Genomic DNA, 60,386 nt, shown 5'->3' with positions numbered 1-60,386 from the left:
TGATGACTACTCTCTCTGTAAAAAAACGGATGTAGAATTAAATGTGACATATTTTATATTTTAGTATAATAAATTTATTCTATGTTGGTTTTTTATGGGATAATGTTGTTATACTCCGCCGCGCTAAGTCGTGTCTCGCCGCGAGGGCTGATAATGGAACAGCGGTATGGATCTTGTCGGCACCGATAATCACGTTGCGTGCCGTGCGGCTTCTCCACCTTCATGTAGGGATACATGCCAAGCGTTCCCTAGCTCCTAGCTATCCTGTGTCTCAGATCGAGCACCAGACCACACAAGCAAGCGTGCAGCACTGGCCTAGTGCACGGCGAGGTCGTGCATGCGGAGTCAGCTGGAGATCACGCGGCTGGTCATCGATCTCCGTCCCGTCGCGCTGCACTCGTCCTGGCCTCCACATGGTGCCTTCTTCCTAGAAGCAACAAGCAACGATGACGATGAAGCTGCAGCTCTCCATCAGCTTATTGGCGTGTCGTCGTGTGGCATCGAAAATTATCCCGTCGCCACATACGGTAGGCGGTGTGGTCGAGTAAGGCAAGAGTCTAGTTCTAATTTTTTTTTTTCAAATTTCTAACTTTTTCATCACATTAAAACTTTTCTACACATAAATTTCTAACTTTTCCATCACATCGTTCCAATTTTAACCAAATTTTCAATTTTGGCGTGAACTAAACACACCCTTAGATAGTGAGAATGTGTTTAACCCTTAGGCAGTGAGAATGTGTTTAGTTCCACGCCAAAATTAGATGTTTGACGACTAAAATTGAAAGTTTGAAGAAAAAAGTTGAAAGTTTATGTGTGTAGGAAAGTTTAGATGCGATGGAAAAGTTGGAAGTTTAAATAAAAAGTTGGGAATTAAACCCGGCCAAAGGTTAAGATTTTACCTCGGTTTCTGGTTGCACTTTTTCAAACTACTAATTAATGGTGTGTTTCATGCAAAAGAAAATTCTATATAAAAGTTGATTTAAAATATATCAAATATATCTATTTTTCAAGTTTGTAATAATTAGAACTCAATTAATTATGTGCTGATAACTATTTCGTTTACGTGCATGCATTTAATCTGAATTTTATCAGATTCGAACGCAGCCTAAATCCTTCAGAAAGAGAGAAATAGGAAGAGGCGAGGCTGGACGGGCTGGACGATCTCGAGACGGACATGGTCTCTCAGACGTGGCGCAGGGAGTTGGCTGGCCGCCTGCAAGGACGCCGCGGCGGATCGGAGGAGCATGTGCTGGAGGATGCTAATCGTGCACGGTACTGCGGGTTCCTTTTATTAAGACGTGCGGCGACGAATTTGAGAAATTTGGAATAGACTCCAATCACATATTCATATAAGATAACGGATCCGCTTGCCACGGACGCAATTTTTGCTGACGACCAGAAAGTTATTATTATTTAGTTAGTGTAGATTTAGATGTAACCTCATCGGCATAAGCAAATTCGCTATGTCCACAACATCACACCGTAATCGTATTTGATACAAACGGTTAATTAGTTTTCAGCGATATAAACGGACCAACCGGTTATGCGACTAAAAACTGACTCAAACACATATGACGTATCAAAATTTCAACAAAAACATCTTCAATTTTTATAATCGTAGAGACAGAGATAGAGATATACAATTTTACTTTGTGCACAACTATTCATATCAATCTACACCATTATAATTGGTCCCACCAAAATCTGATGGCTTATATTTTACTTTTTTTCTTCTACTAAAGTGATCTTACTTTTGCATTTTTTATATATTGTATTTTACCTTTAATTATTTAATTATTTTTGTTATAATTCTTCAAACATATTAGATATGCATCATAGCAGGCATTGTCACCTAATTGGTGTTGCACGGTTCTACCATTGTCAGAAAACAACAAGTCCTGATATCTTGTCATCTTCATGATTCTTTTGGAAAGACCGTTAGTGTGTCCTTGGTTAAAAACAGAAAATTCACTCCCAAGCCTTTTGAATTAGTGGCATGTGATGTTGACCTTCGTAAACAAATATGATGCGCAGGCTAATTGAATAGGATTTGTTATACAACTCTTATCTTCTATTTACATATATGCAATTATATTATGTATAAAAGTAAGATTGGATTTGGCGTACAATTCTTTTTTCTATTTCTATATATATGATTACTAGCAAAAGTGCCCGTGCGTTGCACCGGGTGATTACGAAATGTGTACAGTGAAAAAAAGTGTTATTTGGTTTAGACATCTAATCTGGTATAAAAAAATGTTTGTTTTTAGATAAATAATCTGCTTTATATTTGCGGAATATACATGATGTTTAGTTTGGATTATTTGTAGCATGGGAGAAAATGGATGGATGAACAATGCACGTACAGAAAAAAAGATTATTTATTTGGAGTTAGCACATATTTTTTTTAGAAAAAATGCCCGTGCGTTGCAACGGGAAAGACTAACCATCTCTCTATATAAATAATAAAAATTTAATACAAAGTATTCCTATTTTTAATTTTTTTTGTCGAATACAATTTAGAAAAACAAATGAAATTTGGAATTAAAAATATAAGGAATATTGAAAGATGGGTTTAGAGTTCATATAGAAATAAAATTTAGAAATAATAGAAATTATAAATTATATTGGATGAGAAGTCTAGAATATTCTCCAAAAGAGGCTAGGGTGCATATAGGAATACAATTCAGAAAAAGAATTGAAATTCGAAATAAAAAACAATTTTTTTGAAAGAAAAATAAAAAAGAATATTGAAAGGAGAGTTTACAGTCCATATAAAAATGCAATTAAATAATAAAAATTAATCCATATCAAGAGATACATTTAGCAAAATTTCTCACTGCTTCAATGTAGATAGAGTTAAATTAATAAATAGTCATAAACAATTAAAATGGTAGTAATGCTATTTTTGAAAATTACAAAAATACTTAAAATCAATAAGAGAGAAAAAACTGATTTAAGCCCGGCCCAATAGAGCGGCCTTCTGTGCTTCGTACGTGCAGTCGGCCCATGGGATGGCCCAATAGCGCGGTGGCCTAAAACATCGCCCGGCCCGACGTAGGAGAAGCATGGACCGTCCAATCTGATGGACAGTCTCGATTGGTCCTGACCTAGATAAATACACGTAACCCTAACCCTAACCCTAAAATCTCTCTCTCTCTCTCTCTCGATCCTCCAACGTGCTCTCTCTCTTTCTCTCTCGTAAAGCAACGGCGGCGGCAGCGACTATTTCAACGGGCGACGACGGCAGCGGCCTTGCCCACTGAGTAGCGGCGACAACGTCCTTCTCCCCCGCAAGTGGCGGTGGATGTGGTGCTGCTCCCTCTCCCCACTACAGGCTCCTTCTCTCATTCATCAGGTAGTGGCCGCCGCCCCGCTCCTCGCCAGATCCGGCGGGTCGATGGCTCTCCAACGGCACGGCGGCTCAGGATCTGGCTCCTCCCTCTCCCTCTCGGCATCCAGCGTAGTGACGGATTGGCAGCTTCTCGGCGGTGCGATGGCACAGCGGATCCCCGGCGCAGCGTCGGTCATCGGTTCAGAATCTAGCCCCCTGAGTTCGCGACCTCCACTGCAGCAAGGTGGCGAGAAGCAGCATGCGATGGCCTCATCTTGTGTTAATATTTTGGATGTTCTTTGATTTCGATTTATATTTGGACTATTATTTTGTTTTTATTTGGATTGTGCTGATCTGACTTTTCAAATAATATTTTACTATTCATTTTATTCAATTGTGTAAATAAGCAAAAGTATAAGTCATACTAAAAATATCTTTAATGATAAAATCCTAATAATCGAGTCGAGTCGGTCGAGCTGGCGGGGCCCACGCGAGTAGATAAGGATCGATCTCGATCCATCCAGCCACCGCCTCCCTCCCCCTCCAGTCCCTGCCCTCTCCCCCTCTCTCAGCTGCCGCACCCTCTCCCCCAGCTCTCCGCCCCTCCGCCCCCTCTCCCCACTTCCCTCCCCCTCCGCCCCCCTCTCTCAGCCGGCCGGCCAGCTACTTCCCTCCCCCCCACCCCCCTCTCCTAGCCGGCCGGCCGTTTCCCTCCGGCGAGTAGCGACGCAAGCGACCGGTGGCCTTCCCACAGGTGCTGGCAGGAGATAAGCCGAGCTTCATCTCCTCTCTTGGTTTCTCTCAGCTTCTCCCCTTCTCTCAGCTTCCCCACTTCTCCCCCACTCTCTCTCCACTTCTCCTCGTCTCTCTCTGTGCGGCGGCGGCGGGAGGGGCGGCGACGCCCTCCCCTCCGCTAGATCGGGGGGAAGGGAGGTGCGGCGGTGGTGGCGGCGGACATCATAGAGGCGGCAGGTCGGATGGCATAGAGGCGTCGGCCCAGACGGCGTGGAGGCGGCCAGCCGGACCTGTAACATCCTCAAATTTTAAACTAAAATTTGACTGCATCATGCTGGCTTTTGACTAGATTAGAAAATTTTAAAAGTTTAATTAAATTTATTTTTAATTCTTATTTGGTTCAAGTATTACTTCTTTGGAACCCTATTAATTTACCCTAATTATTTCTTTTATCCCAAACATTAGTGAATTTGAGCAAATTCTCTCAAATTTCAAACCTTGGCTTATTTTTTTAGTTTACCCTTTTAATAGTGAGGATTTTCTATACTCCAAACCCTAGTGAAACCCTCTCAAATTTAAAGATTAAATTCATTCTTTTCTAGGGAAATATTAAAAAATTCCTGAAAGCACTGTTCATTGTCCTCCATATGTCCGATGAAATGCCCAGCCCAACACCCTTCCAATCTTTCACAAAGTTTAGGTTTGGTCCTTGGGGACCACAACCCACTCAAAGCCGTGGTTTTCTTTGCCTTCTCCTCCCCTTTGCACGCGCTGCCTGGCGTCCGACTTTACCGCGCGCCGAGCCACCGCGCGTCGGCTTCGGGGCCGTTCGCGCGTGCCTAGCTGCGTTGGCGCGCCGTCGGCCGTTCGACGCCCTCAGACCACGGCCGCCGCACCAATCGTGACGAAGACGAAGCTGGGACGACCTTCGCCGCAAGTAATCGCCGCTCGACGCCATGCACACCCGTCCAAACTCGCCGCCGAGTTGGTATTCGCTTCTACCCCGGGTGAATCGTGCCAAGACTTGCCGCACGGTTGGATTGAAGATAAACGATGACTTCCCCTCTCAGAATTCAAACCAATCACCACTATGCCGGCCGTTTTAACCATCGCCGCCGCCGCGCGTCGTGCTCGGATTGGCGCCAACACATCGCCAGCCGATTCCACCCGCGGTCAAGTCAATCCTTCGCCAGTAAGTATTCGAACGTGGCCTCCTGCCACTCAAATTGATCTTGCCTGCCCTCTCACAGCCCTCTGCCACCCCTGCCATGCCCAAATACTGAGCTCATCAACGGCAATGATGGCGTCCGAGCTCATCCGTTTCCCCTGGCCCTATAAATAGGACCCCAATCCTTTCCTTGTTCACCATCGATCATCATCAACCATAACCCCACAACCCCGAAGCTCTGCTTTGCCAATCCATCTCATCAACCACTCTCGCCCATCGGTCGAACACCTTGTGCGCGATCGACTTCACGTCCCTCCATCCATCCTCTACTCTAAATAATCCTTAGAACACCTTATTTCAACCATGTTCTAGTATACTGGAGCCTAATCGAAGCCCTGCGTCGAGCTTCACCTCGTCGCACCAAGCCGAGCAGTGCCGTCTCTGCTCTGCTCTGTTCTTCGCCGCTAAGAAGTTTTTCCAACCGCAATTCGTCGTTTCAACCGATCTCGGTGAGTTCTTCTGTTTTAACCATCTATATACCCCCTAGAGTCCATTTTTGCAATTGGTTTGCACTGCCATGCCACCCTATGGGCTGCCGACGTGAGCACAACTGCGGCCAATGGAGGCGCTCGTCGGCAAGTACCCTCTACACCTTGCCGAAGGTCGGCAAGCTACCTAAACCCTTCTAGGTATCCCGTAGATGCTCTTGGATCCCTCCCCGAGCCATGTCTAACTCTCACCACCCCGATCACCTTCACTGCCTAACCATGTCACCGCCACCCTAGCCGCTAGACCACCCACATACCAAATTAGCCCCTCCGTCGCCGCTTGCCGTTGCCAGAGAACCCTAGCTACCTCCCCTCCTTGGCCGCAACCCCTTTCCCCTCTATCGACGCCGCAATCGCTAACCCTAGCACCACTGGCCGCAAATGGGGAACGGCTGGAGGTTGAAGAAGAGGAGAGAGAGAGAGAGACTGACCGGTGGGACCCGCACACAGTATCATTTCACATTTAATTGATTTTTAAACTTCAGAAGCCCATATCTTTTGAAATATAGATCCAATTCCAGTGAAACTTGGACCAAAATTCTTATAAAATCATTCTCTATCTTTTGAGACCACTCTTGCTATTTTTCTATTTTATTTTATTTTCCCTATTTTTCCTATTTTTGGATTTTATTTGAATCCCTTTTGAATTTGAATTTTATATGTCTAACCCTAGGTCTTGAGGATTCTTCTGACACTAGATAATATCAATCAATCTCAGGACATCGAGTAAGGCAAGTTACTATTTACCTTTTGATCATTTAAGCCTATATTTTACAAACTATTTATTTATAACCTTTCCATTCAATATGCTATTTTATTATGCATAATTCAATCATAGAAACCCAGATAATCTAGTATTGCTTATTTTGCTTACAATCTGGTAAAAAATATCTTATACTTAGATTGGGACAGTACGATAGAATTGGATGATTTCCGGGTGGCTAGTACTGTCTCGATTGATATAATTATCACCAGGTACTTATGTCGAACGAACGGGTACGACTGCAGTTTCTAGAATGGGGACAGACCTGTTATTATGTTACTTAGCAATGTGGTACCTCTATATAGTGGTTCTTATTTTTAAGTCCTTGAGTAGGAGGCAACTATAGCCGTGAAGGGCAAATTTTACCATTACCATGTACAGGTAAATGGTTTGTGATACTCGAGTATAATTATAATGGTAATTCTAAACCCTGATCGAGATGACGTAGTGTAATACGATCAGATCCCCTTAAATATCCCGGGAACGCCAGAACTCCTCTCGCTGCTGTTAACGTCACGCTCAGAGCGCATGAGGATATAAGTTCATGAAATAGGTACCACAATTGTTAATAACCTAATACTGGGCCATGACTAAAGCCGATGTTTATCAGCAAGTCGTGGACTGCAGGTAAAGCGTACATCTGTTGCAGTAGAATATTTATGAAACTATTCGAATAGTTGTACTCACGGAATTGAGTACCGGGACTCATATGGTACCGTGGTTAGAAACCTAAAGTCTACAACTTTATAAACTCCTGCTTCTATACTTCCAGATTGTTTATTATTGTCTTTTGCAAAGAACTCTACTATATGCCAATGCATAACATATTTCCATAGTAACTTGCTGGGTATTGTGAATACTCACCCTTGCTCTTATAACCTCTTTTTCAGATTTGGGTCAAGAGGAGGACCCCTATGATTATTACTATAATGACCCTGATAACTTAGAAAATCCCTGGAGGTTATACCTCCCTAGTCAGAATGTATAAAAACTTCCGCTGTGTAATAGTCTTACTTATGTTTAATTAGGTGAATACCTACTATTGTATAATCCCTTAGTATTGTAAACTTTAACGTATGCAATGAAAAACCAGCTATATTGTATGTATAAATATTTACTGATCCAGGGATTGATACATTAATTCCAGTCGGATCCAAGTCATTAGTTTTGGGACCCGACAGGACCTCGCCTCCACCAGATCCGGCGGCGTGGAGGCGGCTGCGGCCCAGTGGGGGTGGGAGGGGCAGTGGGCCGGACCTCACCTCCGCCAGATTAGGCAGCATGGAGGCGGCTACGGTCTGGCGGGGGCGTCGTCTCTTTCTCTCTCTCTGTGTGCGGCGGATGGCGTGGTGGCGGTGGAGGTTCATGTGTTCTTGGTTGAAAGTTTTGTTATGTGTGTTCTTAATGGAATGTTTCATGTGTGTTCTTAATGAATTCCGACTGGGATTTTTCTTTGGGGGGGGGACAAAAAAATCCCCGCACGGATTTGTTTTTGCAATTTTTTTCCATCGCTATTGCTAACCAAATCGGATTGTGTATGGACGAAAACACGGTGATGATTGTGGTAGTGATTTGGTTGTGCCAATTTTGGGAATTGTTTCCCTCGTATCTGATTCTGAGAGGAATTGGGATTCGGGGGCTGCGGGCGAAGGCGCACCGCGAGGGACAAAGGCGCCCTTCGTCCGACCTGTGACGATAGGAAAAATCCGAATATTTATATTAGTTATAGATATACTTTGTATACAACTATTCGTATCAATCTATACCATTGTAATTGGTCCCACCACCCGGCGGTTTAGATTTTATTTTTTTTATTAATGTGGTCTTACTTTTGGATATTTATAGATTATATTTTGCTATACTCTTCTTGGTATATGTAGGATTTACTTGTTTAATTATTTTTTTATAACTCTTCAAACATACTAGGTGTTGGATACTTAGATGGTTCTATCATTGTGTTAGAAAACAGCAAATCTTGATTTCTTATCATTTTCATGATTCTTTTTGAAAGACTACTAGTATCATTGGTAAAAAAACTTTTAAATCACCCCCTTACATCTTTTGAATTAGTGATATGTGATCATGATTTTCATAAAGACGGATGAGAAGATATATGAGTTCCACCAAGGCTTCCATCTAGTTTATTTGAGTGATTTTTGAGGAGATTTCTATCAAATCTCGTTTGTTTAGTATCTTTAACAACCATTTGTCAAACAAGCATATTTTCTTCGGCGTCAAGGTCTTGAATACCTAAGCCACTCTGACATAGGAATCTCTCTCTCCCATTTATCCATGAAACTCTTTTAATCACTCGAGTGGACACCCACTTATCTATAGCATGTCAACTAAATGATTATAAAAAAATCACAAAAAATTGATAAGATATATTAGTAACTAATATATCACTCTATAAGGATGGAAATTCAAATTTGATTTCTACAAATTATAACAAAAACAACAAGTTTGACTGTGAATATATGTGTACTAATTATAATTTAATTTGTTTTTTTTACAACTCATAGAAATCGATTGGAACTTGCATGCTTGTAGATTGATATATCACATATTAATCTATCTTGATATTTTTTAAGGATTTTTTAAAATAATTATTTAGTTGACATACTCACATACAATAGATAAGTCAGATGATTAGAATCATTCTCCCGTTTATTTATCATTGGTGGCACTTTGCTAGACAAATATAGATAAGAAAACACTATACCAGATCAGATCACCTCTATCGAACTCAAACCCTCACCTGTGACGAGTCTGAATCACCTGTGACGGGTGAAGGCCGGTCCGATGCAAGAGTCACCTCTAACGGCCGTACGTGCTAATGAGAATGAGACACCGTGCGTGACAAATGATGCCAACACGAATGAAGCTCTGATGACTTAAAAGAATACAGATTGCCAACATGTATACCCGTCGGATTAGTTGACCGTGAAATAATTCTCCGTCAAGCAAGGTTGCTCATTGGGGACTCACCAATCATCACTTCACCTTAGGTACAAGCTACAGCGACAAATCACTTATATATATGGAGATCAAATGAGCTAAGTAAGAGTGATTAGAAGCAACTCAAGATGGCAACGTTGTTCAGAAACCTATCACTAGTGCTAACCATTAGCTTCTTGTCGTGTCACTACCTCTCCGTCACTTCGCTTGCCTCCTCCGATGGCTTCGTGCGGTGTCTCCTGCAGAAGATCCCCGGCGAGCTGGTGCTCACGCCGAGCTCGAGCAGCTTCGCCGACGTGCTCGTCTCCTCCATCCGGAACCCCATGTTCTTCAACAACGCCACGGCGAGGCCGCTCTGCATCGTCACGCCGGCCGACGCGTCGCACGTCCAGGCCGCCGTGCTCTGCGGCCGCGCCGAGGGGGTGCGCCTCCGCGCGCGCAGCGGCGGGCACGACTATGAGGGCCTCTCGTACCGGTCCGCGCGCCGCGGCGAGGTGTTCGCGGTGGTCGACCTCGGCGCCAGGCTCCGCGCCGTGAGCGTCAGCGGCGGGGGCGACGCGGCGGCGTGGGTGGAGTCCGGCGCGTCGCTCGGGGAGCTGTACTACACCGTCGCGAAGAGCAACCCGGGGCTGGCGTTCCCGGCCGGCGTGTGCCCGACCATCGGCGTCGGTGGCCACCTCAGCGGCGGCGGGATCAGCATGATGTCGCGCAAGTACGGGCTCGCCGCCGACAACATCCTCGACGCCAAGCTGGTGAACGCCAACGGCGAGCTCGTCGACAGGGCCGCCATGGGGGAGGACCTCTTCTGGGCGATCCGCGGCGGCGGCGGAGAGAGCTTCGGCATCGTGGTGTCCTGGAAGGTCCGCCTCGTGCAGGTTCCGACGACGGTGACGGTGTTCGTCATCGGGAGGAACGTCGACCAGGGCGCCGCCGACGTCGTCGCCAGATGGCAAGACGTCGCGCCGAGCCTCCCTCCCGAGCTCACCATACGGGTGATCGTGCGAGGGCAGCGCGCCACGTTCCAGTCGCTGTACCTCGGCTCGTGCGCCGACCTGGTGCCGACGATGAGCAGCATGTTCCCGGAGCTCGGGATGACGAGCGCCGACTGCCGGGAGATGAGCTGGCTGCAGTCGGCGGCGCTCATCCAGTTCTGGAACCCAAGCACGCCGGTGGAGGCGCTCCTCAACCGGAGGACCAGCCTGAGCACCTTCACCAAGGCCAAGTCCGACTACGTCCGGCGAGCCATCCCGTCGGACGTGTGGAAGAACATCCTCCCGTGGTTCACCATGAACGGCTCCGGCCAGATGCTACTCGAGCCGATGGGCGGGTTCGTCGGTGGCGTCCCCGCCGCGGCGACGCCGTACCCGCACCGGAGCGGCGTCCTGTACAACATCCAGTACATCGCGTACTGGTCCGGCGACGGAACGGCGGCGAACAGGTGGATCAGTGGCCTGTACGCGTTCATGGAGCCGTACGTGAGCAGCGACCCGAGGGAGGCGTACGTGAACTTCCGGGACCTGGACATCGGCGAGAACGCGGTGGCGCCGAACGACGTGAGCACGTTCGAGAGCGGCAAGGTGTGGGGGGAGAAGTACTTCGCCGGCAACTTCGAGAGGCTCGCCGCGGTGAAGGCGGCGGTGGATCCGACCGACTACTTCAGGAACGAGCAGAGCATCCCGCCATTTGTTGGTCCAAAGCAAGTGAGAAAAGCTTAATTTGGGCTTAATTTGACGCAAGGTTGGTTGGTTGCGTGTACCGCCTTTGTGTTCGGTTCTTGGTGAACTCTTATATTATTACGTGGACATGTTCTGTTGACTGTTGACAGTCTTTCAGATTTTTTTTTTTTGGGCAAATTTTGCTACAGACCGTTCGACCTCAATAAACATGGTAATTTATTAATGGACACTGTGCCGATTAGAATAATAATTTCTGGTTAAAGATAAGAGATAAATCATGTGAAATATCAAAAATACCCTTGAATCCACATGTCAACTCTCCTATCATCTCTTATGATCTCTCTATCTTCTCTCCTAGTGGAGCCAGCGGACGGCGCGGTAGTGATCTCCAAGCCGGGAGCATGCCGGCGGTGGTGATCTCCAAGCCAAACCTCGCCCGCCCCGCGCTCACCACCAACGACGCCGTGCTGGCGTCGCGCCAGCACCTGCTCTCCGGCCAGTTCCTTTCGTTCGGGTGCTCCGACGTGATGTTCGCACCGGCGGGGCCGTACCACCGGATGTCCAGATGGCGCGGCGGGTGGAGATGTCAGAACTCCTGTCGGCACACCACGTCGCCATGTACGGCGCTGTCAGGGTCAAGGAGCTCCAGCGCCTCCTCGCGCACCTCACCAAGAACACCTCGTCGGCAAAGCCCATCGACCTCAGCGAGTGCTTCCTCAACCTCGCCAACGACGTGCTCTGCCGCGTCGCGTTTGGCCGCCGATTCCCGCGCGATGAGGGCGACAAGCTCAGCGCGGTGCTCGCCAACGCGCAGGACCTCTTGCCGGGTTCACCATCAGCGACTTCTTCCTTGAGCTCGAGCCCGTCGCCAGCACCGTCACTGGACTCTGCCACCGCCTCAAGAAGTGCCTCGCCGACCTCTGCGAGGCCTGCGACGTTATCGTGGACGTGCACATCAGCGGCAACCGCCAGCGCATCCCCAGCGACCGCGAAGAGGACTTCGTCGACGTCCTCCTCCGTGTCCAGACAGAGAGAGAAGTGAAGGGAGATAGGAAAGTTGACATGTGGGTTAAGAGCATTTTTGACATTTCACGCCATTTCTTTCTGCTATTCAACCAGAAATTATTATTTAAATCGGCATGGTATTCATTGGCAAATTACCATGTTTATGGAGTGTTTTCCTCTAAAAATAAGTTCGGGCGGTGTCATACGGCTAAAACCACGAAGTCGAAGTGTCCTTTAGCAAAATTTGCCTTTTTTTTTTATGACACATGCCTATGTGAAGCTGGCTCGTTATCCTACAAAATGCAGCACTAGCTTACAAGCATTTTGCGTACATTTTTATCATTGTCATTAAGGTTTTACCATACGTCTGAATTAAGTCTTTTAAAATATTCATTTTTCTTCTAAAATAGAAATGGTTAAGGGGAAAGCGGTTCGCGTGACGCACCTGCACGAATGTGCACCCCGGCAACCCTTTTTCGCAACCGCATTAATGTGTTGTTATAGTGTGTTTCCTTTACATGTAAGTTTGTACATAGAAAATTTTATAGAAAAACTTCTACACCTAAAAATTTATAAGAATAAATTATACAATGAAAATTTAATTTTTAAAAGTTCCAAGGTAGATATTCTTTATTCACTTAGAATATTTTTGAATGGATTTTTTAAATACATGGAAAGTTTTTTGGTAGAAGTTTTTATTTATGTATAATATTTCTGAGTAGAACTTTCTTTTGTCCTTTAATTAGTATTTGTTGTTCTTTTTTCAAACTTACATTTTGAATTTATTTGAAATTCATCTGCGTGGACTATACGTACTTGTTGTGGGGAATGATTATGAGGGGAAGATGTTTACGCCGTCACACACCACGAGTCCACGACAACCAGAGGGCATTATAGAGCTCCAACTAAAAAAATATATTTTTTTTTAGATAATGGAATTTAACATCTCAGCCTTTGCTAAAAAGAGTTACAACCAATTATTACAAAGTAGCACTCCAGAAAAGAGTGTAGTTCAGATAAATAGAAAACACCAAACAAAAACAGAATAAGGAGAACGCATTTATTGAAGTCTGTCTGTGAATCTCCATCCATAATTAGCAAATAGTTACATAACCGTCGACTCCAACTAGCGGGATGCAACCTTTAGGAATTCCCCATCATCCTCACACCTTTGTAGCTATGCCCAAAACCGGAGCCAGTGCATTGCCCTGAAAATTACCTGCATATATGAAATAGATGGTGATTTGTCAAAAACCAAATCATTTCTACTCAACCATAGAGCCCGACAAATGGTAGAAGCTCCAACAAGTATAAGTTTAGTCTTTTTCTTGTCAACCCCCAAAAGCCACCCATCAAAAATATGAGATATACTAGTTGGAGGATTAAAACCAAAAGAAAACCAAACTGCTCTCCATATGAACTTTGTATAATGACAATACATGAAGAGATGTTGAATAGACTCATTTTTCATACAAAAGCAACACCTTAAGCTACCATTACAATTCCGTCTCGTTAAATTATCCTTGGTTAACATAACCCCTTTAAGCAAGTACCACATAAAGATCTTAATCTTAAGCGGCATCTTAAGTTTTCAAATATACTTGTTCCTCTCAACATAACCATTGTTAATTAAAGCTAGATAGATTGACCTTACTGAGAACCTACCATTCTGATGAAAGTTCCATCTAAAATAGTCAGAAGAAAGATTCAATTGAATATGTACCATAGAAGCACACAATTCATACCAGTATACAAGATTCTGACCAACTAAACCTCTTCTAAAAGAAAAATTAAGTGGAACAGATCCTATAACAATGACAATAGAGGATGATTTCCTTCAGACTATAGCATATAAAGATGGATATTTATCCTTGAAAGCCAAGTTACCTAGCCATTTATCTTCCCAAAATCTTATTTGTTCCCTATCATTCATGATCCAAGAACCCAGATCTAAAAAGTACTTTTGACTTTCATGAGCCCTGACCAAAATTAGGAATCACCTTGTTTCTTGTCAACTTGGGTTATAGAATATAATAATATGTAAAGATTTTTCCATATAATTATTTATAACATTCCTAAGGATAGTTTGGGTAATATAATGGCGAGAAATACGTCCTGTGCACACAAAACATCTCATGTACACATCATGTACAACAACTAACAAATATTATAAAAAAAATCTTAAAAAATTTTAGATGAACTTCCAATAATATTATACTTATGTGTAAAGTTTTAACCCCTAATTCATTATATTTTAGCCATAACAAAAAAAATAATTTTTTTACAATTTTGAGAGTATAAATATGTCATATTTTCGTATTTTTTTTCTCCCCCTATCTTTACCTATTATAAAAGTTTAATATGTTTTTGCCATGTATTTTCGTACATCGTCCCAGTATAATGTGCGCACAGTCCGATACCCTCCCCATACGCAAAACAGACTATGAATATGAAACTCTAGGGTTTGTTATAGGGCTATTCCGAGGTTGATACAATGCGATTTTTCTCTAATTCTTGAGAAAACAGAAAGAGAAGGAGATAAGGATCAAAACCCCTCAGTAAATTTTGGAATATATATCTCCATGTATGTGGACGGATTTCACTGAGGAGGCGGCTTCCGGTGGTGTTGGGAAAGTTGCGAACTCGGACGGAGGTAGGGGATGACACTGTAGCTCTAGGACCCATGCGACAGTGAGAGGAGGAGCAGGGATGGTGTTTAGACTTTACGGTTGCTTGATGGGTGTTGGTATTTCTTAATGACATTGCCAGAAATATAATTCCCAGCAATGGCGCAGAAACACTCCTGGTATATTATGGTTACAGAGTCTATCCGTAAGCGCACGGATATACCATTGTAGCATTTCACCCGAGAGTATTTCAAGGGTATCGTATTTATTTTATCCCGTGGGAAGATCATGTAGAGAGAACTTGACTAATAATTTATATATTACTTGTGATAACCATATTCTAAGCAGGGGTTAAGATAATCCAAGGGGTAGAGTGACACATAAGAATTAGCTACTCATTCTCATAATATATTATCTAAGCTAAGTGGAAAGAAAAGAGAAAGATAATCTATTTCTATACTTCTACTATACATAATATACATACATTCTAGTTAATCGATATACTAGCTAATACCCTCTATCTGGTGCTCTCCTGGTACTTCAAGAAGCCATCCCTAACTGCCGAGTTCCTTACGATAGCCCGTCATGACCATACAACCGGGGCTAAATACTAAGGAATACCCTCCCCAGGGAATTAACTTTGGATTATATACAGGCGCAGAGGAACACCCGTACTGAGCTGTCACCATCAGCGGCCCACCTCTCATCCACAGCATATAACCCCAAATAATGATATCCCATAATCTAGACACCACATCTAAACTACCAAATACTACTCTAATATCATCGTCATGACATAGAGTAATTGCATAGGCAAACGTTATACCCGCATCAAAGCATCTCCCAGATAAACTAGCCATATATTCAGTATAACATGAACATAATGTAAAGTAGGCATTCATATACTCGGAAAGTATTTCAATACCATAAATATATAAAGAAGAGTATTCTAATGAAAGTACAAAGCTTACAAAGAGAAGAGAAAAGCTACTAGAGCTATACCCGAACTCTTCCGAAGGCTTCCGGACTCCTGATTTCTACTATATTCCTATTCCACCAGCTAGATACTACTAAACTAAACTTGAGAGAAATGAGAGAGCTCTTACTTGAGGTGTGTCTTTAAGTGAAGAGAGTGAACTCCTTTATAGGCAGGTATGACGGTTGTAACCGCTACGAAATGTCTGAAGTACCCCGCAACCGCCATCAGGAGAAGATCTGGAGCGTCCCTGCCAAACCCCACATCCAACGGTGGAGAGGGAGATTCGGCCGAACCCCCTGGTTCGGCCGAACCTGGGGCCGACCCAACCAGCCCATGGTTTGGCTGGCGGCCTGCTCTGTTATTCTTCTCTGCAGACTTGTGAATTTTGGCTCAGTTTGTCGTGTCAATTCTAAGTTCTTGGCCCATTCATACATAAGTCTGGTTCTCGACATCGTTCGATTGATTTATCATCTGTGTTGATGTCGATTCTCCTCAACTTTATGGTTATTCTCAGAAAAAACTTAGTATACCTAATACTAGTGGAATATTATTATTCTAACACATTTATGCATTGCAAGCATCACTAGTTCTCCTCTATTTTGGTAATATTGATAGTCGAAACTAATCGATAACGACCGTCAACAAAACCCCCCAAGCTTGAACCTTTGCTCGTCCCGAGTGAAGGACGAAAGGAAACAAAGACTTGGTTGTTGATCAGGAGTTGCTACTATGCTGCATATCTCAAAGATACAGGTGCAAGGTATATGTACTCTCTCTCAGATTAAATAATCTTTGGCACGGTGGCTTACCCTTACCCCTAATTCCCATGAAACACTGCTTCTCCTTGTCTTGGGCGGTTGAAAGGCAACAACAATTTAGAGCACCAATCACCCAATCTTTATTCAATTCTTATTCCGGAAGTTTTCAAATGATTTTGCAAAAGAAAGCCAAGTTCCTCAGATGATTCACTCAGTCTCTCCAAGTGTATCAATATGAATTCCTCACCAGTTTTGCCTTTTTGATTCCTACTCTAAGGTTTGATATGTGGAGCTCGGTAGGGATCAAACATGGCACACTTGCATTCACATTTATTATTAAGTCAAAAGTTTAGACTAAAGCAGATAACTAAACATCCTCAAGATCAAGATCGTGCAATGTGTGTGTGGTATATGAAAATGGTACATGAGGAAACATAAAGAAAATGCTTCTCCTTTGTGCTTACTTTGTCCTCCCAAAAATCCTTCTTTTATTGATTAGGAGAGAGCATGGCTATATTTTTTTTTCAGCATCATATGTGTCGACGTTTGATGTCGCGATTCCGGTATTTGCATAGTATGGGGGTCGTTGGTACTAGGATATACGCGAGATTGTAGTAAAAGAGATGGAGACGAGGATTTTTATACAGGTTCGGGCCTCTGAATTGTCAGGTAATAGCCCTATATCCTGTTGGCCGAAGCCAGTATTGCTCTTATTCACCATAATCACACCAGTACAATATTTGGGGTAGCCTATCTAACTGTTGTCGACATGGCGGTCTGAAGGTCTGACTCGTAATCGACAACAGAGTAGCCTTCCTCCTCGAATCCGCATCCGGCGAGATCAGAGACAGCGCTATATCTCTCCTGACTGTATTCCGTAGGCACCGTAGGGGACTAGCCATGCCTATCTCCAAAGTCGATATCTGGTGTCTTGTCTTGGCGTATGTTGGCTTGTATGTTGATCTGTGCCTTGATCTATTGTTCCGCGTCCCCTCTCCTCCTAGGGGGCCTTGTATTTATACCCATAGGTGTCGCCTTGTCCAAGTAGAACTAGGGAAACCAATATGGATACAATCCGAGTAGTACTTGTCGTTTCCATGTAGAACTTTGGTTATCCTTCCTTATACGGAACTCCTCCTATATCCAAAGGTTGTTTCCAAGACATGGTATGTGGTGGGTCCTGCTAAGATTTAGTCAACTACTATTAGGTATGTAGTATCCATAACCCTAACAATATGCTCATGCTTGACGGAGCATAACTTTATTTTTTTTTCATAACCATGCCCTTCCCTCTTCTTTCTTATTTTTTCGAAAGGACTCTTTTTTTAGGAGAAGAAAGCACATGAAAGCATGGAGAATTTATTTAGGTGGTAAAATGGAAATGGAATCGAATGGAATATTGCTTAGCTCCCAGTGTAGGAGTTTAGCATGTGCATATATGTGGATGTATGATCTTGATCATAGAGCATGAAAAGTATCTACACAAGTCACAAGAGTTTAACGAAATTCAATGGAATGACAAGCAACCAAAATGTATATGGTTTAAACATGATAGCACATTTGTGGCCTAGGTAGGAATTTATATCAAATGAGGAACTCTTAATTTTATCATTTTGAAAAACAAAACATCCGGATTTCAAGTCAAACTACTATCAGGATCATAGCAACTCTTATTTAATATCTCATATCTTACAACAACTTAGGCTCAGATCAGCAAGTGCGGCTCATTTACCTCAGGTTCCAAATAATTGCTGGCTACTTATATTTAACCTTTGAGAGAGCACTTACTAAGAACCCATGTATAAGAGATATAAAACAGAGCAATTATTCATCATTTCAACAAAGAGAACTAGCTTGTCTTACCTAGCATGACTCAAACCTATCCTATTTCTTTGGTGTTTTCTATTTCGATAATTTTTATGTTGTTTTCATTTTTATAAGATGCTATTGGAAAGCAAATATGCAATGTGAAAGGGAAATATGTAGTGTGATACAAGTTACCTCAGTGGGGGGGGAGATGTCTCCCCCCAAGCTTGGCTTACGCTCAGGGTCCTTGATAAGGATTGAACCCCTGAAAGCGGAAGTATGCTTGAAGGTCATCTTGCTGTTGCTGCATCATGTTGTTGAAGTTGGTGAACTGAGCATCAGCAAATTGTTGCCATTCTTGCGTTTGAGCTATGTGTTTCGTGAGGTTGTACTGGATCTCCCCCGTCTGCATATCAAGGGTGTCCATTCTCCTAGTGATCTCTCCCAAGTCCCAACGAGAGGAACTTGAGCGCCATTCAGCAGGAGATGGAGGTACACCACTTGATCTGAAAGGTTGGTTATCCCCCCAATGTATGTCATGAGGCGCATGCCATCGGTTCTCACTGGCACTCGCCCAGTTTGAGACTCCGATGCTGTGGCGTGGAGCTTCGGTCTATCCGGGTGCATCCCCAGTTGATCCCCAACCTACCTCATACATCTGCACGGGTGTTGAGGATGATGAACTCTCTCATTCATTCCTTGTCATGTTGCGTGTCTCCCTGTATGTTCCACATGCTTGGGATTCTTCTATGGTCTGTAGGGGAATGGTAAGTTCACGGCAGTTGTACAAATGATACCCCGTATTTAGCAACGGGATTTCATTTGTACAACGGAAAAAAAGTAAATCAAAAATCCATCTACTCCATGCTTCAGAATATGCCCTTGTAGTAAATAGGTCTCATCAATACACGGACGACCGGCTGAAATAAAAGCAATTTGGTCGCTAATGACTCCTAGCCCTTTTGCTATCCGAGTAATCAGAGAAGTCACTCAACAGGAGCAGAGAAGTTTATACTTTCTAAACATCGTCTTCATTTCACAGGAGCAATTTTGATCTTTCTAACCATGGCAAACATGATAATCAATTCATCCCCCCTAATGGGTCTAAGATCACCTCTAGGAAACAAAGTCATAGCAATCCATTTGTGCATGAGCCTAAGTGTAGGATTATGGATATCATTCGTTCTAGGTTTCTTGCAAATTGGAGCACCAGAAATATCTTCCCAAAACCTATTTTTCTCGAACCCAGAAATTCCTTTCTGGAGATCGATTTTACAGGAATCGTGAAAACCAAGAAGTGAACTAAAGCCTTTCCATGCAAGTCTGTACTTTTTATGGAAAAAGCGAAAGGAAATTCCATCTTCTATTTCTTTCAAAGTGCACAGAAATTGCAAAGTAAGCAAACGAGAACCAGGCTCATCTACCACAGCAAATCTCTGCCAACCAACAGCTTTCCAAATAGCACGAAATTCAACATCCATACCTATTTTTTTAGCAGCTCCAGACAGTATTTTCGCGTGTGAGCATACTGCCGGTCACTCAGCATGTAGTAGGCTTGTCTCTCCCGATCACCGACAAGGTTGAGGTCGGTGTCGATCAGGAGTCGTCGTGGGGCTTCGACGTCTTCCATCGAGACATCAGTTGATGAATGAGTGCTAAACTCGTCATGGTGACTTGATGAAGAGCCGGACCCCTTTAATAGACGAGACAATTGCCTCCTCATTCTGCACAATGGAGCAAGAACAAACTAACTCGGCGGGGGTTAGAAATGACAAGAGTTTCACCCACCGGTTAGTTTCACCAAAGCAACTTGTATATATGCAACTAAATATTTGAATTTGACGGAAACTATCAAAGCCTGAATGATCTTGAGAGCAAACTTTGGAGAGGGAATGAAAATGTGTGGAAATGGGGTGAATTTCCCTCTCCCAACCAGTTAGCTTAAGTAGTGCACCCACAACGGTCAAAACTGACCTATGGGGCCCACTAGCCGTTGCCTCAAAAAGAGAGGCAGCCGACCGTTGGCCTGGCCGGTTCGGCCGAACTAGGGTCTTCGACCGAACCCCTGGTGGGCCCAACCAGCCCCACTTTCGGCTGTTGGGTTCCAACGGTCAGTGTGGTCGTGGCAAAGTGAAATTTCGTTGAAAATTTTATTCTTGTTTGCTCTGAAAAATTCATTTGAAGAATTTCCTCAAAATTCAAAAATCCTATATGCAATTTTGAAATTCAAACATGCGATGATGCAAAATTCAAATTGTTGAAAGCAAAAATGCAGATACATACCAATTTACCTGTTGGCGAAGGTCGCGTCATTTAAAGTCCGACGTGCAAGACCGAACCTCCTTTCAGTTCAGTTTGCGGATTTTCTACCCATCTCCGGAGGTGATGGAGCGGGCATCTTTGGTTTTTCCTTCCACACCTTCCTTTGCTTTGGTGCGAAAGACGGATTCCTCTGAGCCGGCTACTCTAGCTTAGCCGGTATGGGTGGTTTTACCGGCGTCCTCCAATAACGGTTCCTGGGCATTGTTGTTTCCTTCTCCAGGAAATTCTGCATGAACTTCACCAGGCTGTCTATCACGCCCAGAAATTCCCGAATAGAATTCCAAGCAGAATGTGCATTAAAATCCCCGTCCAGGACCTTCCGGGGTACACAAACGACAATGTTGACATTCAGATCCACGTCTTACAAACATCATAAAAGTCTTACATAAATACAGCGGAAAAACGAAGACAACAGGAGCAAAGCCTTGACTAGAACTGCAGCGGGAACACCACTCCACAGGCATCCTCGACGGCACGGACGAAGCCTACTCCTCGGAGAAACCTCCATCTGACACATACTCGTACTCTGGGGTTGGGAAAAATAGAGCAAGACTGAGTACTACCCACTGTACTCAGCAAGTCATAACGGAATAGGGATATGATGCAGGGAATTATCAAAGGAGAGCTAGAGTGGTTCATTTGCATAAAGCGAGCATTTATAAACAGAAGTTGGAAGATTTAAACAGTTGTAATAATTAATTAATATTAATTATCCACTGTCCAACGCTACCCCACGTTGCAACAGGCCCAACCATCCACCTATACTATCCAATTTCAAAAGACTAAACTAGGGTGAGACTAATCACGGTGAATCTGGTTGACCGCCCATAACCACGGGCACGGCTATTCGAATAGTTTTACTCTGATCAGAGGTGTACAACTGTACCCACAAGACACAGCCCCACGATACGTTTCCGTGTGCCGACATACCACCACGACATACCGGAAAGAGGCCGTGACAGGACCCTTCGCATAACCCCCTCTAGCCAAGCACACCACACCTCAGGTTTCACCCCCGTCCCCAGCGGGCAACGAGCAGTCCCCTCTTGTGCCTAGGTGAATCCGGAAGCGACAGAGGCTGTCGCAGGGCCCGCCCCGCTCCATCATGCCCACCCTTGCCTGGATGCGTCGACTAGAGGAAAGCTACACTACAAGCCCAACCGTTGCCCACGCTGGCTTGTGGTAAGTACGATAAGTTCTTCCAGGGCATCCCGCGAACCGGTCCTTAACTGCCATGGGTGCGACTAGCAAAACCATGCACCCACAGCCCACCATGTGATTCATTTTAATTAACCAACACCAAAACGGTGGTACTAACCATCCTTACCAATTGAACCTAAAGTCTATATTTTAGTGAGCTTTCCCCATTATGTGCTAGTGGAACTAAGCATGGCTAAGCAATTCCTAGTCCAAAATCTATTCCTGTTATAACCCAAGCTAACGAAGGAGCATGGTATCAAAATGGCATGGCTGTAACAATAGGTAAACACCCCATAGTAACATTATAAAACAATGCAATATTTGAAGAAAAACAATAGAGGATTTGCAATATAGGATCAACATGTTCAAGTGACAAGCATGACTTGCCTTGCTCTGCTGCTGGAGAAACCTCGGCGACTATCTCGAAGTACACCGGAGCGTCGGAAGAACCGGAATCTAGCGACATACAAGGCAAACATTGCAAACAGGCTATAAGACTACTGAAACAGAGAACAAACCCATTTTTAATGGATTCTACACATTTTTCTTGATTTACTGAGACTTGAATGGGCTTAAACGGAGCACGGATGAATTAGTTATGAATTTTAGAAGATCCACTGTGTTTATTACTATAACAAAAAGTCCTTAAATCATTTATTGCGCAATAAATCCCAGGGCTGACGTCATCAAGGGGGGGCGCGGCGCCGACATGCGGGGCCCACCGGTCAGCGGCTCGAGAGAGAGGGAAAAGGGGCGCCGGCACGCGGGCCCCACTCGGCAGCGGCTCAAAGGGGGGCGGTCCACTGTGGACCGGGACCACGCGGGTGGTCCATCGCCGGTCCACGGGACCGACGGCCCAGATCGCCCCCGGGGCTGATCGGACAGACGGCGGCGACCCGGCTCGGCTCGGCTCAAGGCCGGCCGACCGGCCACGGCGATGGCGACGGCGCGCGCGCGCGCACGCGTTGCCGGCGATGGCAAACGGCGGCGGAGGCGGCGGCGCGAAGGCGACGCGAAGGCGGCGGCGCTAAGCGGCGGCTAGGAAGGAGAGGGAGGGGAATAGAGGGAAGAGGGATGCCTCACCGAGAGTGGCCGGCGCGGAGGAAGACGACGGCGAACGGCGACGGCGACCACGGGCAAACGGCGGCGACGGGCGGACGAGGTCCGGAATGCCCTAACGGAAGAAAAGAGAGAGGTTAGAGGGAGAGAGATGAACCACGGCGATCGGAAACCATGGCCGAAGGCGGCGGACATGGTGGCTCTCACCGTCGCACGGTGGGAACGGCGCTCCGGCGGCGAACCTCGACGAAGGAGGGGTGGACGGGGTGGATCTCGGCCACGCGAACCCGACGGCGGCAACGACGCGGTGCGACGGTGAACCTAGCGGCGGCGAGCGGCGGCCGGAGCGGTGGGAAAGGCGGCGGCGGGTGGATGCACGGTGCGGGAGCGATGGAGAGCTCGGGAGAGTTCGGCGAAATGGGGAAAAAGAGAGAGGGGGTGGCGGCGGCGCTTAAATAGGGAGAGAGGGGGCCGGACGTGGCCGGGAGAGGCGGGATTCCGCCGGCCAACGTGAGGGAGTGGGGGAGGAGAGAGAGGCGGGATTCGAAAATCGAATCCCGGCCATCTCGGGCGCGGGAGCGGACGAGAGAGAGGGGGAAGTGGGCGCGGGAGGTGCGGCGCATGCGCGGGCGTGGCCGACGTGGCCCGGAGGAGGCGGAGGCGTGGGCGCAGCGGCGGTTGCGGGCGCGCGGTAGGAGACGGGCCCGACAGGTGGGGCCCACCTGTCGGCGTCCCGGGAGAGGAGGGAGGCGGGGCAGCCTGGCTGGGCCTTGGCCTTCGGCCGGCCCAGTGGGAGGGGAGGGGAAAGGAGAATGGGCCGGCGGCCCATTCAAAGAAAAAGAGAAAGGAAAAGAAAGAAAAAGAAAAGAATTTTCCCAGGCATTTAAATATTGCTTATGCTCAATTTTAATTGGTTAAAATTATTTCTAGGGCTCTGAAAATTCCACTAAAAATGCGGTTAGTGAATTTCGACATGTAGAACTCAAGAAAAATTCCACATGTCAAATTCGATTATTATTTGTATTACTTTCTTAGGGTTTTCTCTTGATTTGCACCGGCATTTTCTTAGGGTCATTTATAAATTCAATTTTAGGCTTAGGAGGAGAACTTCAGGGTGTGACACTGTCTGTCTTGGGTGGCTCCACTTCGACCACTTGAATATTCTGCGAATTCGGCCCGTACTTTATCCTGACCATCGAGCATTGTTCCGCCCTCGGTTGAACCTCAAACTTTTCTTCCTTCCTGTTTATGTGGAAACGGATACTCCCCGTTCCCACGTCAATGTTGGCTCCCGCGGTGCTAAGGAACGGACGCCCCAGGATAAGCGGCGTCTCCTTTCCTGTGTCCATATCCAGCACCACGAAGTCAACCTGGATGATGAAATCCCGTATCTTGACTGGCACATCCTCCGGTATCCCTGTCGGGTAACGGACTGATGAATCAGCCAGCTAAAGGCGCATCAGTGTTGGTGCCAACACCGTGAAGTTGAGCTTGTCGAAGACGTCTTTTGGCATGGCGCTGACACTGGCTCCAAGGTCGCACAAGGCCTGGTCTAACTATTGTGCCCCGATCGAGCAGGTGATCGTAGGACGCCCCGGATCTTTCTTCTTCTCCGGGAGCTTGTGGAGTATCACATTGCTGCATTGTTCTGTCAGCTTGACCACCTCCGTTGTTGGGAGCGGTCTTTTGTTGTTGAGTATGTCCTTGAGATAACGGGCATATGTTGGCACTTGCATAGCGTCCAATAGTGGCATGTTGATGTGGATTTTCCGGATTACATCAACAAAACGAGCAGATTGCTCGTCCACTGACGGTTTCCTACTCCATTGAGGAAACGGCAACAACCATGTGTCGCAGTATTACTGCGGCACGGTCTTCTCTGGCTGAACTTCCTTGTCAGCCGAGTCACTAGATGGCGCTTCTTTGGTTATCCCAGTAGTTCTTGCAGGGTTAGGATATGGCGGATCACGAGTGGACTTACCTCCCCTTGTCGTGATCGCCTTGACATTTTCAATGGAGAAGTCGGGTTGCCCCGAATCCTCCCAGTTTCATTTGCATGGACTAAGGATGCAAACTGAGCTAGCTGGGTTTCTATCATTTTATTGAAGCTCAGCTGGTTTTGAAAAGCAGAAGCAAAGCCATCTAACTTGACGTTCATGTTCTCTAGGATCTTATCATTGGCAACAAGCTTTTTGCTTAGTGCATCAGTGGTTTTAGCTTACGCAAAACTAGATCTTTCAAGGAGGGCTGGTTAGAAAAGTTATCGTTGTTGTTACCTTCTTGATAATATGGGCATGGTTGGTTCCACCCCTGACCTCCTCGTGGAAGGTACCTGTTGTTGCTCATGTGCATCGCCTCCTCACGGGTTTCTGGGCAGTCATTCCTAGAGTGACCTGTGCCGCCGCAGACTTCACACATGACGTGAGAGTCCAAGGCCTTGACAGTGCCTTGTGGCCGTTTCTCGTGGTCATCAAAGCGTTTCATGAGGAGGTCCAGCTTGGCAGCAAGTAATTCCGTCTCCTTGACGGTGTGCATGCATCGCTGACGGGTCTGGAGTCGTTCCTCGCTCCAACCCATATTGGAGACCATCTTCTCTATTAGATCAACGGCTCCTTGAACCGTTCTAGAGAAGAAAGCTCCCCTAGCTGCCATGTCCAAGTGATCGCGGGACATAGGGGTGAGTCCATTGTAGAAGTTCTGCAGGATCAGCCAGTCGTCCATCCCATGATGAGGACAGGCGGCCACATACTCCTGCAGTCGTTCCCATGCTTCCGGAATGGACTCGTCCCTTGTCTGCTGGAAACTGGAAATCCTCCCACGAAAGACATTGGTTTTGCCCATCGGGAAGAATTTCGAGAGGAATGCCGTAGAGCACTTGTCCCAGGTATTGACAGTAGCACGGTTGGCATAGAACCACTGCTTCGCTCTCCCGAGAAGGGAGAATGGAAACAGCCTTAGCCTGACAGCGTCTGGACTAACGCCCTTGATGGTGTACGTGCTACAGATCTCTAGGAACTATTGCAGATGAGCGTTGGCATCCTCATTAGGCTTGGCACAGAACGGGCAAGCCTGCACCATAGTGATGAGGCTGGACTTTAAGTCGAAATCCACGTCTCCCATGTTGATCTGCGGCCAATTGGCCACATTGTCAGCAGATGAAGCAGCAAACTCGCGGAGAGTCTTGTTAGCCATAGTCTTGAAGGTCGGTGGCGCTGGTACGGCTGGTTTCTCTGTTGGTAGAGTTTTCTACGGAGCAGCTACTTGCGGCCTGACGCTCGGAAGAAAGCTTCTGGATTTTCTTTGAAGGTTTCCGGCAAGTTGAAACCAGTCATGCACTACCCTATTTTCACAACAAAAGTAAAAACAACCAATGTTAGCCTGCAAAGGAAAATGATTATACAAAGGTAAATATAAAGTATTAGTTCAGGTAATCTCTATTATGAATCTTCCCTAGCAACGGCGCCAGAATTACTTTTTGGTATTTCTTAACGACATCGCTAGAAATATAATTCCCAACAATGGCGCAGAAACACTCCTGGTATATTATGGTTACAGAGTCTACCCGCAAGCGCACAGGAATACCATTGTAGCATTTCACCCGAGAGTATTCTAAGGGCATCGTATTTATTTTATCCCGTGGGAAGATCATGTAGAGAGAACTTGACTAATAATTTATATATTACTTGTGATAACCATATTCTAAGCAGGGGTTAAGATAATCCAAGGGGTAGAGTGACACACAAGCATTAGCTACTCATTCTCATAATATACTATCTAAGCTAAGTGGAAAGAAAAGAGAAAGAGAATATATTCCTATACTTCTAGTATACATAATATACATACATTCTAGTCAACCGATATACTAGCTAATACCCTCTATCCGATGCTCTCCTGGTACTTCGAGAAGCCACCCCTGACTGCCAAGTTCCTTACGACAGCCCGTGATGACCATACAACTGGGGCTAAATATGGAGAAATACCCTCCCTAGGGAATTAACTTATGATTATATACAGGCGCGGAGGAATACCCGTAGTGAGCTGTCAGCATCAGCGGCCCACCTCTTATCCACAGCATATAACCCCAAATAATGATATCCCGTAATCTAGACACCACGTCTAAACTACTAGATACTACTCTAATATCATCGTCATGACATAGAGTAACCGCATAGGCAAACATTATACCCGCACCAAAGAATCTCCCAGATAAGCTAGCCGTATATTCAGTATAATATGAACATAATGTAAAGTAGGCATTCATATACTCGGGAAGTATTTCAATACCATAAATGTGTAAAGAAGAGTATTCTAATGAAAGTACAAAGCTTACAAAAGAGAAGAGAAAAGCTACTAGAGCCATACCCGAATTCTTCCGAAGGCTTCCGGACTCCTAATTCTACTCTATTCCAATTCTACCAGCTAGATACTACTAAACTAAACTTGAGAGAAATGAGAGAGCTCTTGATTGACGTGTGTCTTGAAGTGAAGAGAGTGAAGTCCTTTTATAGGTAGGTATGACGGTTGTAACCGCTGCGAAATGTCTGAAGTACCCCGCAACCGCCATCAGGAGAAGATCTGGAGCGTTCCTGCCAAACCCCACATCCAACGGTGGAGAGGGAGGTTCGGCCGAACCCCCTGGGGCCGGCCCAACCAGTCCATGGTTTGGCTGGCGGCCTCCTCTGTTATTCTTCTCCGCAGACTTGTCAATTTTGGCTCAGTTTGTCGTGTCAATTCTGAGTTCTTAGCCCATTCATACATAAGTCTGGTTCTCGACATCGTCCGATTGATTTATCGTCTGTGTTGATGTCGATTCTCCTCCACTTTATGGTTATTCTCTGAAAAAAGTTAGTATACCAAATACTAGAGGAATATTATTATTCTAACACATTTATGCATTGCAAGAATCACTAGTTCTCCTCTATTTTGGTAATATTGACGGTCGAAACTAATCGATAACGACCGTCAACAATGGACCGGATGCGCGCTTGCAGGCCGAGGTGGAATGGAGGAGAAGTGGGGTTAACAGGCCGGTTCGGCTGCGGGCTAAAGAAATAATGGGCTCAAAATGGCCCAGGGAGAAACGAGGGTTTTCATTTAGATCATTTAAATAAATGATAAAATGATGTTTGTATTATTAAAATAGCAATGGAGCTATGAAAATATCGAAAAAATTTCGCATAGTGTAATTAATCATGGAGAATTTAATAAAAATTAAATGCAACCATAGTTTATTCGGGAAATTTTATTTTCCACATTTACCTTGAATTTCATTAGCCTTTCTTTTCTTCAACATCCTATACACGTCTAATTGCGATTTTATATTTTAATTAATTACATAATGTAAATATTTCTCAACCTTTTCTTAAATTTCTCATGCTTTTTCCCGTTGCAATGCACGGGTATTTTTTCTAGTATATAATGAATTTGAGGATGATAATTTACATGTGGTTGTAATACTATTAAAAGGACATATAATTTTTTTGTGATGTTTTTTAGTTGATGTGCACGGTGTGTACACGGGAATGCTTGTATGTATAGGATATGCGTACCCCGTAATGGCATTCACCAATTCATGCTGCTAAAAGAAGGTTTATGGATGGGAAGTTAACTGTGGTGGCAAAAAAAAAAAGAGAGGGAAAAACATTTGTTAACGACATTTTGTAGAATTTGTGTTCGCCGACAGCAATTTGTAGAACCGGGTTATTGTCGTTGATAAAACATACACCCTCCGTCCTAAATTATACGGTGCCCATTTTTTAAGAAAATTTAAACTCGGTAACTTTTAACTAATGATCATAGTAACAATAGTAACAATATCTATGTTAATTGTTATACATGTTATATCACTAAATTCATATTTTGAAGTAGATGCTAATTTTATATTTATTAGAAACATAACATAAAATAAATTAATAGTTAAATTATGTCATTAAATACCGTATAAAAAAATATAGGTATTAAGACAGAGGGAGTATATAGTAGAATTTCTCACATTGACACGCGGCAAAACAAATACGCGCCATCCCTAATTGTCAGTTTTCCCATTTTGAGCTTCCAATAACGAGGAATGAAGAACCCAAGCTCGGCCGTCAACCTCGGCCATGAACTCCCGATATAGTTCGCCGGCCAATGGACATGCAATTAATGGCGATCCATCCTTAGCCAACACCGCAATGGAATGACCGATCGATCCGTGCGATCGCGAGTAGGTCGCGGAGAGACCATCTCCCCCCATTCGAGGCCTCCTATATATGTACACACACCTCCTCCATCCATGTCCCAAGCTGCATGCCATGGCGACGACGTCGATGACGACGACATCCAGGGCCCTCGCGCTGGTGCTCCTCTCGTCTTGCTGCCTCCTCGTCGCCGTCGACGCGGCCTACGCCAAGAAGCCGAATCTGTCCAAGAATGACTTCCTCTCCTGCCTCGCCGCCGGCATCCCCGCCCGGCAGCTGTACGCCAAGGGCTCGCCCTCGTACGGCTCCGTGCTGACGTCCACCATCCGGAACCTCAGGTACTTGTCGTCCAAGACGTGCAACCCGCTGTACATCGTCACACCGACCGACGTGAAGCACATCCAGGTGGCCGTCTCCTGCGGCCGCCGCCACAACGTCCGCATCCGCGTGCGCAGCGGCGGCCACGACTACGAGGGCCTCTCGTACCGGTCGGAGATCCCCGAGCCGTTCGCCATCGTCGACCTCGTCAACATGCGGAACGTGACCGTCGACGGCAAGGCGCGCACGGCGTGGGTGGAGTCCGGCGCGCAGATCGGCGAGCTCTACTACGGCATCTCCAAGGCGAGCCCCACGCTGGCGTTCCCGGCGGGCGTGTGCCCGACCATCGGCGTCGGGGGCCACTTCAGCGGCGGCGGGTTCGGCATGCTGCTGCGCAAGTTCGGCCTCGCGTCCGACAACGTGCTCGACGTGAAGGTGGTGGACGCGAACGGCAAGGTGCAGGACCGGAAGTCGATGGGGGAGGACTACTTATGGGCCGTCCGCGGCGGCGGCGGCGAGAGCTTCGGGATCGTGGTGTCGTGGAAGCTGAGGCTGTTGCCGGTGCCGGCGACGGTGACGGTGATCCAGATGCCCAAGATGGTGAACGAGGGCGCCGTCGACCTCCTCACCAAGTGGCAGTCCCTCGCGCCGACGTTCCCGGAAGACCTGATGATCCGCGTGATGGCGCAGGCGCAGAAGGCCGTGTTCGAGGGCCTCTACCTCGGCACCTGCGACGCGCTCCTCCCGCTGGTGACCAGCCGCTTCCCGGAGTTGGGCGTCAACCGCTCCCACTGCAACGAGATGTCATGGGTGCAATCCATCGCGTTCATCCACCTGGGCAAGAACGCCACCGTCAAGGACATCCTCAACCGGACCTCCTCCATCCGAGCCTTCGGCAAGTACAAGTCGGACTACGTGACGCAGCCACTGTCCAAGGCGACATGGGACACCATCTACAAGGACTGGTTCTCCAAGCCGGGCTCCGGCATCATGATCATGGACCCGTACGGCGCCACCATCAGCAAACCCGGCGAGGCGGACACGCCGTTCCCGCACCGGAAGGGGATGCTGTACAACATCCAGTACATCACCTTCTGGTTCGGCGAGGGCGCGCCGGCGGAGGCGCCGATCAAGTGGATCAGGGACTTCTACGCGTTCATGGAGCCATACGTCACCAAGAACCCGAGGCAGGCGTACGTCAACTACAGGGACCTCGACCTCGGCGTCAACGCCGTCGAGGCCGGCGCCAACGTCTCCAGCTACAAGGCCGGCAAGGTGTGGGGCGAGAAGTACTTCAAGGGCAACTTCGAGAGGCTCGCCAGGACGAAGGCCAAGGTGGATCCCACCGACTTCTTCAGGAACGAGCAGAGCATTCCTCCATTGCTCGCGTGATCGATCGATCGACAGAAATTAATCATCGACGGAAACGCACAATTTGCATCGAGATTTAATTAGTGTGTGTGAGTGGTGAGTACGATTAATTAAGTACTTGGACGTGTCACATGTCCAACAAATAAAGATCAACCGACTAACGTATAATCGTAAGAAGATTATTGTTTTTTTTCTTTTTCGTACACGTGTGCGCGTATGAGTTCTACTTCCTCCGTTACACCATGTAAGACTTTCTAGCATTACCCACATTCATTTAGATGTTAATGAATCTAGACATATGTATGTGTTTAAATTTATTAACATCTATATGTATATGAGCAATGTTAGAAATTCTTATATTATGAAATAGAGGGAGTAGCTAGAAGCGTTTTACATTTCAATGTTCGTGCCATCCACTTAATTTATTGCGTGATGAGATTCAAATAGTTTTGCTGTTTGTTAGTATACTGTTTCTTTTTTCCTATTGTGTTTACCTAAACTTAGATAATGCATAGTTTAAATTTACTATTGCTAGCTAGCATCGGCCATCTTAATTCCATCCAACAATTGATCATTTTGTCATTGCCGGATTATAAGTGAATTACTCATTTTTCATTGATATAGATTTCAGTTGAATTGATTGGTGCATGCAACTTGATATATATAACATCGAGTAGCGAAATTTGGAGGTTTTAATATCGCCGAACCCGGCAAAGCGGGGGAGAATCGGATGTAACATTTTCTATAGATATCCGTGGATATATTATTTGCCTGATTCTGAGTCCGTATTAGAAAGTTACGCCTATTTTAATAAATGACACCCGAATGACTTTTCGGTAGAGCTTTGAAAAATTCTACAAGTCACATATTTTGTCCGTTTGAGTTTATTTTTTCCATAATTGGTTCCTGTATTCTCCTAAGTATGAAAAAAATATTAAAAAATAAAATAAAAATAAAAAAACTACATCTCTCTGTACTGTGTTTAACTTATGGCTATCATTTCATGTGGTTATATTTTGAATTAGATTAAGTAATTTCATATAGTGGTAGAGTGCATTATGTTTAACATGCAGATCAAAGGGTTTTACTAAAGGAGTTATGGTCTAATTTTGATAAAGGTGCAAAATAGGCTAAGTGGTATGCTATTTTCAAACTTCTAGCTAAGTGGTATATTCCGTTCGAGTTTAATTTTGTTGTGGTTGGTTGTATCGTGATCCTAAGTGTAAAAAAAATATTGAAAGAATAAAACAAAAATAAAAAGGTTGCAACTCTATACAGAGAAATAGGAATGGAGGCGAGGGGTGGGGGGGCGCGCCCTCCTCTTGCCACGTCGGTTCGCGTGTGCCACGGTAGCAGGAGGACGGCGCCAGCCACTCTGGCGCCAAAAAGGACCATTTTTGGGATAAATTTTTTCAGGGGTCTATTTGCAAAATAAGTTTTTCAAAAGGACCAAAATGTGATCAGACGGCTTCCTGGGCTTCGTTGGCTAATATCAATTGTTGAATTTTTTTTTTTATAACAGACATTCATTAATACCCGGCTTTTAAACAAAGCCTAAGAACAGAACAGGAGTCTTACAAAAACACAAAGAAAGACAGCTAGCTTAGGCTAAACAAACTGACACGAGAGCACAGATATCACTGGAGATGCCCAGCAATCAGAAAAAAAAAACCCCGACAACAGAACAGGGAACATAACATGCTAAACCAAAACCCGACCCCTTAGCCAAACTCCAGATCATCCGGTAATCTCCCTAGCGGACGGAGTTGTTTTAGTTGCGCCAAAAACTGTTTAATCAGTAGCTCCAGACGATCCCCTTCTTTTCTTCTTTGTATGGGTCTCCAACGCTGTAGCAGTGAGATTATCCTGTTCACCACCTGTAAAGGAGACGAAGGCAATTTGTTGTTAAAAACCCAATCGTTCCTTGTTAGCCAGATATCCAAATCCAGCCTGCAAAAATGACAACCCGAGTTTCCCCCCTAACTTCTGTTTCAAAAGATTCAAACCCTCCCAAAAAGATACAGGGGTTGAGGTAAGGTGTATGGCTTCCCTAACCACACACCAAGCAAATTTTGCAATGCGGCAAACAAAAAGCACATGATTAACCGTCTCAGAATTTCCACACATCTTACATTTGTCATCACCCTCTTTCCAGCTTCTCTTTACTAACTGGAAAGTACAGGGAATCCTCCCCCTCCCTGCATGATAGGCAAAATGCTTAATTTTCATAGGCATTTTACCCCTCCAGATCCCCAATATATATGTATCAATCACACCCCCCAAAAGTCATAATTCTGTAGCTCTTCTTTTTAGAATGAGGCTAGACCACTTTATCATGCTCAGAAGACATCACCACCCGCTGAACTTTAGAAAGCAATTCTGCAAGCTGAGCTCTTTTCTCTTCATTGAGGTGTCTCCTGAAACTCAAAACCCAGGCACCCCCTTGCCAGATTTCACTGACTGTAGCATTTTGTTGAGTGTTTACTTCATAAAGGTTAAGGGAACATAATTTTTAGGGGACAAGAAGCCACCCACACATCATTCCAGAAGCTAGTAGTCAGACCATTCCCACATTCTTTCCAACCATACTCCCCAGCCAGGATTTGCACACATGCAACCCCCTCCAGAACTGAGAGCCACCTTTTGGAGAACTTTGAAAAAAACCTTTTTGCCCAGAGTAATTTTTCTTAAGCACCTGGAAGCACATCCCCGGGTCATTTGACTCCAATTTCAGAATCCACTTACTAAGCAAACATATATTCATCACCAAACCCCAAACCCCCATAATCCTTTGGTATGCACAAGGCCTGCCATTTAAAAAAGTGATACTTCTTTTTCCCAGCAGTTCCTTGCCAATAGAATCTTCCCCTCAAACTGTCCATTTTCTTATGAAAGTAACCAGGTAAATAGAAAAGGCCCATGTAATATAAAGGAATGCTTGTGAGACAGGAATTAATCCTGATCTCCCTCCCGCAAAAGAGAGGTGACCACTATGCCAAGACTCAAGTCTTTTTCTAGCCTTTTGCATGGCAGGAATAAGATCCTTCTTCTTGAGCTTGTCGACTCCCATAGACAAACCAAGGTAAACAAAAGACATCTCCCCCACTTTACAATTTAACATATCAGCAATCCTCAGTTCCTCTTCTTTCTCAACCCCTAGGACATAAACCTCACTTTTCTGATAGTTTATCTTCATTCCTGTCATTTCTTCAAAACAGAAAAGTAGGAATTTTAAAGCCAAGATATCCCCCTCCTCAGTGGTAGTAAAGAGAATGGTATCATCTGCATACTGCATATGAGAAAGCCCCCCTTCAACTAAATGAGGAACAATGCCTCCCAGCACCCCATTTTTTACAGCCTCTTCCAGAATAACACACAAAGCATCACCTACAAGATTGAAGAGGAAAGGGGACCAGGGATCCCCTTGCCTCAGACCTCTAGAAGTCTTAAAGTAGGGACCTAGCTTCCCATTCACTTTTCTGTATATCAGTTGTTGATTAGTGAAGATAATTATTAAATGTTTCTAACAACGAAAAACTAAACTTCATCGACCGGGCTGGCTCCGCTACTGTTAGAGCCATGTCAAGAGTTTGAATCCTAATTGGTATGCAATTAAATAAAAATTGTAACCTATTTTTAGTCCATGCTCTAGGCTTGAGAGGGATCCTCTTTGTCTCTCCCTTGGCCGCCTCCTTTGATGCGCAATCCTTTTCTTTCTCGCCTCCACACCGCCACCTCCATGTCGTGACGAGAATGTGCTAGGCCCAGCTGGGCTTCGGCGTAACAGGTTACTCGTAGTTCTTGAGCTTTGCCACAGCCTTGTTGAGCAATGTGCAGAAGCACCATGCCAAGTCCGATGGTGATGGAAGTGGCAAGCATGATGACCAAACACATGAGGAAACCTGACCGCCATGATCGTCCTCACGAACCTTCGCTTTGTCTGCAGCACCATTGTCGTTGCCCCTCCAGTTGACTGAGGCACTGAGCTATGGGGATAGGTGCCACCACGACGAGCAACCATTAGAGGCATAGGCTCTGGGATCCCTCCGCATTTACCTATCGCTGAGGCATAGCGATAGTGCAGAGCGATGATGGGGCACGGGATAGCTGCTGACGGTAATGACCATGGGTAGACAATGATTAGCTCAGTGAAGGAGCAGCCGTCGATGGCTATACAAGATATTGCGAAGGTCGCCTCATCTTGCGTCGCCTCATCTTGCTTCACCGGGACAGAGATGGAGAGAAAACAAAGGAGGGAGAGAGTAGGGGCGGTAAGAAAGGATGCTTGTGGCCCATACTGCATTTTTTTTAACCCTTTCCCTAGGATACTTACATGTGGATCCCACCCATTTGAAAGACCAAGTTAAAGCGCACATCACATATTATCTTACCTAATTAAAATATTCGTATTTTTCCCTTCATCACAAGACGATGCGGCCGTCGGCGGTGCGCCTTCGCCCGCAGCCCCAAATCCCGATCGCTCTCAGCCTTCCCAAAATCGTCACAAGCAAATAATTCTTTGCCCTCCCCCCCCCCCAAAAAAAAAAAAATCAACCACAATCATCACAAAACTTCACTCGCCTGCCGCCGGATCCGTCCTCGGCCATCGCCACGCCATCCATCCGCGGCTGCCGCCGACGCCACCACCCCCGCCAGAGGGAGAAGAGAGGCGGCGGAGGGAACCGCCGCTGCCGGATCCGCCCGCGGTCGGCGCCGATGCCGCCACCGCAGCCGGATCAGCCGCGGGAGGAGGGCGAGGGGGGACAGAGGGAGCTGCCGCCGCTGGATCCGCCCATGGCAGACGCCGCCGCCGGAGGATCTGCCCGCGGCTACCGCCGACGCCGCCATAGCCAGCGGATCTGCCGCGGGTGGGAGTCTAGAGGGGTGGAGGGAGCCGCCGCTAACCCGCCGCCGCCGCCACCGCCGTATCTACCACGGGAGGGAGGCGAGAGGGAGATGAGGAGGGGGAGAGGAAGGTGAGACAGGGCGGAGGGAGGGGCCACCGGCGAGGGAGGTGAGACAGGCCGGAGGGAGCCGCTGCCGCAGCTGCTCGTTGGGGGGGGGGGGCGTCGCCGCCATCGTCGCTTTTTGATTCGATTCGAGAGAGGGGATCGAGGACGGGGAGGGGGGAAAGGAATTTTAGGGTTAGGATTAGGATATTTATCTCAGATGGAATCAATCTGGACCGTCCATTCGATCGGACGGCTCCGGCTTCTCCCGTATCGGACCGCCGGACTATTGGGCCTCCGAGTTATTGGGCGTCCAAATGGGCCGCAGTTAAAATCAATGTTTTCTCTCTCAGTAATTTTAAGCAACTTTCTATTTTCAGAAATAGCATTAATACCATTTTAAGTGTTTATGACTGCTTATTAATTTAATTCCAACTTAATTGAATAAACTAAAAATTTGGCTAGATTTTTCTCATGACATGGATTTATTTTTCGACTAAAAATGTAATTATTTATTTGTCATGATATAGAATTTAAATTTATACTAAAATTAAATAATATTAATTATTTTTTAATTCTATATGGACTCTATTCTTCTTCCAATATTCCTATTTTTTTATTGTTCTAATTAGTTTTTTATATGGACTCTAAACTCTTCTTTCAATATTTTTTATTTTGAATTTTAATTCTTTTTCTGAATTGTATTGCTATATGCACTCTAGGCTCTTTTGGAGAATATTATAGACTCCTCATCCAATATTATTTATTTTATAATTTATACTTTATATTAAGTTGTATTATTTATATAGATAGATTAATATATCCAGTTTAGGTTTTTTTTGGCAAAAAAATTGTTTTAGGCAGATATCCGATTGGACAACGTAGTTTTTTTTTAAAAAAAAAGAACAAAAAGCAAAAGTACCAAAGCAGTGTGAAAATAACTTCGGTTAAAAACAAATATTTTTAGTTTTAATACACCATAGCGAAGCACAAGTATTTTGGCTAGTAAAAGACCAAGTTAAATTGCAATGTAGGACCAAACCACCATCAAAACATACTATGAAGGTATAAATTGATCCAGTTTAAGTAGTTGAGGAACCCTCCACACTTTGTTTTACAGTTGACAAATGCGAAAAGGAAAAAGTATACTTTGACTCCCTCAACTATCGCCCGAGTATGATTCATGTCCTCCAACCACAAAACCGGGTATATCGACTCCTCCAACTATCAAAACCGGTACAAACAATACCCCTAGGTGGTTTTGGAGGTGGTTTTGGATGACATGGCGCCTACGTGGTGCTCTTAACCGAGTCTTTATCCTACGTGGCGCTTACATGGCATTAGAATAAAAAAATAAAAAGAAATATGTGGGATCCATATGTCATTCACACAAATAAAGTATTGTGGGACCCACATGTCATCCTCCTTCTCCTTCCCTTCTTCCTCATCCATTCCCCCCTCTCTCTTCCCCTTATCTCTCTCTCTCCCCTGGCCTTTCTCTTCGGTGGGAAGCGGCCGCGGCAGCAGGCGGCAGTGGCGGTAGGGAGCGGCAGCGGTGGCAGCGGCAGTACATGGGTGAGCTGAAGCGTGCCCTCGACGTGCGCTGCCACGTGTTGCTCGAGATGCCGACGGGCACCAGCAAGACGGCGGCGAGCTCTTCCCCATGTGCGCGGACGGCCGGGAGCTCCTCACTCAAGCGCGGACGCCGGCGAGCTCCTCTCCCATCACGCGGACAGCCGGCAGCTCCTCCCCGCGCGCGGATGCCGGCGAGCTCCTCCCCCGTCGCGCAGACGCCAACGAGCTCCTCCCCCGACACGCGGAAGGCCTGGAGTTCTTCCCCCGCGCGTGGACGGCCGGGAGCTCCTCCCCCAGCACGCTCCTTCCCCGGCGAGCTCCTCCCCCGGCGCGCGGAAGGCCGGAAGCTCCTCCCCCGCGCGCGGTCGCCAGCGAGCTCCTCCCCCGTCGCGCAGACGCCGGCGAGCTCCTCCCCCGGCGCGCGGAAGGCCGGGAGCTCCTCTCCCGCGCGCGGACGCCGGTGAGCTCCTCCCCTGGCGCCCGAAAGGCGGGGAGCTCCTCCCCGCACGCGGACGCCGGCGAGCTCCTCCCACAGCGCGCGGACGCCGGCGAGCTCCTACCCCACGCGCGGACGCCGGCGAGCTCCTCCCCCGTCGCACAGACAGCAAGCTCTTCCCCCATTATGCGGACGGCCGGGAGCTCACATGTAGAAAAGATGACATGTGGGGCCCACTATTTTTTGTTTTGTGAATGACATGTCGGTCCCACAAATTTTTGTTTTTTTGTTTTTACTCTTGTGCCAGATAAGCGACACGTCGACGACACGCTGGACGAAGACCGGGTCAACACTGCCACGTGGTCGCCACGTCAGCCAAAACCGCCTCCAAAACCACCCAGGGGCATAGTTTGCACTGGTTTTGGTAGTTGGAGGAGTCGATATGCCCAGTTTTGTGGTTGGAGGTCATGAATCATACTCGGGTCATAGTTGAGGGAGTCAAAGTATACTTTTTCCGCGAATTAAACTCCACATATAGTTGAGGGAGGTAAAATGGACTTTTTTTGTTCATATCAGCGTGTCATTTCCCAGGATTCTACTACGGCCCATGGTTGCCCGAGCTCACCATTGGCACATGGTGTTCTTCCTCCCAAGAGGAAAAAGGAATAAATAAAAAAGTGCGGATAACAATGGATGCACAAAAGCCTTGACAAACAGTCAAATTCAAGTGGTTAGCTGAAAGATCTCTTTTCCAAATCAGCTGAAAGCAACCGATGGAGCATCTCTCTCCTGTTCTCATCCAACTTCAAACAAATTGTCAAGCGCACAAACACGCGCCCATAGTCTTTTCTTTTCAGAAAAAAACAATTAGTATCCCTTCGCTTTTGAATATATGATGTTATACCCTTTGACTATTTATTTTAATAAAAATATCTACACAAGTATGAAAAATATAAGTTATGTTGAGGTATCTTTAAAAATAAAGATAAAAGATCATAACAAAATAAATAATTACTCCTACGTATTTTCTCTGTTTTATATTAATATAAGTTGTTTTGATTTTTCTCCAACTCAATTTTTTTCAAGTTTAATCAAATTCATAGAAAAATATATTCAGTGTTACATTTAATATAACTAATTTGGTTTTGCACATGTGGCTAAGCTTTTCTATAAACTTGATCAATTAAAAATGTTTGTTTTAAAAAAATCAAATCGAAGGAGAGATATTTTTTAATAGATAAATAGTGATATGTTTGTCGTCAAAAGTCAACATCGTCCTATACTGAAAAACAGAGGTATTATCTTAGTGATCAACTTTGTAGTTGGTGGCCGCTGGCCTGGTGCTTAACCAACTTCGAGTTGAGGGCGTGAGGCAAGAACCGGTCAAAGGCTCTTGTGTATCCGTTATCGTGAGACTGTGTCCAATGGGCTTTCTTCCGCATCCGGTTTTGCATTTCCCCATCGACTGATCGACATCGTTGCCTTCGATGAAGATATATGCATTGCTTCAAATACTTTTGCACTCAAGTGGATGTACTAAAGCTGATTATCAAGGTTGAACATTTACTTATGTATATTCTCCACCCATACGAAATTACGAATTAGAAGGCTTCCTTAAGAGTGATACAATAGCAGAAGCCAGCTATAAACATATTTTAAAAATATAAAATAGGAGAGAGAAAAATAGCGAGCTATAGATTTATAGACAGCTGCAATACGGACTTCAAAATGTATGTGTACATGACAGGTGGGACCAGCTATAACTGGTATAGTATACGTTTATAGGTAAATATTGTATGAATCTGCTATTAAATTGGCTATGGATAATTTGAAGCATGTAGTTGGTTATCTTATTAAACTTGCTCCAATCCTCAGACGTACGTGAAGATGTGGCCGGCTACTTTTTTAAAAAACGTTAATTGTGCTAGTTGAGGTTTAACCAAAACTGGTAAGATTTCACGGACACGTAATATTCTTTGAGCATGCGAGCTCAAAAAAAAAGGTTAGTGAAAATTAAACTTCTCAAACTGCATATATACGGTTTTCCTTTGATCAACATGTATACTCATCGACGCTCCGTTTCTTGTTCGTAAGCTCTTGAGTGCCATGGATTATATGTGCATGAAACTCAATATGCTCTTGCAACTTTTTTACGGGAAGACGGATCATAGTTGGTTAAGTTATCAAACCTAATTGTTGTTGGGGTTTTATTTTATAGTTTTATAAAAATGTCTCATCAATCGTCGTCTCCATACTTCTTTACTAGTCACCCGTTGTCCCATCTTTTTATTGTTATTTGCCATCCCCTCACTCACTCTCCTGTAGCAACCGTTACCTCCCGTCTCTTTAATTTCTCATCCGTTCACTTGTCCGCTCGTCCTCCATCCCTCATCTTTGTTGCTTTCAGCACCTTATAGAATCGAATTAGTTTTTAGATGCTGCCGTCATCACTACTTTACTCCTTTATTGCCCTTCGACTCGCTCTTCCAAGGTATAACCACCTCCCTACTCCCTTTGTCACCTATCTACGTACTCATCAGTTCACGCCGTCTCTCTTCTTTATTGTCACCGGCGCCTAAAAAAATTGAAACTTACCGTTGCCATGATTATGTTACGTCCCACAAGCCGTTGCCACCAAAACATACCCTGCCTTACTCATTTTTCATCTATTAGATCAACATCTCGTAGCTCCTACTATTCGTCACTTGAGCAGCTTGCACTCCCGCGACGCCAGTAGGACTAATTATAGAAATCATTTCTAAAGCCCAATGTGTCATTTATTTAATTGTCACTCCTAAATTTTATCATTTTGGTAACCAAAATAGAACACAACTTTTTTCAGACCAACATAACAATCCTAACAATTATTTTGTTTTCTTAATATATTTTTATGTTGAATTTCAGTTATTACTAAATTATAATCCTACTTTATTATGAATTTTCATTATATTTAAATTTTATTTGGAATTAGTGTTGAAAATCAATTTCAGAATATATTTATGTTTCAATCTAAATTTTAGTTACTCTTAATAACCAATTTTAGAATTTATTTTATTTTTACTTCTAAACTTGGGTTACTCTTAGTTTTTTATATTTGTTTGCTATGGGCTCTTCTTGTTATATTCACTTTACGTATTAAATTTTTTATTGATTTTTTTAGATTTTAATGGTCTTTATAAGTTCATTTGGAATTTTATGAAAATGTAATTTGAGAATTTATTTTATTTGTTCCGAATTTAAGTAATCAACTGTTGTATTCTAGTTGGACTGATTTTTCAATACTCCTTGTAATTGTAATTCCAATTTGAACTTTTTTCTTTCAATTAATATGGGAATTTTTAGCATCCAAAGAAAGTTTTTATTATATATTTTTTTGAATCTAGATAGAGTACTATGAATCTATATATCTAGATAGACCTTCAGTGACGGAGGGAGTTTTATGTATATAAATATTGGGAATATTTTCGTACATGACTACATGATACTTAACATTTGTATAATTTATTGGTGGACATCGAAAAACGTGTCTGACATAAGAACATCTAAAAATACTAATAATTTGTCGGGGGATATTTCTAACCCAGTTGAAGACAGAAGTTCCTAAAAGAACGATAAAGGGCGCCATAAGTTTCTATCCTGACATTATAGTGTGCACTCCCTTCGTAAAAAAAAAAAAATTCCATTCCTAGCATCCTAAAGTAGAATTAGTGAAAAGTGAGAATGAATAAAATATCCTTAATCATTGAAAAAAATAGTAAGAGTAAGAGATAGGTAAAGGGTATCAAAGAGATATAACTTCTACTTTTACGTACCTGCTGGGAGTAGTAGGAGACAAAATTTAAACGAAGTTAAGTTTTTTTTTCTTTTTAACGGATGGGAGGCGTAGAATTGTGGTGTGGGAGTGCAGCACGACGCCAGGAATGACAGAAGAGTGATTATGGAGAAGCGTCAGGTAGTGGGGATGAAGGGCGTCGGGGGCGTCGGATCATGGGAGGATCGGTGGGGCCGACGTACGCACCAATGATTACGTGGAAGGATCATAGGATCTCTACCCTTGGAAACGAGTCACCGTCATAATTTCAGCCTTCTAGAGTATAATATCTCTGTCTCTACTGTTATAAAAGTAGAAAAGGTACAAATTACCCCTAAACAATCGTGGTCGTTCGAGTTACCTCTAAACCCTAATACCAGTTATTTTCAATCCTAAATTTTATAGACAGGATGAATTATCCCCTAGGTCGATCCAGGGCAATTTTGATCCTACGTGGATGCATACATGGCACTCTAGTCAGCAAAACAAATAAAAAAGATATGGCACCCACTTATCAGCTAAAACAAATAAAACATGGTGGGAGGGATCCACCTCTCTCTTCCCCCTTTCCCTTCCTCTCAATCTCTCTCTCATATGTCGCTGGGAGCAGCGACTAGGTGGCCAGCGATGGGCGTGGCGAGCGGCGGGCATGGTGGAAAGCAGGCGGAGGGCGTGGCGGGGACAAGCGTGGTGGGAGCGCGACGTTGCGGTGGAGGGAGTCGCACTCGAGGCGGAGGGTGGCAAAGTCGCAAGGGTGTCGGTGGTCGCGTCCACGACGGCGACGCACGAGATGGAGCTGCACAGGAGGGCCGCGGCCGCCACTCATCCCTTTCCCCTCTCCTTCTCTTCTGACTCCCTCCTCTTTCCTACAGTGCAGCGACGGTGGTCGGGGCGAAGAAGGTGGCGGCGGCGGTCCGAGCGAAGAAGGCAGCGACGTCGGCGGTGGTCCGGACAAACAAGGTCTCGGTGGGGGAGGATGGCTGGTGGGCCCGGCGGGGGGGTGGCGGGGAGGGGAACCAGCTTCCTCGGAGCGTGAGTACTCTGTCGTGCGCAGCACCAACACCGTCTCCGCCACTGGCTGCCCGGGCAAGTTCCACCTCAGCAGCCTGCCACTCGGGCAATCTCCGCCTCCGCCGTAGGACTCCCGGGCGAGCTTCGCTTGCGCCGCCGATTGTCCGAGCGTGTGCGCCTCCTCCTCAGCCGGCCATCCGAGCGCATGTGCGAGACAACGAGAGAGAGGGGGGATTGGGTTGATGAATGGTTATGACAGGTGGGCCCAGGGGTTATTTATTTATTTATTTTCTGACTAGATTGCCACGTTGGCGCCACGTGTATTGATGAATGGTTATGACAGGTGGGCCCCAGGGGTTATTTATTTATTTTTTTACTAGATTGCCACGTTGGCGCCACGTGTATAAGTTACTCAAAACCGGTCAAAACAGTGTTGAGGAGGGTTATATATCCGGTATTAATAGTTGATGGTGTAATATGTCTAGTTTTATGGTTTGGGGGTAATTCATACTGTCGTGATTGTTTAGGGGGTAATTCGTATTTTTCTCCATAAAAATTGAAGATGTTTTTACTGGTATTTTGGTACGTCATTCGTATATGAGTCAGTTTTATGTTCATTTGCTTTTGAAAATACATATCCATATTTGTGTCAGTTTTTAAGTCTGTTTTTTTAAATACATGTCCATATAAGAAATCTCTTTAAAAAGACTCGCATGCTAACTTGAGACGAATGAACTCCTAACTTCAAGCGAATTCCTACAGTGATTTTCACCTTAATTAAACCATATAATAATAAAAAGATTAAAGTAACCTTCGCCCGTTGCAACGCACGGACATTTTTTCTAGTACAGTAATAAAGGAAATTAAATGATTCTTAATCTCGAGGTATCTAAATTTAGGCCCTGTTTGTTTCAGTTTAAGATTATTGTAATTTAGATTATTAAATCAGATTACTCTAAGCTGGATTATAATAAGCTGATATAAAATAAGCTATGAGTTATTTGTTTCTCTGAATTATTAGAGGCATCTAAGGGTAGTGGGTATTTAGCCACTTAATAATTTGGAAAAAAGCTCCTTTAGAGAAGATTATTGGATTATAGTAATCTGGCTTATAGATTATAATAATCTAGCATAATAATCTAATTATTTGTTTCAGCTTACTCCTAATAAAATGTTTAAATATATTCAATATGGATCTTGTTTTGTCACATATTTTGAGTGGAGTCAATGATGCAAATAGATTTTAAAAATAATACGTGATTTAAAAGATATAAGTTATTAAAGAAGTTAAAAAAAGACACTATAGTATTTTTTTTAAGTTGAAGGGGGATTTATACTCGATGGAGTGGTCGTTTGATAAGACAAACCAACTACCGATAGCAGTCAGTCACGTCCCTAGAAAATGTGATACCTTTTACACGTACCTCAATGTACCACATGAGATACTAAGTTTTGCAATAAAAAATATGATATCTCCCGAGGATAGTAATATACAGAGATACAAATTTGCTATTTGTATAGATAGAAAAATTAATATAGATATAATATAGATAAGAAAATACTACTAGAAAAATCTTTTTTCCAGTAGGCCAAAAATAGTATTTTCAAGCGGAGGAAAGGACCGCCTGAAAGCAAAGGCATGCGAATATAGATGATTTTCGTAGGCGGCCTGCGAAAATCATTTTTGTAGGCGGCATCTATTTCTGCAGTGCCTGCGAAAATATTTTCAGCGAAAAATAAATCCGTCGCCACCACCCCAACCCACCGGCCTCCCCCTTCGGCCAATGGCTCTCCTCCTCCATCAGCCGCTGTTGCCCGAGGGGAGCGCCGCCGCCGCCGGCCTGCTCCCCTCTTCCGTCCAGATCTGGGAGGGGAGGGGAAGGGCAGCAACACGGTGATGCTCTAGAGGCGGCGACCTTCCCTCCCCTCAGCTCCTCGTCACCGCTGCCTCCCCTCCCCTCTCCGGATCCAGGCGGCGACAGTGTGGTCGCAGTCGGTGGGGGACCCAAGCGATTGCGTCGGCGTCGCGGCCGGTGGCGGAGGGAGAGTAGAGCTAAGAGAGAGGAGAGGGAGGGGAGCTGCACCTCCCTTTCCGGCCACGCCGCCGCCGACACCCCTCCCATTCACCGGCGCTGCCGCCTCACCTCCTCGTCGCCGCCGCCTCCCCTCCCCTCCCCGTGACCGGGCGGCAGCGGATTCAGGCGGCGTCATCGTTGTCATCGCAGATGGCAGCGAGACCCAGGCATCGACGCCGTTGTCATCCTGTGGTAGTCGTCATCGTCGCAGCTGGCGGCAGAGGAGAGTATTGTTGAGGGAGAGGAGAGGGAGGGGAGCCGCACCTCCCCTCCGGACGCGCCACCACCACCGCCCTCTGCTCGCGCCACCGCCGATGCCCCTCCCCTTCACCGGTGCCACCACCAACCCCTCTGCCTGCGCTGCCACTGGCGCCCCTCCCCTCCACCGAATCTGGGAGGGGAGGGAAGGAAAGGGAAGGGAGGGAGCCAAAGGGAAATAAGAGTGAGAGAGAGGGGGGAGGGTGAGGGAAATAAGTGGTGGACAGGAGAAGATAAGGATAGGACTAGATTTTTTTTTTCTGTAGACATGATTTTTACAGGTAGACCACATAATTAGATTCCGCCTGCAAAAATTAATTTTTTTAGGCAGATCTCTTAAGTGATCCGCCTGGAAAATTTGATTTTCACAGGTGGACGGCGAGCTTTACGCCGGTTTATATTTTCGTACGCGGCCATTTGGCTTCGAAAGTCATACCCGTCTAGGAAAAAAACTCACGTATGAGAAAATGCCTTTTCTAGTAGTGAAAATAAGCATATAGATATAGATATTAATTTTTATAGTTAAATGTAGCCAAATTCGCCGGCTTCTCCATTGTCTCGCCGATCCGGCCGGAAAAACGGACAACGAATTACCCTCACTCTCGTGTTCTCCGCTGAGTGGGCTTGGTTTCCCTGGAGCTAGCGCTATCTAGCTCTCATGATAGTGCTGCAAGTTTACCACTAACATGAAAAATATGCATTAACAGTTTTAGGTTAAAAACGAAAATTATCATGCATATATAGTATTGCGTTCTGTAGTTCTCCCGTCAGTATATATTCAAGGAAAAACGAAATTATAAGCATAAGGTATTTTAAATCATTTCATTGAAAAATATTGTGAAACCAAGAAGTTTTCCTTGACCAAAAATCGTAGAATATCATTCTGGCTTGCCAAATGGCAACCAATCGAATCCGATGATCTGCTTGTGCGTGTCAATGACTTCCACCAGTGGAATTTCCTTCTCTCTCTCTCTTTTTTTTTTTGCGAATTATTATTTTTAATATTCTGGAAGCAAAAGCAAACCACATAACACGCCCTCTGATTATGACTCGATTCAATTAGCAGCAACGACTAATGACTTCCATTTCCAAACTAATTATAAATATAGTCACAAATAACAGCATGTTCTTCAATAAGCAAACTAATGATCTACTAAGCATCTAACCACTACAAGATGGCCGCGGCGCCTATGAGCTTCGCTTTTACGCTGCTCGCGGCTTGCATTTCCGTCTTGCACCACGCGCCGGCCGCCGCCGCAGCCGCTCCGGCGAACCAGATCGCCGGCTTTCTCGACTGCCTCGCCGCGAGCCTCCCTGCCGGCGTCGTCTACACGCACGCGTCCCGGTCGTACCAGTCCGTCCTCGAGTCCTCCATCAAGAACCTCCTCTTCGACACGCCGGCCACCCCGACGCCGGTCGCGGTTGTCGAGGCCACCGACGCCTCGCACGTCCAGGCCGCCGTGCGCTGCGGCGTCGGCCATGGCGTCTCCGTCCGCTCCCGCAGCGGCGGGCATGACTACGAGGGCCTGTCCTACCGCTCCCTCGACGCGGCCCGCGCCTTCGCCGTCGTCGACATGGCGGGCGGCGCGCTCCGCGCGGTCCGCGTCGACGTCCGCGGCCGGGCGGCTTGGGTCGGCTCCGGCGCGACGCTCGGCGAGGTGTACTACGCCATCGCCAACAAGACCTCCCGCCTCGGGTTCCCCGGCAGCATCGGCCCGACGGTCGGCGTCGGCGGGTTCCTCAGCGGCGGCGGCTTCGGCCTGATGCTGCGGAAGCACGGCCTCGCCTCCGACCACGTCCTCGACGCCACCATGGTGGACGCCAAGGGGAGGCTCCTCGACAGGGCCGCCATGGGCGAGGACCTCTTCTGGGCCATCCGGGGCGGCGGCGGCGGCAACTTCGGGATCGTCCTGTCCTGGAAGCTCCGGCTCGTCCCCGTTCCGGCCACCGTCACGGTGTTCACCGTCCACCGCTCAAGGAACCAGTCCGCCACCGACCTCCTCGCCAAGTGGCAGCGCGTGGCGCCGTCCCTCCCCAGCGACGTCTTCCTCCGCGTCGTCGTGCAGAACCAGAACGCGCAGTTCGAGTCCCTGTACCTCGGCACGCGCGCCGGCCTCGTCGCCGCCATGGCCGACGCCTTCCCGGAGCTCAACGTGACGGCGAGCGACTGCATCGAGATGACGTGGGTCCAGTCGGTGCTCTACTTCGCGTTCTACGGCACGGGGAAGCCGCCGGAGATGCTCCTGGACAGGGGCACCGGCAGGCCGGACAGGTACTTCAAGGCCAAGTCCGACTACGTCCAAGAACCCATGCCCAGCCAGGTCTGGGAGACCACCTGGAGCTGGCTCCTCAAGGACGGCGCCGGGCTGCTCATCCTCGACCCCTACGGCGGCGAGATGGCTCGCGTCGCGCCGGCGGCGACGCCGTTCCCGCACCGGCAGGCGCTCTACAACATCCAGTACTACGGGTTCTGGTCGGAGAGCGGGGAGGCGGCGGCGGCGAAGCACATGGGCTGGATCAGAGGGGTGTACGGGGAGATGGAGCCGTACGTGTCCAAGAACCCCAGGGGCGCCTACGTCAACTACAGGGACCTCGACCTCGGCGTGAACGACGATGGCGACGGCGGCGGCGGCGTGGCGAGTGCGAGGTATGAGAAGGCGACGGTTTGGGGGAGAGCGTACTTCAAGGCCAACTTTGAGCGGCTCGCGGCGGTGAAGGCCAAGGTGGATCCTGACAACTACTTCAAGAACGAGCAGAGCATTCCACCACTTCCGAGTTAGAATGCTGTGGCCTCCAGCTCCAGCCATTCTTCTGCTATAGTAATAATAGAACTAGTCAAATTCTCATGTGTTACATAATAATAAAGTGAGTATTTGATAGTTTTTTTAAAAAGACTTTCAAATGTAACTATAATATATTAGTGCAACTATATTATACCTACGACATAAGTTATATTAGAAAAACTAGGCCACGGGTCCCATTAAGGGGCATGGGATAAAATAAAGGGGTGAATGCTATCTGCCATATCCATTTCCCCTATCATTCCTTTTTCTCCTCACCGAGCAATTACCAGTATTTCCGTTCTTCTTTTCCCTTCATCAACTCTTCCCGCGCCTGTTGTCATCCTCCTCCTCAACCCCTTGACCATCGTCCCCAATACTGATGACATCCAATATCATCTTTTCTCCCTTCCTACACCAAATCTTAAGCATGGGAGAGAGTAGAGATTGGTGAGGGCATGTTGGTTGTCCTGTGTGAGGAGAAGGAAAAGGAGGCGGCAAGGCTGAATGGGACAAGATTTGGGGCACTAGCAAAAAGGTGGAGGCGGCTGGTCTCAATGTGGAGGGCAATCTTGGAGTTGACAAAGTTGACGGGAGGTCATCAAGGTTCTTCACGGAGATCTCAATGTTGTGGTGTAAACAACGCTTGAAGCTTTCATGTTACTTGCTAGTCCATTGCTTCTGCTCGCTAGTGTTGTGTGCAAATATATCACGGCTGATGTCTGGGTACTAGGTTTACCATACCTAGGTACTAACTAGTACCCGTAGGTACCAAGTGCATGGTATATGTGGTATTAGGTCAAGGCGTGGGGAGGAAGAGTGTATCCTTGCCGGCTAGGTGACCGGTGAGCTACCTGTCGTCATCTCATCTCCTCTCCTCGCTTTTTCTCCTCAACGCCTCTCTACTCCCTCTGTTGTCGATGTGGTTGGTGGGGCAAGGAGCTGAGGATTGCCGTTGCTCCGTTCCATCGCAATGTAGAAGCTTGGGCATAGGAGGAGGGGAGGGGCATGAGGTGGGGAATTAGATTTACAAAGTATCCTATTGTAACAGGTTACCCTATTGTAACAGGTTTCCCGCTCTACCAGTACTATGTAACTTGTATTAAACTATGAAAGTTAGTTGGTGATTTGGTTGGCTAGCACCGCGATCTTGTAGTGAAGACATTGGGAGTTCGACTCCTACTCAGGCGTGACCTGTGTCAAATTTTAGGCCATCCGATAGCCATAGTTCTAAAAGTTTTTTTCCCCATCATATGCAGAAATCTCGAGGCGATCTGACGACCAAATATCTGAAAGTTTTGGGGAAAAACTAGCGGAAGTTTTCTAGCAATTTCGATAATAAAATAGATCAAGTTGGTTTCTCGTCACACAGATGTCACGTAAGATGTAATAGATCCATTATATACTAAAAGTCCATTCAACTTCCTGCAAACGCTCCTAAACCATCATGTAGTATAATACAACCGTTCCTAAACCACCATGTGACACTCTAATAAATTAAATAAATTCCTAAAAATTATGAGAAAAAAACATCTCGCCGTTGATTTTCATTAAATTTGGTGGATCCATTATTTAAAACCATTATATTTATTTTCAACAATTATGTCCCAAACCTAGGCCTACCTGGGCCGGTAAGTACTAACTTAACTTTTTTTACTTTTTTTAAGAATGTTCCTTCCATCATTTCTTCTCTTTTCAACCTATTCCTTTTCCTACCTTTATGCTTTAGAAAAAATTGTGTTAAATAATTAAGCAACTATAACATCTAAATCATACGACTAATTTTTATCCGCCTATACCTTTAGATTATGTATGACTAAATTTAGAGTTCAAGACCAAATTTCACTATAATTCAAATTTGAAAATAAATATCATTCTGGGTTATACTTTTTGATTTTTGCGTGCCACTCAAGCAATTATAAATAATAATAATAATAATAATAATAATAATAATAATAATTATTATTATTATTATTATTATTATTATTATTATTATTATTATTATTATTATTATTACCATCATCGTACATAACTTCATAATAATCAAATTAGATCTATAATCGTCAAAGTGAAATGAAAACTATGAGTAATATTCCCAAAATATATTAGTTAGAAAGCAAAAGTTATGCTAAAAAATAAGCAACTATAGCAACTAAATCATATAACTAATATTTGATCTTATTAATTCAACTTTAAAAAGAAATATGTCACTTTCAGGATATATTTTTTTTGACTTTTTGCGTGCCATTCAAAATTTTCTGACTTTTTTTTATAAAAAATAATAGATGTTATCGTCCTATACAACTTCACAATAACTAAATGGGATCTTATATAATGATAAAAGTAAGATGAGCCTACTCTGAGTAATATTCAAAAAAAAATACTCCCCCAATTATAAAATTATTAGATCTGTAGCATTTGTGTTTTAATATCTACTATGAGTATACCGTAGTATAAGGACTAGTAAAAAGATAGCTTTCAATCGATCAATACAACTTTTATTCTATTTCTACTTAATAAACTAATACTCCCTCCGTTCCAAAATATAAGTCACAACCACCCTTAACCCAAAGACCAAGAAATAATTATTATTATCTCCTAGTTTGGATCACCCTAATAAATATAATGCATGCATCCAATAGAATTAGAAATCTTGAGGGTGGAAGATTTAAAAAAGTAATGATTTAATGGAGATGAGGTCCTAATTAATTGTATGAATACATGCATGCCTTATATTATGGAACATCAAAAAAAAAAGTAGTTGTACCTTATATTATGGAACGAAGGGAGTAGCAACTAAAACACTATAACCCATAAAAAATATTATTATAATTATATGCACACGTACTCTCTCCCCCCTTCGACTCTCTCTTCCTTTCCTCTCTCGTTCAATTCCTTCATCTTCTAATTTTTTAGCTAATTAATAAAAACAATCAATAATTAGATAGCAAAATGATTATAATTATTAAGTTATATTCAATTTTTAGTTTATTTGAACTTTTGTTTTATTTATAGACAAATAAATAATTTAATATCTGTATTACTCACATTTATCTGTATGAAAATAAAAATATGTCATTTGAACATAGACACCTATCCTTTGCGTGGTAGCTAAATAGCAAAAAGAATAGAATATTATAAAAAATGATAATAAGTATTGTATCACAAGTAAATCCTCTGTAGCGCACTTAAAGTGTCACATTTTACGTCTTAAATAGAAAATCTTAGAAATTGTGAGAAAAAACATATGACCAACAGTTTTCACTTAAATATGTGGATCCATTATTTTTAACCAATAGATATACTTTTAGAAAAAATCTTAAACTGCGCCATGTGTTATGTCTTAAAAATTAGGAAAACAAGATATTAGAAATTGATACTCTAATCCACTAATAATAGCAATGTAAACCTTATTTAAAAAAGTGTATCCATTGCTTATTTACATATGAACAAGGCTTCAGAAATAGTATTTTAAAGAATCTGGTTTAAATTATCTAGACTTGTATAAGTATAATATAATACATAAAAAGTATTCTAATAAGTACTTTATATTAAAGAGAAAAATGTAGATAATTTTTAATGAAGTACAATGAGAAAAAGGGACGACTATTAGATATTAGCATATATGATATTTCTTAAGTTCAGATAAAAGGTTCATGCAACAGATGGGAAAAAGGTGGGGGCTCAAGCTGCAATGAATAAGATGTTATTCATACTCAAATATTGATGCTGAAGTTATAAACTTTTGAAAACCTTAGAGTTCCCCTAATGCGTGACTTAATATACTAGTGCATTGCGAAAACATGTTTGTTACGGGTGGACATGGAGCTGTGACCTGTGTGGCCCTGTGTGACTGGTGACTGTTGACTGGTTATACCTTGATGTATGATGTTGAATTGTATGACTGTGCGTGACTGCTGACTGGTTATACTTTGATGTATGCTAAACCTTGAAATATACTCACTACTCCCTCCATCCTAAAAAGAATTAACAAAAGAATTAACCTAGAAAGCGATATGATCCCTCCTAGAATAATATATGTGGATACCACATACATTAATTTATGAGGGGTTATATCCTTTCTTAGGTTAATTCTTTTTGAGACGGAGGGAGTATATCATTATGACTGGTTATACCTTGATGTATGCTGAACCTTGAAATATACTCCACTACATCATTATGACTTTATTGCCCAACGCCACAAAAATGCATGTCGCACACATCACGAATACACAGTAGCAATAAATTATAATGTGACTAAGGATAAGATATTTTTGAAAACCTGGCAACAATTATTGTTCAGTTCCCTATATTCGTTTTTTGAATAGTTGCAATCGATCTCATTAATACTTGCTACCTCCGTTTCAGGTTATAAAATTTTTTAGCATTGCTCATATTTATATAAATGTTAATGAATCTAGACACATATATATCTAGATTCATTAACATCTATATGAATGTGGGCAATGCTAGAAAGTCTTAGGACATCACCAATATATATAGACCAAGTAGTCCATATAGGTGGGACCCACATAAGTGGTCTTTTGTTATTTCTATTTCCACAATATATACAGATAGCAATTGACATTAAGATGGAACGCACACTCTAAAAAAATACTTCCAAATGCTATAGTTCTCTCATGAAAGAAGCAAAAGGAGAGAGATAGTATATTTTAATCTATATGGGTGGTTTTTATAGCTTTGGGTAGCTTATCATATGGCTCTTCCTGATGCCACCTCTCACAATGGTAAAGGTACCCATATAGAGTTATAAGGACTGCTTTTTGGTCACATTGTAAGGGCATCACCAATGTATATGGCAAAAGTGATTCATATAGATGGGACCCACATAAAGAGACTTTAACTATAGCAATCTCCACGATGTATATAGATACAAGGTAGTATTAGGAGATGAGAGAGATAGAGATAGATAGTATTATTTATTCCATATGGGTAGTCCATATGCTTATGGATACCTTTTGTTATTTTCTCCATATGGACTAGTTGCACAATGGTAATAGGTAGCTGAATGGAATATAATATTGCCTATGGACTACTTTTGCTTCACATTATGGATGCCCTAACCTGAAACGGAGGAAGTAGATGATATCCCACGCGTTAGAGTGAAAACTTTTGAAACCATGTCCACCCGTAACACACGTTATATAAAATTATGCTTCTAGATCCAATATCAATAATATATACTCCCATAACAAACATATTCCAAAAGTTTTCACTATAACGCGTGGGAAAACAAGTTTGCCCAAAACACGTTAATTGAATATATGCCATTAAAAATATATTGCTTTTGAAATATACCACTAGTAATCAAGTATATGGAACCACGCCATTATAATTTTACACATATTTGAGATATGCCACTATTTATCCCTTGGATGTATTTACAACAAATTCTAGACCAAATTACCCTTCTCCCTTCTTCCCCTTCCTTCTTTTCTCTCTTCGACAACCTAAGAGAGCGGCGATGGCTCGACGGCGGCGGCCGCAAGCGTGGCCGACAATGGACATGGCTGCCACAGTTGCGGCCTTATCCCTCTTCGGCACTCTTTGTCCGGGAAGGCAGAGTCGAGGAAGGAGGCTAGCACAGTGGCGCATGATGAAGACGACGATGACGAGTCCCAAATGAGGTTGCCGCTCCTCTTTAGCCTAGATCCGGTCACCTCTCCTCGTCGTGAGGAGTCCTGGGCGACAACGACGATGACGATTCCGAAGCAGTGAGGACAGAGGAGAGAGCGACCATGGGTGGACCTGCTCGGTGCTCTCTGCCATCTTGAGCTCCTGCGGTGGCGCGGTGGACGCGGACAGGTTGACCTAGTTGTGGAGCAGTGGGGAGGCGTTGCCGGCGATGACGGGATTCAGGATAGAGAAAGGGGAGGATGAGATAATAGATAGAGGGGTAGAAGATGAGGGAACAGAGGGGATAGAAGATGAGGGCAATTTTGTCCAATACATGCAAAATACGTTTGTTAGTGACGCCACTTAGATTACAAACAAGTAGTGTAGTATGATTTCAAATACGCGAATAGTAATGGCATATTTCAAAACTTCCATAATTTTAATGGCATGGATCCAATTAACCCAAATACTCATTTTTTTTTTTGTTGTTTTTGGAATTTATGATAATACGATTTAGACAGATGAGATGATCCATTGAGCTTATCATGTTTGAAATGCTGATTGTTGAACAAATGTTTTCAGAATATGTTCTTCCATGTCTGCTACCTCTGAAGTGATGAAAAGGTGCTTTAGCTCACGATATAAATCCGAAAGCAGCAGCAACAACAACAACAAAAAAAACTGCTTATAACATCATATATTCACATATCTCTATAAAATTAAAATCCTTCATGTGGATGTGGCTGTCCAGTTCAAACAAGAAATCAAGCGATTGACACTAAATTCCTCACAAACTTAGATTCACAGTATCAAGCAACATGGTTCCATCCATCCATCCATACATACATACATGGACGCGTGGGCGGTGGGCGCAGAGCTTGAGCACGACCTCCTCTTCCTACTTCATGGACCATGGGCATGGGAAGCGAATTGTACGTCGCTACGGGATGGAGGGAGCGGAGCGCGATGCAGGCCGTTGGACGCGAGACTCGATGGTGCCTTCGGTTGGCTGGAGGGAGCGGCGCAACTCGCGAGCACAGGGCAGGGCCACGGGTGGCGGGCTGGCGGCTCGATGCGAGAGTCCCGTCCCCGTCGGCTGTATCCCCTTCTCTTTCCGATCAAGATCCAAAGCGTCGCATGAGTCGATGACCGAAGAAAATAGACTTATTTTAATGAAGGTACGATGGGCTATCCATGCCTTCAAGCCGGTACGGCATGGCCCGATTATTGGTGAACCGTGTTTAGGCCTGAGGTGCATCCCGTGGCCAGCACGGCACGGTCTAACTACTGGTGGGTCGTGCTTAGGTCTGAGGTGCAGCCTGTGACCATCACGACATGACTCAGTGTGTTTGCGGGCCGTGCCGGTCATAGATTCTGGCGCAAGCACGACCGTGCGGCCCAGATGGCCATCTATACCACCAGTCTTCCCACGTTTCGATCGTTGGTCCCACTAATTCCACCAGTTCGACAAGTTAGCGAGACGAGAAAGCCCCAGAGTGGAATCGATCATGTCAACGACGCCAACGGCAGCATCGCGCCTGCTCGTCCTGATCCTCTGCACCCTCGCTATCTCCTGCAGCAGCGGCATCGCCGGATTCGCCGCCGGCGATGACGACGCGTTCATCCGCTGCCTCGCCGCCGCCGCCGTCCCGCCACGGCTGGTCCACACCCCGGGCTCCGCGTCCTACGCCCCGACGCTCGTCTCCTCCATCCGGAACCTCCGCTTCGTCACGCCGGGGACGCCGAGGCCGCTCGCCATCGTCGCGGCCGCCGAGGCGGGCCACGCCCAGGCCGCGGTGCGGTGCGGCCGGCGCCACGGGGTCCGCGTCCGCGCGCGCAGCGGCGGGCACGACTACGAGGGCCTCTCCTACCTCTCCCTCGACCGCCGCGAGCGGTTCGCGGTGCTCGACCTCGCCGCGCTCCGCGACGTCCGCGTGGACGCCGATCGCGCCGAGGCGTGGGTCGGGTCGGGCGCCACGCTCGGCGAGCTCTACTACGCGGTGGGCGCCGCGAGCCGCACTCTCGCGTTCCCGGCCGGTGTCTGCCCGACCGTCGGCGTCGGGGGCCACATCAGCGGCGGGGGATTCGGCACGCTGATGCGCAGGTATGGCCTCGCCGCGGACAACGTCCTCGACGCCGTCCTCGTGGACGCCGACGGCCGGCTCCTGAACAGGACCACCATGGGGGAGGGCCTCTTCTGGGCAATCAGGGGCGGCGGCGGCGAGAGCTTCGGCGTCGTGCTGTCCTGGAAGCTGCGGCTGGTCCGCGTCCCGGAGACGGTCACCGTGTTCACCATCCGCCGCCCGAGAAACCAATCCGCCACCGACCTCATCACCAAATGGCAAGAGATCTCCCCCTCACTGCCCCGAGACGTCATCCTCCGCGTCGTCGTGCAGAGCCAGCACGCGCAGTTCGAGTCCCTGTTCCTCGGCCGGTGCCGCCGCCTCGCCCGCCTCATGCGAGCTCGCTTCCCGGAGCTCGGGATGACGCAGTCCGACTGCGAGGAGATCACCTGGATCCAATCCACCGTCTACTTCGCCTTCTACTCCAGCTCCAAGCCACTGGAGCTCCTCCTGGACAGGGGCACCGAGCCGGACAGATACTTCAAGGCCAAATCCGACTACGTCCAAGAACCCATCCCACGCCACGCCTGGGAGAGCACATGGCCATGGCTGGAGGAGCACGACGCCGGGCTGCTCATCCTCGACCCCTACGGCGGCGAGATGGCCCGCGTCTCGCCGGCGGCGACGCCGTTCCCGCACCGGAAGGGCAACCTGTACAACCTCCAGTACTACTCGTTCTGGTTCGAGCACGGAGCAGAGACATTGGAGAGGCATCTGAGCTGGGTCAGGGGACTGTATGGCGAGATGGAGCCGTACGTGTCCAAGAACCCAAGAACTGGGTATGTCAACTACAGGGACATGGATCTTGGGAGGAATGAGATCGAGGGGAATGTGACGAGCTACACGAAGGGTAAGGTTTGGGGGGAGAAGTATTTCAGGGGCAATTTCGAGAGGTTGGCGGCGGTGAAGGCCATGGTTGATCCTGATGATTTCTTCAGGAATGAGCAGAGTATTCCTCCTCTTCCTGCTGCAAAGGGGTGGAGCTCCATTTAACTGGAGTATTGTTTCTTTGCTTGAGAAATTTTTGGTAATGTGTGTGTTTCGTTCTTGGGAAATTTATTTCTTAGAGGTACAAGTGATGATGCAATTGAGATGGGATACTTTGCAGACCAAAGAGTCGTTTGGTGGTATAAGTTTCACGGATAGTAGTATGTATTAAGTTGCATGCACTAGCTAGTTACACCTAAAAGCCTAAGCTAATAAGGAAAAGCGGGCAATTCACTTTATACACTTCAACACTCCCCCTCACGCGAGACCCCCTCAAGTCTCAAGCGTGGAATATTGGAGTGGGCTGCAATTATTTTATTTAATTGCGCCCCCCTCAAGTTTCAAGCGTAGAATATTGGAGTGGGCTGCAATTATTTTATATAATTGTGCGCCAGCCAGGATTCGAACTCGAGACCTCTGGCTCTGATATCATATTAAGTTGCATGCACTAGCCAATTACACCTAAAAGCCTAAGCTGATAGGGAAAGGCGGGCAATTCACTTTATACACTCCAACAAGTATGTTGTACCAGAGGTCCAGAGCTATGAAGATATGTTTGTTAAGTGGATTACAAAACTAGAGAAGAATTCCTCATATCTTGCTTAGGAAGAAGTATCTGAATCAAAGAGGTTCTTTTTCCGAGGTCATCTGTTGGTGGCTTGCTGTTCTAGAAAGAGTTACATACTTGCATGAAATCAAATCTTGGTGAGAGAGATTTTTGTGAGAGGAAAAAAAGAAGTTAATATGGAACTAGTACATCCTTGATCCTTCTGGGGAGATGTTTGGTGAGGGTTTTGTTCCCATCATTATATAAGTCACAAGATGAAGAGGCAATAGATATGCTATGTGCAAGAATTAGAAGGTGGAGCTTACTGGGAAGAGTTCAGAAGAAATTTCACTGAAGCTGATGCGATATTTTTTGTGAAATCAATCAATGGTTATGCTTCTGGGAGGTGATTATGAATCATGCATGATCCAGATGAACTGGTATGGCCAATTGAAATTACTCCTAGATCATTATATAGAAGGATTACTTTTGGAGAGTAATTGGTAGGAGAATCGGAGTTATTTGTACAAGTAAGAGCATCTCACACAAGGTCCCTAATTACAGACCCTAGATCTCTAAAGATAAAACTTTTTTTTGTTTATGGTAGATAGAGATAGTTTACCTTGCGCAGTTCACATAGTTGTGGAAATTAGGATGGTTTTGGAGTATGTCAAAAGAAGGAAACAACTGGTCGTATCTTGTTTCAGTTCCCTGTAGCTTATTATAGAATGTTGGTGAGTTGGATTGATAGGGAAGGTTTTTTTCGATTGTCCTGGTATCACTGTTCAGTGTAGTTGCCTTGAGGGTGGTGGCGAGGCTCTCTCTTTTTTCCCGAGCAGGCTCGGGCGCAGGTCACCGGTAGGGGCTTGACGGTGAGACAGTCCAAAGGTGGCGGTTCGCTTGGCAGACTCATGGACAAGCAGGAAGCGTTGTGTGCACGGTCGGTGACGACAGGAATTATTAGATTTGGCAGCGGCAGGTGTGGAGGCAGTAGTATCAAGGTCGAGATGAGGTGACCGCTATTTGGCAGCACGAATTGAACGAGGTGGGCTATACGGCGTAGAGATGTGGTAGGGAGGTGGCAGGCCCACAAGATGCCGACATTGGGGGTGTTTGGATGGAGGCAGGGCTTCCTCAACGCGACTGGCTGTGGTTGGTGGTGATCGCGGGAGCAGTGACGGTGGGCTGGCTTCCTTGACGTTAGTCAGGTACCTCCCTCATGAAGTTCCTCTCCTCCTTCGGTGTGGTGCTCCATAGGTGTGGAGGCAATGGCCGAACAAATAGGGTTGGGCTGCCGAGACGACGACGCTCGCTTCCAGGCTTTGTTTGGGCAGATTCGAAGTGGAGGCCGGTGAGCAAAGAGGTGAAAGAGGGACTAAGACACAGGGTGTGGCTGCAAGGGGTAGAGGGCGTTGGCGACGATGGTCCATCACCCTTGATGTTGGTCGGGGGCTCTCATCTCCTTGTGGAGCTCCGTCCCTTCTTTTGTGGGGAGTTTTATAGGTAGGATAGAGGTAATTGGTCAATAGGGGAAGTCTTGGGCTACCAAGGCAAAGTCGCCCATCCATGTTTCCTTGGTTAGATCCAATGATGAGGCAGGTGGGGCGGAGGAGGCCTGAGCAAGCACACAGAAGAGCGGTAGCGGGGTGCAAGGCACTAGCGATGGGTTGCAGTGGCAATCCTAAGGGTCAGGACTGGAAGTCGACCGGCAAACGGGTGTTGGTCCAGTGTGGTGGAGGCCATGTGCGGTCACGTTTGGATGATGGTAACTGAGATGATGGGCAACGAACTATGACAAGATGGTTGCAAGGGTCTAGGCTTAAGTCTAGCTAGTTATTTTCGAGGATGCCGTAACCCCATTGGGGCACTATCGAGGTACCTCCCTCCTACCTCTCTAACGGGAATATCTAGGTAAAAACTATGTTCAGGGTAATGGAAGGGCGATGGCGACGTGTTTGGCATCGTAACCTTCATGGCGGTATCGTTTTTGGATAATATGTCCTATGGTGTAGCTGTTAACCGGTGGCGATCAGCCACACATAGCAGTTACGAATTTGGTGCTAGGCTTTCCCTCATGTGCTTGTGTCGTTGATGTGTGATTCCTAGGCATGCGCTTAGGTGCATGACCAACATCGACAACTTTATTCTATTATAAATATTTTCATATAACCTTTTGTTTTCCCCCAATTTTAATACGAGACCATTGGATGGTCTCTCCTTGTGCTATTCCTGTAACTAGCTGAAACCCCGCGCGTTGTTGCGGGGGTTCAGTATGATACCAATAAGTAAAAATAATGTATAAAATAGCTAAATAATATAAACTTACATAAGTTGATATGGTTTATGATAATTTAAATTTAAATAGTACATAAAATGTTGATTCAAATGTAAAAGTAAGATGATGTGGTTTTATGAAAGAAGAAAGGGAGTGAGATACTTTGGACCATAGATTAATCATCTAAGGCTAAAAACAATTGATGTGAAATCATTCAATGGGAGAAGAGAGAAATAACACTAACTGAGGATGAATTATATATGTATATATGATATTATAAAAAATAATGAAGATATATATTAAAATATTATGTGAATTATGTGGGACAATGATTTAACATGCTTACATTTTAAAACTCTAAAATTTAATAAACTATAAAATTATAGATAATATAACATATTTGCATGATGTTTAAATGCAATAGTAATTGTTAGTGGATGATGATGTGGTATCTTGTTAATGCATGATGATGTGGAATCTTCGCGTGTTGAGCTTTAGGATTTAGTGGGTTATAGTAAGATAGGATTACCATGAGGTGTATTTGGGAACCCTCACTCCCTGTTACGCAAAATGAAGTAGCGTTTAATGCATGATTAATTAAGTACTTTCTCCATCCACTTTTGATAGACATATTTCTAAACCTGAAAATTTTACTTTTGATAGACATATTTCAATCTAACCACCTATCCTCTTAATAACTTTTTCGGATTTAATGTGTGAATCTCCATTCTTCCACATAAGATTGGCTACATGGGCATCGAGAAATGTAAATATTAATGAATCGCTTGTTTACAAGGAATAACTAGTAGCATGTTTAAATAGATGATAATTAGACTTACTTATCCTTAGTCATTGTGCCAAGATGAAATATGACTATCAAAAATAGATGGAGGGAGTATTAGCTAAAATAAATTTGAAAAGTAGATTAATATGACTTTAATTTTTATATAGAATTTTTTAAGAAAAAAATAATTATTTAGTAGTTTGAAAAATGTATGCGCGAAAAATAAGAAAAATAAAGGAGGTGAGTTGGGAAAGTAGGGATAAGAAATAGCATGTGCATCTGAGTTTTGCCGGAGCGATTCTATGGGCGCCCATTGTAAGTTGTAACTAATC

General features: G+C 45.3%; 6 protein-coding genes and 1 non-coding gene across 7 annotated transcripts; all 7 read left to right on the top strand.

Annotated features, from left to right (window-relative positions):
- Window positions 1-9,627: 9,627 nt before the first annotated feature.
- On the top strand, window positions 9,628-11,405 carry LOC127775821 (berberine bridge enzyme-like Cyn d 4). The gene has a single exon (XM_052302126.1). It carries the CDS (start codon window positions 9,635-9,637, stop codon window positions 11,219-11,221), a length of 1,587 nt encoding a protein of 528 aa, XP_052158086.1. The 5' UTR covers window positions 9,628-9,634; the 3' UTR covers window positions 11,222-11,405.
- A 178-nt stretch (window positions 11,406-11,583) lies between these two features.
- Window positions 11,584-12,499, top strand: LOC127776982 (tryptamine 5-hydroxylase-like). The gene is made up of 4 exons (XM_052303517.1): window positions 11,584-11,741; window positions 11,816-11,932; window positions 12,022-12,250; window positions 12,494-12,499. Exons 1-4 carry the CDS (start codon window positions 11,584-11,586, stop codon window positions 12,497-12,499), a joined length of 510 nt encoding a protein of 169 aa, XP_052159477.1.
- A 13,158-nt stretch (window positions 12,500-25,657) lies between these two features.
- Window positions 25,658-25,764, top strand: LOC127778175 (small nucleolar RNA R71). Its single transcript, XR_008018443.1, has one exon. It is a non-coding gene; the product is annotated as a small nucleolar RNA R71 (small nucleolar RNA).
- Window positions 25,765-29,202: 3,438 nt separating this feature from the next.
- Window positions 29,203-31,095, top strand: LOC127775999 (berberine bridge enzyme-like Cyn d 4). Its single transcript, XM_052302318.1, has one exon. It carries the CDS (start codon window positions 29,232-29,234, stop codon window positions 30,825-30,827), a length of 1,596 nt encoding a protein of 531 aa, XP_052158278.1. The 5' UTR covers window positions 29,203-29,231; the 3' UTR covers window positions 30,828-31,095.
- A 6,231-nt stretch (window positions 31,096-37,326) lies between these two features.
- On the top strand, window positions 37,327-38,020 carry LOC127776144 (uncharacterized). The gene is made up of 2 exons (XM_052302492.1): window positions 37,327-37,765; window positions 37,854-38,020. The coding sequence occupies exons 1-2, from the start codon at window positions 37,327-37,329 to the stop codon at window positions 38,018-38,020; spliced, it is 606 nt and encodes a 201-aa protein (XP_052158452.1).
- An 8,015-nt stretch (window positions 38,021-46,035) lies between these two features.
- On the top strand, window positions 46,036-48,140 carry LOC127775984 (berberine bridge enzyme-like Cyn d 4). Its single transcript, XM_052302298.1, has one exon. It carries the CDS (start codon window positions 46,097-46,099, stop codon window positions 47,699-47,701), a length of 1,605 nt encoding a protein of 534 aa, XP_052158258.1. The 5' UTR covers window positions 46,036-46,096; the 3' UTR covers window positions 47,702-48,140.
- Window positions 48,141-54,464: 6,324 nt separating this feature from the next.
- LOC127775782 (berberine bridge enzyme-like Cyn d 4) lies at window positions 54,465-57,538 on the top strand. Its single transcript, XM_052302078.1, has one exon. It carries the CDS (start codon window positions 54,847-54,849, stop codon window positions 56,452-56,454), a length of 1,608 nt encoding a protein of 535 aa, XP_052158038.1. The 5' UTR covers window positions 54,465-54,846; the 3' UTR covers window positions 56,455-57,538.
- The last annotated feature ends 2,848 nt before the right edge of the window (window positions 57,539-60,386 follow it).

This window comes from Oryza glaberrima, chromosome 6 (assembly GCF_000147395.1).
Source record: "Oryza glaberrima chromosome 6, OglaRS2, whole genome shotgun sequence".
NCBI lineage: Eukaryota > Viridiplantae > Streptophyta > Magnoliopsida > Poales > Poaceae > Oryza > Oryza glaberrima.
The sequence above is the reverse complement of the archived record's forward strand: the minus strand, read 5'-3'. Positions and strand labels throughout refer to the sequence as shown.

What these genes read in the sequence shown, in the direction of transcription:
- LOC127775821 (XM_052302126.1), top strand. Translation starts at nt 9,635, where the DNA reads ATGGCAACGTTGTTCAGAAACCTATCACTAGTGCTAACCATTAGCTTC.
- LOC127776982 (XM_052303517.1), top strand. Translation starts at nt 11,584, where the DNA reads ATGCCGGCGGTGGTGATCTCCAAGCCAAACCTCGCCCGCCCCGCGCTC. An exon ending in GCGGGGCCGTACCACCGGAT is followed by an intron (nt 11,742 to 11,815) that starts GTCCAGATGGCG and finishes CGGCGCTGTCAG; the next exon opens with GGTCAAGGAGCTCCAGCGCC. An exon ending in GACGTGCTCTGCCGCGTCGC is followed by an intron (nt 11,933 to 12,021) that starts GTTTGGCCGCCG and finishes GTTCACCATCAG; the next exon opens with CGACTTCTTCCTTGAGCTCG.
- LOC127775999 (XM_052302318.1), top strand. Translation starts at nt 29,232, where the DNA reads ATGGCGACGACGTCGATGACGACGACATCCAGGGCCCTCGCGCTGGTG.
- LOC127776144 (XM_052302492.1), top strand. Translation starts at nt 37,327, where the DNA reads ATGGGTGAGCTGAAGCGTGCCCTCGACGTGCGCTGCCACGTGTTGCTC. An exon ending in CGGCGCGCGGAAGGCCGGGA is followed by an intron (nt 37,766 to 37,853) that starts GCTCCTCTCCCG and finishes GACGCCGGCGAG; the next exon opens with CTCCTCCCACAGCGCGCGGA.
- LOC127775984 (XM_052302298.1), top strand. Translation starts at nt 46,097, where the DNA reads ATGGCCGCGGCGCCTATGAGCTTCGCTTTTACGCTGCTCGCGGCTTGC.
- LOC127775782 (XM_052302078.1), top strand. Translation starts at nt 54,847, where the DNA reads ATGTCAACGACGCCAACGGCAGCATCGCGCCTGCTCGTCCTGATCCTC.